We start from the raw sequence: 69,221 nt of genomic DNA on the forward strand, positions 1-69,221 counted from the left end.
CACACATATTGTCAGACTCAACTGGTACTAATTTCTTTGTCATAGCCTACTTAAAAATTACTACAGTTGTAAGATATGTGAATGTTTATCAAGGTTGACAAAGATAATGCCAACACAAAGTTTCTATTTCAAGTACATATTATATTGTCGTCATATTTAAATTGATGTGACCATGGTACAGTATATGTGAGGTAGTCCACGCAGGATTGTGGTTGTAATGTTTGTCAGGTGTTACATTACCATATACGTATGATATTCAGTTGTTTTCATACTAATGTTGTCTGAAGTTCACTCACATATAATCAGTGACTCATTTATTGCATCATTGCGTCATTTACAGTAGCCTAGGTCAAATTATGTAAAAATAAATATAAAAATTAAATAAACATTCAATCCAAACCAAGAAAAAAGAATAATGCTTAATTTTTGGTACCTTCAGAGGAAGCAGACTCACATAATGTGGTCATTTATATACACAACATAATATCAATGAATAAGTCATTTTAATAAAACAATAACTTCATATGCATATTATTGTTCATTAAATGCACATTAACTTAACATGACTGAATACAATTCCTCTTAAACCAAATGCAACCCAGAGGTTCTATATGGGTCAGGATCCCAAGTGGTGTCACAGGAAGGTGAGGGTGGGTTTGCACATTGACAACTGAAAAACTTTACATTTATCCTTTCCATTAAATCTTTTTTTTTAAGCAAAGCCTGTGAATGCATTTTCTTAGTTTTTCTTTTATATATTTTGAATTAAAATAAATTGTAAAAGAATAAATTAAAAAAAAGTAAAAGTAAAATAAGGTAATTAAGATATAGGCTATATACTGCTATCATTTACAAATGTGTATAGAAACACTTTTCAGTAGCTTTTAAACTATATGGATAAGACAGAAAATCAGCAGGATATAAAGATATTTTCCAATATTCCTAATCAAGGCCACCAATGCATGCCTTATTTTTAAGTATGCGTTATTGTCTCCGCCAGGCCGAAAGGCATGGCGAGAGAGTATGTTTTCGCCCCTGTCCGTCCGTCCGTCCGTGTGTCCGTGTGTCCGTCCGTCCGTGTGTCCTGTCTGTGTGTTACCAGCTAATCTCAAGCACCGTTGGCCCGGTCGCTGCCAAACTGTGCACACCCACTCCCTGGATGCCAATTCAGAACCTCTGCCCCACATTTTTCACATGGGCCTGTCATAGCGCCACCAGGAGGCCGATTTGTGCAAAACCCATTTTGTCCCATTACTCCTACAGTTTTTAACCAAACGTCATGCAAATCGGTACACAGTATCTCTATAGTCATGTGATCAACACGGATCTGTCCGATTTCCCATATTCCATCCTCATTGGCTAAGGTTGGCTTCCAAAATTTGCAGGATTGGTCCGTTTTGAACAAAATGCCTCAAATCATGAACGCAGCTTGCGATTTCCGTGAAATTTCACAAACACATTCCCAATACGCCGAGGAACAAATGGCACTTGACATATTTCAAATCAGCCTCATGGTGGCGCTATAAAAGGCTGATTTGTGTTTTTAACTATAACTGCACCGATCTGCATGAAACTTTGCACGCACACTCCCTAGAGGCCAAGGAAAAATGTCTGCCCTGCATTTTTCACATTTGCCTTTTATAGCGCCACCAGGAGGCCCACTTATGTAAAACACATTTTTGGATATTAAGCCTTCAGATTTTATCCAAATCTCACACAAATCGGTACACATGATCTCTATAGTCATGTGATCAAGAAGGAACTGTTTGATTTTTCATAATCCTCAATCATCCTGATTGGCTAACATTGACATCTAAAGTTTGCAGAAGTGGCCTGTTTTGAACAAAATGCCACAAATCATGAACGCAGCGTCCGATTGAGGTGACACTTTGCACGCACATTCGCACTATGTTGAAGAATAAATGCCACCCTTTAACATTGCCCTATTATAGCGCCACCAGGAGGCCGATTTTTTCAACACTTTTCTTTTTTGTATTACTCCTACAAATGTTGTCCAATCATCATGCAAATCGGTACCCATTATCTCTATAGTCAAGTGATCAAGATGGTTCTGTGCGATTTTTCATATTCCATCCTGATTGGCGAATTCCGAACATTGTTGGCCCACAATAACCTACCTGACCTGGCGGAGACCTGTGCTCCGAGGAGCACTTTTTCTAGTTGCAATTGAAAATTGCACTATAAGTGTTGTATCACCAAAAATGCCTAATAAAATGGGGTCCAGGTATAAAAAACGTTTGAGAACCCCTGCTTTAAAGTATTGATTGATGTAGTTTATTTAGTAAGACATGAGAATAGTACATGACAGTACATAACAGTACATGGAAGTACAAATTGAAATTCACAATACAAGGTCTACTAAACTGGAACTCTCATTAAGCACGCAGCTTGTTTAAGATGAGTACCCCATGCACACAAATCATGATGACATAAGAGACAGCCAGATATACACACTACTATACAGAATGTCATACAATCAGCTTTCAGGTTACTGGTATGAAGAGAGAAAAAAATATATATATACAAAAGAGGAAAATGAAGGAGGGGGGGGGTAGGTTAAGACTTAGACAGGGGCCATTTTCGAATTGCAGCCTCCTGAAGGTGTATCTTTAGGGCAGTTTTGAAAGTGAGTATCAGATTCGTGAGTATCAGATTCGTATCAGAGTATCAGATTAGAGTTGGCCAAAATCACCATTTTCCCTTATACCGTGGTTAACTTGTTACAGTGTATTAATCTCGTATCTATTACATAACTTGGGGCTTCAAGTTAATACAATGTAAATAGTTAGTCTTATTCTAGGATCCTACTTGCTCAAAAAGTCAATTTTGACTGAGTTTGTTGACTTGGAATCCACATCAGTGGCTGTGGCTGTTATTTCTGTGAAGCCAAATTTGACTTTCAACTGGATTTCACGATCCAGCCCACGTGTAGTATCTGGCATCTCAACATCAATTGAGTTCAGTTTTTCTATTCCCCACTCATCTACATATAGAGGATTCTTCCTTTCTGTGCGATAAAAACCTAAACATGCTGATGTCTGGTTTCTTTCTAGTGCTGTAAAGATGTGGTCTCTGGTTTCATCCCAACCTACATCTTCATCTATTGTCACCAGTGTTAAGAAAATATTACGACAGCGGTCACCCGTTTCAGTTGAGAACTTCTTTTCAGCCTTATGCTTCGACTCATCAAAACTGATAGAGCAATTAGTGCCATAAGTAAAGGCACTTTTTCGTGATGCCACTACTGCAGGGTTTCTTCCGAACATGACAGCTCCCTTCAAAATTGCCTGCTGGGCCAACGCAGGGCACAGTACTTTGCACTGAGCACCAAACTGCTCGGTAATGTGTCTGCGCAGAATCTCACTTGAGGCATAACCGCCCACTAACACAAGGTAATCAATTCTGAGATCCTTTTCCCCCAAGATTTCTTTGAGACTTTTAGTGATGCCACTCAGACTTTCATCAAAGAAAGATCTCATCTTTGCTTTTGAGATTTTGATCGACCCCTCGTCCCAAGATACACCTTGCACATTCTTGAAGTAATTCTCTATTGGTTTCTTTTTCTGAGCTAATGCTGCTAAGTTGAAAGGGCAGGAGATTTCTACAGCATCATCCACACTCTTAAGGACAAGGAAGTTATACATCAACTTTTGAAGCTCACTGGGAAAATCTCTTTCATACTCATTCCAGAGATCATCAGAGAATATTTCTTTCAGGCAACTTTTAAATTTTTTAGTAACCTGCTCCCCTCCCATATCATTACCGGAGGCCTTATGCAGCTCTTTTAGGACTCCTCCATCCAATACTTCATGTACCGTGATGTCAATGGTACCACCTGTAAGACAACAATGCTAGGCTTTAAAATGTGAACGTTTACATACATTTTGTATACTTTTTAATATAAAGTGGACAACAGAGGAAACATGGAGTGAAGTTGCATACATCTAAAGATAAGAATTGTGCAGTATATTGTAAGTAAAACGAATGTATGTACAGCTGAGTATATACTTTGTCTTATACATACACATATACAGTATACACACACCCACTCTTATTTACTATAATATATATATACAGCACAGCACAAACATACCTCCACAATCAGCAACAATGTATTGTGTTCCAGGATTTTGTTGTAGGGTAGCATGTGTTGTGTTCTCATCAACAAAACCATCTGAGGGCAACTGCTTACACCAGATTGAGGCTGCCTCTGGCTCCAATGCGATGACCAACTTGTCTGTCTGACTTTCTCTCACAATGCCAGCCTGAAAAGAAAGAAAGAAAGAAAGACCGAAAACATTCAAATTCACACATTTACATGTGTAGAAAATATCCTGTAGATAATTTTGATAATGTCATCATGTATGTTATAACAACATGGAATTGCCTCAGTTGCTGCTTTTCTCATGAACTGTTTTGCGGAAGCATCCCAAATAGCAGGAACAGTCAGAACCCAGGTGAAGTCAGACGCGGTGAAGGTTCGTCCTCTTGTGTTTTCAGCAATGGTGTTCAGTGCATGGTCCTTCAGGTAGCGTAGACTTTCTGTGAAGACTTTCAGGGCTCTCATTTTTTTGCCATTTACGGCTGTAATCATCAACTCCTCGTTGAGTTTCTGTTGAAAATGTAAAATGTATGTTGTTGATAAATAATTGAACATAGATTATATATATATATATATATATATATATATATATATATATATATATATATGTATATGTATATGTATATATATAATGTATTGTATATTATATATATATATAATTTTTAGAACACATTTTTATCCTAATTACAAATAAATATCATAGACTTACTTTTCCGTAGAGTTCCATCTTAAAGTTTTCAAAGAGAAGTGTTTTCTTTGCCATTTCATTTCCTTTTCTAGTGTATTCCCTTTTAGCATCATAACCAAATTTGAGGAATTGCTCATTTTCATCAAATAGAACACATGTAGGCGTCTTTGAGGTGTTCATTCCCTCTTCTCTTCCCCATTGTGGAAGAATGGGATCTATGTTAGATCCTTTGCCGCTGATAAGAAAAGCGTACCCACTGTAAGCAGTACCCAAGTCTATTGCTACTATAAATGCATCACCCATATTAGAAACCAGACAAAAGCTTGTCCAGGCCAACACAACTGAAATGAACACGCATCCCAGTTTTTATAGCATGAGCACCCTGTATCATGTCACTAAGCCCAACCCATTTGTTGCAACCGGCACAGTTCATTGGTGCAGTTGATGGAGGTGTAGGCTACTGCCTGATAAAAATCTTTGAAAGGCATGTTGGTCGCAAAGAAGAATATGAATAAGCATAAGAAATATGGTAATATTTTACTCCTTTTATCACTATGTACTCGGACTTGGACTTTAGACTCGAATTGGACAAATTTGATGACTTTAAATCTGGTGATTAAATGTCCCCACTATTCAGTGTGGCTACTTTATTAACAAGATTGTTAACAGTATATGTAGTAGCACAGTCAAAAATTATGCCAAAAGGATATCACAAAAATCCCTGGGGGGCTTGTTTTCATTGTGGTCCATTGTAGCTACTCAATTCATCAGTAAGACTTAGCCTACAATACATACATGAAAAGGGCATCAAAACAATGACAAATAAGCACATCCCATATCCTGCCGGGCTGGGTGCTGGATCGAAACTTCAACAGTAGAAAAATAATAAAATCTGCACACCAGTATGGTGCTCCCATTGTGGAAATGTTATTCGTGGTAACGTTTCGAGCAGACCTTACCGACAGTGCAGACACACAGACAGTTTAAGTTCAGTGTGAGGATCCCCACACCTGTGGCCATTAAGCCAATCAATCAGTCCTGAGAGTGCTACACATTTTAAACACCCTGTTCCAAGGAATTTCTTTTTTCTGACGCCGACGTCATTTTCTCTATCATGCAATTCCATTCGGCAGATTCGACTCACTGGGTGGCAGACTCACACCGGAAGTTCGGTGAAATAACATTGGAGTCTATGAGAGCCAAGTGGACAGCTTATGAACAAACACAATTTATGAACGATTGAGACCTTTATAAAATACTCGGTTCAAGAAAAAAAAGACGACATCACACATTGTTTTCTGCTGTGTTGCTTTTCGACGTTTACACTGTATAATTTTATAGAGGTATGTAAAGAGCACAAAGTAGGCCTACATTTCTGAACGTACCAAATCAAACGATACCTGCCGCTGTTTAGATGCCTCAATGAAATTATACAGTGCACATCGAAAAGCAAGTGATTAGAAAACATATATTTAACATATATACACATATAAAAAAACAGGGACAAGATGATGACAAGGAGATGCCCTATGACAAGGAGAGACTCCACCTAAATTTGGGAAAACTCAGAGGACAGCCTATGTACACAGGCTGTGGCACACAGTTAACTTATACAGGAGAAACCATACACCGGCACCGAATCTACGTTGCACCGCCGATCCACCTGATATGGCCATATATGGAGATCTCTGTATCTGTCAGTCCTTGTGCCTTTTATGGGCATCAATCGCAATACCTGATGACCATAATGGACATGGCCCCTTTTCTGGCCATATATGGAGCTGAGTGATTTGTTTGTGCCTGATGCCATGATGACACATTGATGTTAGACAACACACTCCATATTTGGGCATAGCTCCTTTGGGAATGGTTATGGCATGAGTGTGATGGCGTGCTCCAACCGCCCGCCTGTCCTCCTCCCTTAAGCCAATGTTAATATAGGATGAGTGTATTGTATTATTATTAGTAACTTTAATTTGAATAATAATTATAAATATCAAATGAGAATCTAGAATAATAAAACGTTTAACATAGTAATTATATAAACTTTAGGTTTTATCAACTGACATTTTCAGATTCTTTACGCACTGGCACTTCAACTAAGTTCTCACACGTCAGACAGAGAGACAGATAGAGACACATACAATGGAAGTGTAGATTTTCTCATTGATATACAGTACATGCATTTTATAAGAATGAATATAACTTTAATTACTCTGGATCAACTCAAACTGGTGTGGATTGATAGAATTATTTAACTGAGCAAATCTTTAACCATCTGTATCATGAATGATATGACACTAACACAGAACTTAAACCTGATCTTAAATGGCCTCATAATTAATTATAAATAATAATAATAAACTTTATTTGTATAGCACCTTTAATGGGTAACCAAAATCTACTCGGCCCCATTTTATCCAGGGAACGCTCGGTACCAGTGGGCCGAATGTTCCGGAACACTCGGCCCGCTTGGTGAGAACAGTCGGCACCAGCGAGGTGGAACACTCAGCCCGCGAGGTCGCGGATTTGACCGGGGCAGAGTAGTTAAACAAGCTAAAACGTTTGGGAACCCCTAGTATACAGTAGAGCAGGGGTCTGGGGGGTCCTCAGAGTTACCCCCCTCTTCAGAGTTACGGGGGGCCGCCAAACCTTTGTGTGATATATATATATATTTTTTTTTTACATCAACCACTTGAACCCTTGCATCCCTATCATCCCTATTTGATGAAAATAGTCGGTCTACAAGCTAACAACGCGTCACACTGAAATGCGTTGGGAGCTTGTAGATTGTCATTTTTTGTTGAAGAGAGTATTGGGGGTTTATAAGTGGTCAAGTATCCGAAAATACACATGAATTTTCTGAGAATAAAGGACATGGTCACAATGTAACACGTTGAGATTTGTTGGAGAGGGAAAAAAGGAGGGGGCCTAGTATTGGCCCCTGGGGGACACCGGTGGATGAAGTATTTAGGGGTTGAAGTGGTTCAACCAGTTAAGGGATGTACAGAGAATTCCACCTAGTCTGTTCACCAACATCTTGAGTGCCAAGAAGGCCAAGAAACATTTTTTAAATGATTTGACCAGAAATGGGGGGTTTGCATTAACTGGTTGAACCACTTGTAGGACGAAGGCTCTATACGTTCTGCTGGTGGGGGCTCCTCACTAGCAGGTGAGTCAGTAGGATACAACAGCAGTGACAACACAACAATGTGTGTGGGGAGGAATCAATCGGCATAACAACAAAATTGCGGTGAAAAAGGGGTAAAAGGCAAAAAAAGACTTTTGAAGGGCTAATATAACCCATGAAGTATTTGTATTTGTCATTCAGGGTTATAGCTCATTGATTATAGTCCACTCAGTGTAAAGTCCACTCATTGAAAGGGCCAATATAACCCTTAACAATGAATTTTTCCACCAGCCAAAAAGTAACTGCAGCTTCTACCTGTTGATTGAAAGCTTGTTTCTGCCTCAAAATGACTTGATTTCATTCTTAAGGGTTGTATTTATATTTTAACATTATAGTTCACACGATTGCACAATAGCAATTGTAATACCTGGTTGGCCGGGTACAAAAAAATACAAAAGTACAAAATATAATTCTTTGATATGTGGTGGTGACCCTGAATAGGTCTATCAAAAAGGTATGTCACCACTAGTTTGATTATGTATTCTGATGTATCAAGATACTTTCATGCAACAATAAAGTACGAAATGTATGAAAAGAGGTTGCCTTTGACAAAGTTGATATTTGACAACTGACTATGATGAATTGACTATGACGGACTAACAGTTTATGGCACAATGTTGCTTTATCTGTATTTCTTTGTTGGTAATGGTGGGGCATGGACATAATCCACATAGCATTGTGGTTGTAATGTTTGTCAGGTGTTACATTACCATACTTATGATTTTCAGTTGTTTTCATATTAATGTTTCCTGACGTCCACTCACATATAGTGACTAATTTGCTTGCACCAGTGACTCATTTGAAAACCACCAGTATCTGGCCAAACGCCGGGTAAAAAACAGGTATCAAAGAAAGTCGGCGGAAGATTTGAGGGAATGTGAAAGGCAGTAGCCTATGATACGATCAGGGAGAGAAAGTTTCAACCACAATGGCGAGACCTCTGGGAATTGGCTTGCGTATGATACAAATTCGGTATTTTCATGAAATGTTGTGCAATGCCAATATTCAGATAAGTAGCCTAAGTTAGAGAAAAGATAACGTATACTCTCTAAGGTTATGTAAAGAAGTATATGATCATGAATTGCTTTGGTAGGCTACAATGTTGAAATGCAGATCTACAAGCTAAAAAGGCTGTCACAAATGCATGCATTGTGAGTTAAAGGAAGAGTTCACCCAAAAAATGACTTATTTTCTATCAATTGCACACCCCATGAAGCCTTGAATTCATGGATTTTTGTTTTGTTTTTGTGGCATTCCTAAGCCAATAATTTGATGACCGGGTGTGTATCCGGTAGGAGACACAAATAATCTACTGTGTGGAGCCGGTCATCAAATTATTGGCTTAGGAATGCCACAAAAACAAAAATAAATCCATGGATTCAAGGCAATTGATAGAAAATAAGTACTTTCACTATGAATTGAGTACATGGGGACCTCATTTGAAACAAGCCATTAGGCTTTCATGGGCTTTTCAATCCTATTTAGCTTGTATTTAAACTGTACTTTCATGTGCTTTTTTTCTGCAAATTTCTAAATAAAGTATTCAATCAATCAATCAGTTTGTAGATAGATCGGCGCGACACCGTCGTATACTTCGTCATACAATGTTGTATGGTCAGTTATGGGTTAAGTGTTGCTCAGGGACACTTTAACACTTAAAGGGATACTTCACTTTCGGGCCGGGGACACATTTAAAAAAAATATTAAAAATAAATGAAAAAAGTTATGGAAAATTCATGGCCCCCTCACACATTAGTAGGACACTGCGTGTCGTGAGGGGGCCATGAATTTTCCATAACTTTTTTCATTTATTTTTAATATTTTTTTTAAATGTGTCCCCGGCCCGAAAGTGAAGTATCCCTTTAAGCCCCATTTCACGAAAAGAGGTCAAAAACGAAAAAGGTTAATAACTAAAGGCTGGAATGCCTTTCCAAAGGTCTTGAGAACTGCAGGCTCTGTTGACATTTTTAACAAATGACATGACCTACCTGGTGAAACATGTTCAACTAGAAAAAGTGCTCCTCGGAGCACAGGTCTCCGCCAGGTCAGGTAGGTTGTTGTGGGCCAGCAATGTTCGGAATTGGCCAATCAGGATGGAATAGGAAAAATCGGACGGAACCATCTTGATCACTTGACTACAGAGATAATATGTACCGATTTGCATGATGTTTGGACAAAATGTGTTGGAGTAATATAAAAAAGAAAAGTGTTGCAAAAATCTGCCTCCTGGTGGCGCTATAATAGGGCAATGTTAAAAGGGTGGCATTTGTTCCTCAACGAAGTGCGAATGTGTGTGTGCAACGTTTCACCGCAATCGGATGCTGGGTTCATGATTTGCGGCATTTTGTTCAAAACGGGCCACTCCTGTAAAGTTTAGATCAATCAATCTTAGCCAATCAGGATGGAATATGAGAAATCAAAGAGATCCGTCTTGATCACATGACTATAGAGATCATGTGTACCGATTTGCGTGAAATTTGGATAAAATCTGAAGGCTTAATATCCAAGAATGTATTTTACTTTAGACGGCCTCCTGGTGGCGCTATAAAAGGCAAATGTGAAAAATGCAGGGCAAAGGTTTTTCCTTGGCCTCTAGAGAGTGTGCAAACAAAGTTTTACACAGATCGGTACAGTTATTGGTAAAAAACACGAATCGGCCTGTTATAGCGAAAATTTTGGGGCAGAGGTTCTGAATTGGCATCCAGGGAGTGTGTGTGCTCCCTGGATAGTCTTAAAAGTTCTCATCAATAAAACCATCAGAGGGAAGCTGCTTACACCAGATTGAGGCTGCCTCTGGTTCCAATGCGATGACCAACTTGTCCGATTGACTTTCTATCACAATGCCAGCCTAAAAAAAGAAAGAAAGAAAGAAAGAACATTATTTAAATTCACACATTTCCATGGGTAGATAACGTCATCATGCATGTTATAACAACATGGAATTACCTCCGTTGCTGCTTTTCTCATGAACTGTTTTGCAGTAGCATCCCAAATAGCAGGAACAGTCAGAACCCAGGTGAAGTCAGACGCAGTGAAGGTTCGTCCTCTTGTGTTGTCAGCAATGGTGATCAGTGCATGGTCCTTCAGGTAGCGTAGACTTTCTGTGAAGACTTTCAGGGCTGTAATTTTTTTTGCCATTTACGGCTGTAATCATTAGATCCTCATTGAGTTTCTGTTGAAAATGTTAAATGTATGATGTTAATAATTTTATAAAGATTTATAATATAATTTTTAGGAAAAAAATCTATCCTAATTACAAATTAATATCATAGACTTACTCTTCCGTATAAAAGTTCCATCTTTAAGTTTTCAAAGAGAAGTGTTTTCTTGGCTTTTTCATTTCCCTTTTTGGTGTATTCCATTTTAGCATCATAACCAAATTTGAGGAATTCCTCATTTTCATCAAATAGAATACATGTAGGTGTCTTCGGGGTGCTTATTCCATGTTCTATTCCCCATTGTGGAACAACTATGTTAGCTTCTCTACCTTTGATACTAAAGGCGTATCCACTGTAAGCTGTGCCGAAGTCTATTGCTATTATAAACGTATCCCCCATATCGGAAACCAGAAGAAAGCTAGTCCAAGTCAACACTGAAATTAAAACAGGTGGCTTTTATAACATGAGCACCTATACGTGGTAGGTCACTACTATTATAAACCAGTTAAGGGCTATGCAGAGAATTCCACCTAGTTTACAAGTCTGTTCACTAACATCTTGAGTGCCAAGAAGGCCAAGAAACATTTTTTTAATTATTTGACCAGTAATGGGAGGTTTGCAAAACTGGTTGAACCACTTCAACCCTACATACTTGAAACAACCACTGTTTAGTACAAAATACATACATATCATTTACATTATTGAGGTGTGTTTTTAAAAGCATCTATTTCATTTGACTGAGCAACTTTCATTTGTAGTTGAGTAATGTTTCACCAGGAGTAGGCTAGGCTATACTTTGACTAAGGGACCAGTCGAAATTTACATAAGGGGGGGCATGGAGGAAATGTATGTGCCCTGATCTAAAATGCCATGACCCTCCCTTTGACAAAAAAAAAAAATCAATGACCCTCCCCAAGTGATTACAAAAAAAAGAGTAACCCTCCCCGCCTAGAAGTGTCACGATATATTGTGTCACGATATAGCCTATCGTGGTATTAAAATGTGATGATAGGTATTGTGATGTCATACTGTATCGTAATATTTTTTTAATTGTTTTTTTAATACAAAAAAAACACTTTCTTTTTTTTTGCCGGTGAAAGTTAGGAGTTTTTACTGTATGATATGAAATGTAAAGCTTATCATAATCATAGTAATTATTAATCATGTCCTCCATCATATTCAAGGTATTTTGGAGAGAAATGAAACAGACTCCAGTCAGTCACTTTCAGTTTAAAGCACTGCAGAGGGGAGGTGTTGTGTGTCAGCTGATGCTCGTTGACGCTCGTTAATGTGACATGCATCTGCACTCTCAAATAGGCCTACATCTAATCTAAGATTGTATTATACTGTATCTGGTATTATAGATGTTTTTTAGCTGTTGGAAATAACTACGCTGCACTTGGTTGGTAAAGTCCAGATGACAAAAATATGAGGTTTGTGGAATTTATAGTTATGCAGTCTTATATTATATTATATTTGTTATATTAGTGTCTATCTGTCCTCTGAAACAATGGGTTTATAGTTAGTGAGAACTTCACTTCTCCATTAGCTTGCACAAATGTATTTATTTGTGTGTACAAAGCACTTTGTAATTGTTTCTAACTTGCTTTATAACGTTATTTATAAGATGATGGCCAATGTTGATGATACATGAGAAAAGAACATTAATAATATATCATATCGATATCATGCCCAACATCATGTATCGTATTGTGAAATTCTTGACACCCCTAACCCTCCCCATCAAATACAACATGACATTTAAAACTGATATGTCCAATGTTTTGCTTTCCACATTGATTAGAACATTGCTGTAGTGTAGTCAGTCTTGCTAAATGCACAGTGTATCTGTAGTAGTGGTAGCAGAATGGATAGTGTTCTCATCTTACATGTGGGAAACCCATTGAATCCTGGTCAGATTGAAGAAAGTTGAATATTTGGTAACCAGTAGTTTAAAACTTTTGTCACTCTGCCCTTTTAATTATCAACTACAGTGACTACAACTACACTGTTGCCTACATAAAACAAATTAGGCTATCAATTATGGCCTGATGCTTCTGGTTTTACTTGTGGAGCTAGGCATCTATACACAACTGTCCATATAGATCCACACATTAATCACATGCACAGAATTACTTCAAATGATTATGAATATCCAGTTATAGTAGGCCTATTTAAAATGCATCTCTCCAATAACGCCTGTTGAAGTTTTGCTTAATTGTTCAACCACCATCGTTAAGACGCTGAATAGATTTGACTGGGTCGTTCACACTCGCTGTGCGTTGATGGCTTGTTAACGACCGTCATTGATTCTAAATAGACAAGGTGTTACTTGATTTGAATTCTTTGTATCCTTTGAAATGGAGAGGGGTCATTGACCACTGTTCTGCTGTACTAAAAAGGTATATAAAAAACGGACTATTTTATCAATTCAAAATTGCATGACCCTCCCTTGGATTCAAAGTAAAATTAGCTGACCCTCCCTTGGACCAAAATTAGAAAGGCATGACCCTCCCCTATTTTCCTCCATACCCCCCCTTATGTAAATTTCGACTGGTCCCTAAAGTACTGGGTTGAGTATTTTGTAGAGCCTCACTTTGAAACATATAGTAATGTCCAGGACCCTTCACTGACCAGACACAAAAGATGTACTCTGAAAAAATAAATCAGGCTAGTTTTTTTGCTTTTTTGCTGTTTTCTATGTTTTCCATTTTTGGATTTGGGTTCAGGGTTAAAAACAAATCCCATGGGACATTAATTCAGCCTGGCACCTGGCAGAATCTTAAAATACCTGTACACATTTCAAGGATTAAGAAAAACGCTAGTGTCGTCACTCTCATAGTTATATCACGCTGGGATGAGCACCATGTAGTATGTCACTAAGCCCCACCCTTTGGTATTTCTTGGAACCTACACTGTAACGAATTTTTGTGATTTCCACAGTTAGTTACTGTATTATGGACAGTGGCTTACTGTGATCAATATTTACAGTATAGTATTGTAATTCTACACCGGGCTATTGTAATACTGACACTAATTTACTGTGAATGTTTTTACAGTAGAGCACTGTAAATTACACACACTGTTATAGTAATATTACAGTCTATTACTGTACATAATATGTAAGTTACTGTGAATTATATTTACAATATATAACTGTAATTTTGCAAATAGTTACTGTATTATGAGCAGTGCATTACTGTGATTAACGAATGAGTTACTGTGAATTATATTTACAGTATATGACTGTAATTCCAAAACTGGTTACTGTAATATATATAGTATTTTACTGTGAATGACTAATATATATTTTATTGTTAGGCGTGTTACGACCTGGCTTATAGGCCATAATAAAAAAGAGGAAGACACTCACCTGGTTAAAAAGTGTATAACATTATATATTTCTTTACAACATAAATTAACTCAAACATAACATGGCATGGAGTGTGTTAATCAGTGGAATCAGTAGTGTAAGCAGTGTATGGATGGGTGGTACATGTGGTCGTGTATGGTGTTGAATGGTGTAAACTAAAGACCAAAGATTAAAAGCAATAATTCAATAACATTAGGACTTAATGTGCCCTGGTGCATAGGTGGGAGTGGGACATCTACCTCCACTCAATAATAGTCTGCTAGGTCTGCCAGGATGCTATAGTTCCAGAGCATACTGTCACAAATAAATGTTGAGGATAGCACAATAAAGTTAAAAGATAACTATCATTGTGGTCCTCTCTGGTTGCATTATTGCATCATCCCAGTGTTCTCATGGAAAAAGAGAGTACTGAGTGTGACAGCCAGCATTTTATAGGGCACCCTTGGAACACTGGCCAGGTGCTCCCAATGCACCTGATTGGCACCCCATTGCCCAACCTGCAGGCCTTGTGGAAGATAAAGACACACAGGCCCTGGTAGACCAGACAGGGGCTGTGACAGGTTTAAAAAAAAAAAATGACACAAAAAAATGACACAATGGGAATTGTAGGCTCTGGCCTCTACAAGTACTCCCCACTTCAGTTCATGTATCACACACAATGTCTCTTATATAATAATAATAAATAATCCAATCCACCTCAGTTGAGTTTTAGGTTGTGGTCCAAACAAGAGGTTCACATGGGGTTGGCAGCTCTCCCACCAAACATAAGGGTGCTGGGATGCACTGGGACCACCAGCACTGCACCAAGACCCCTAGCTTTCACTGGTGTCAGTGTCCAAGATAAACGGGCAGCCTTGTACTTGTCTGTCTGTGTCCTCTAATGACATAGATCCCTGATGTCATCAGTATAGGCCCCTATATGGGCATGCCCATATGGCCATAACGGTTGGATCGCCGGTTCTGTTCAACTGGATCTCCATATTCAATATTGAAATTGGCTAACGGGAGGGCCGGCGGGCAGGCAGACCAAACCACGGGCACATCACTCTGACATAACCATAAACAAACCAGAGTGACATCACTATGACAACGTAACCCTAAACAAACCACGGCCACGTCACTATGACCATGGCGTCACACTCATGGGACCATGTCATCACGCCCATGTCACAATGACTCAGCCATAACCATATATGGAGTTCCCAAAGCAGCTACGCCCAAATATGGAGCGTGTTGTCCAACCTCAATGTGTCATCAAGGCATCATCATGGGCATAAGATTGACAAGGACCGACAGGTACAGAGATCTCCAAATATGGGCATAAAAAGGGACACAGGTAGACAGACGGAAACAGACATGTCCGAATATGTGCATAAAACAATAAGTCACCCTTGACCCTCAAACACTATTACCATGGACTTAATATGATATCCCCACTGTCCCTGCATTTGACCTCTAGTGCCCTCATGAAATTGACAACACCAAAGGCCAAGTGGCCGTGGCCCTACAATCATGAAGTTCCAGGCCTGATGTCCACATTAGTTTGGGGCGCCCTTCTGTCAGTGACTGCCAGACTCATATTCTCCTGGGTGGTATTTTCTCATGTTGAAAGCCCCCCATACAGATACCTATTATCTGGTATTTGCTGTTACATTACATTACATTACAGTCATTTAGCAACCGCTTTTATCCAAAGCGACTTACAATAAGTGCATTCAACATATGTAGGCAAGAAAACTAATCACCAGAAGTCATTAAAACCACACACCACAAATAAAAAGCAATAAATCAATAACTTTAGGACTTAATGTGCCCTGGGGCATAGGTGGGAGTGGGACATCTACCCCCACTCAATAATAGTCTGGCATGATGCTATATTTCCAGAACATACTGTCACAAATAAATGTTGGGGATAGCACAATAAAGTTAAAAGATAACTATCATTGTGGTCCTCTCTGGTTGCATTATTGCATCAGCTCAGTGTTTACATGTCCAGTGAGATACCCATGTGCTCTAAATGTAACAAAAGAGATGCACTTGAATAAAATACATGATTAAAATAAAGATTTGTGAGATGTTAAAAATGTTCACAGTAATATACATTAAAATCACGGTATCATACTAGTGTATTGGTGTATGTTACTGTAGACTGAAGTGCATTGTGGGAAGAATGAAGTGCATCATGGGAAGTCTGCATTGCATTGTGGGAAGAAGACAGTGTTTTGGAGGGAAAAACAGGACATTGTGTTTCTGCAAGAGCTGCAGAGCCCAGAAAGAAACAATATAAGAAAACCAGTAAGTATATTATTTTCATCTACAGATAGATTAGTGTCATTCAGAGAGGTCAACACTGGCACCTCTAACAAGTTAGATTTGCACGATTTTTGGTATATTTGGATACATTAGAGAGTGGGGGAGAGAGAGAGAGTGAGAGATTGCAACCTGTAAAGTAAAAGTTGTTAGAAATCCTCATTCAAAACTAACATTATTTCTTGTGTATTATTTTACTCTATACTGTAACCGTGTTAGTGTTTTAATCTCCAATCTCTCAGTATAGCTTCAGGTGCCATTGATTAATTCAGCTTCACTTTCATTTCCTCCATGACAGGAGAAACACATGCAGTTGAGTGTGTGCAGTAGCTAGGTGGGCAGAAGGCAGAGATTTGGCTTTAGAATTAATTAAGCTTATCTTTTTTATGTCTACATCCTTTAATGTACATCATTGTCTTTTATAATTCAGGGATTGCTCCGTCAGTGAAAAAGACGGATTGGACCCATATTCTGGACTTCTTCACAGAGCCTGCTTGCATTGGTGAGTCAAATGAATGTAAACTTGCTAGTAAGCTGCTAAACTAAAGTTAAATATCAACTGACTTCATCTTCATGTTCATCTGTTTATTAATATTAACTGTCATCGATTCAAGTTTATGTTTTGTTTTCCAAATGATGGTGCTAAATCATAAGCACACCATCTAATTACATTACAAAACTGGTATAGTAGCAGTTTCTAGCTATCATTTAGTGTTGTTGTTAGGTGGTTAGTTGATGTTTAGTTGCCTGTTGGCTAGGTAATGTTATAAAATGGTCTTTTTTGACTGCAAGTAGTGTCATTTATCTGCAGGGACTCTTGACAAATGTTATCAACATGTTAAGATACATAAACACCTGGCTAATTCCAGGTTCTATTGTGGTTTGTGCAGTTTTCAGACATTGAGAAGCCTGTCCAAATGGAAAAAGTATGTGTCATTGTTTGAGAATCCTGTCCAAATGGACAGTGAGGATTCAAGTAGGCCTGACAAGTCCATGATGAAAGTACATGATAATGTACAACTTGATGCAAATCCTGAAACATTTCTCATGAATGAGGATGCAAGGCAAAATGCTGCTACCTGCCAGCACTATCCAAAGTTTAATTGAGGATATCCAAGTTGTCCATGAGAGCAGTATGGAACTGATATGTTACAAATTGAAGGAAGAATTAGCAAAGCAGAATATATCAGAAAGTGAAATTGATCAAATTATAACTGGGCTAAATAAGAATAACCTCCTGTGGCTGTATAATGAGGGAATATTTAAATCATTAGACTTTGGACACATTTATTTAACAGTGCGCAAGAAAGCGTCACCATTTCAAAAACCTTAATAGCTCACTGGCTGAGAGACACCAACTCTTACAAGCCTATCTTCAGGCTGGCAGCCTTTTCCCACCGACTGCGCAAATACAGCATGCTGATGAATTTGATGGTCAGTTGTATAATCTTGGCATACAAGAGGCTGTTAGGATGAGGCATTCATGAGGCATTTATAGTGACATCAGTTATTGCTTACAAGGGCACCGAATACCAAAAACCTGTGGTTGTGGACCACAATGACAGGATACACCTTTGGAAACATTTTATAGATTTTGCTAAACTCATCCAACGTGTATGTTGCTATTGAAAAACATCCCTCTGTGCCTTTGATGGATGTAGGTGTACACTGCCTGCTTGACTCAGGTGTTTCTTACATGTGTGTCAGGTTGGAGAGCCGGTAGCTGACTACTACCTATTGCCATTATATAACAGATTTAATGTTAATCTTGTATCTTTCCATCACTCTGTTTATTCTAATTAAGAGATATGGAGCAGCCCTTTGATGATGTCATCAGGAAGGCCCCCCCAACCACTTGGCTGTCATTGGTGTGAGGAACGACAGTGATCTGCAGTATGTTTCAGTGGAAGATGTCAAAGAAGTTATCCCACTTATAGCTTCCAGAAGACTGGTACACTACTTAAAGAACAGAGGTGAGTCTTAAGTTGTGTAGTCTCTAGTTGTCACATGATGATGGTGCTTCTTCTAGCAGGGGTCACAGTAATGATTGTGTTTGTTGTCATTAAACTTTGCAACAGGCAGGTTGAATTTAGTATCCTGTACACGTTCCAATACCTGGCCTCAGCGAGCCCAGCAAGCATTTGGTAGAATCTATCACCTGGGCTTGGAGAAACAGGGCTAAGCACCCAGCAGTCCTTTTAGGCTGAGGGTTAGCAATAGTGTATACTTGTGTATATAGTTCATTTAACTATCCCAATGTTCTTTGATGGCAGCATTCAGCCACAAATGTCTAGTACTCTAGTTTAAAAGTTTGGTCTCCTTTTTTAAGTAAACTGACCAGCTCTCTAAGGATATATTTTAATCTAAAATTGTGATAGAAAGGTTTCCATGTTTTGTTAGCATTACTGTTGGTCATGACATGTGGATTTAATCCACTGTTTAAAGTGTGAAACAATAACAAATTGTCTGAACATTGCTATGTCCTAATACACAGGCCATGAAGACCAGACTACAAGCCAGCCAAGCAACTCTGTTAGCACCTACAACTCAACAAACAACTCTGATGGAACCTACAACTCTCCAAGCAGCTCTGTTAGCACCTCCAACTCTCCAACCTCAAGCACTCCTCCAGTCCATTTGTCGATACAGCGCACTGGGTGGGTATCATCCTATCAATGCCATAGGAGAAGATGCCAGCAAGTTTAAGACAGTCTCTTGCACAGGGACAGAAAAGAAAAAGAGGATTCTCTCTTTCTTCTGGCTGATGTAAGTACTTTGCGAACATGGATATTGAGAACATGTGTGTCCACTGAATATTTATTGTGATTAGGGATAGGGATAGAGATCTGCACATCTTAAAGGACTACTGCAGAAGTCTATTTTTTACTCTCCTCTAATGTAGTAAATTAGTAGACTTTATTAGTTCATCCATCCTGTCTTTCATACTGGACACAGTTCCAACTTGCCATTTACTGTTCAATGCAAGACAAACCACAGTTTAATTGTAGAACTGATGAGAAAGGCATCCACTAACAGCTTTATTATTTGAAATATTATAGCTTTCTGTCTTTGTGTTTTCTGTTATTTAGGTGACAACAACCTCAGCAGACCTAGGTTGATGGCACTTGGTAAGTGTACTATTCTCCCTTTTTCTATACAGTACAGTATATTATGGTTTGTAGAGAACTGTCAACTGGAGGTGGAAGGCTAAGTGGCAATATGCATTGTCCCATTTTATCACATACCTGTACATGAAGCTGTGGCAGGCCAAAGTACACCAGACAGACAGACAGACAGACAGACAGACAGACAGACAGACAGACAGACAGACAGACAGACCGACCACATGATCTCCTGAGGGAGAGTATCAAAATTCTCATCAAGGAATGTGATGCAACTAGGATTGGTCAGTTTATATCAGAGATTAGAGGTACATAGGTCAAGTCAAATCCTGGATGTACAAACTTGACAATTTTTACACATTTTTCTTCTTTCTTATGCTAAACAATAGGCTATAACAATAATTGTTATACCTGCTGTGGTGTGTGTGTTATAGGGGACTCAGTTCTGGAGGCACAGCAATGGATGCTGGCCATGGAGGGAAATGTCCTCATCCAGCCAGAGGACCTTCCTGACTTCTCCTCAGAAACAGCTGTCCTAATGGCCTGCTACTATGTCTTCAACATAGAGTACGAGGAAGAGGCAGCCAGTACTTTGGAGGTCATTCAGAGGTTAGCACATCATTAGCCTCTATGACTTGTTGGCTTACACAATTTGGAATGTTTCAGCACAGACAATCTGCAGAAAAAGCACGTCATGTAATTCACGTGACGTGAATTACGTCACGTCATTGATATTGTTATTCATGTTGGACATTGTCCCTATGTAGTGACTAATAGACACCATGCTTATCATAATTGTCTCCGCCGGAGGCGGAGAGTATGTTTTCTCTTCGTCCCGCTGTGTGTTCACCTCCCTCCTAGCCAAGCTAACATTGGTCAAGCTCCACGTGACACGTGTCAATATGTTGACACCAATGCCTTTGATTGGCTAGAGGGACGCATGACGAAATAAAATCCTATAAATAGGTGTGTCACTTCAAAAAGCCATTTATGTTTTTTGAATTGAGGTAAGACAGGATCAATCAGTCTTGATCAATCAGCCTTTTGCATTGTGATGGCCGTTTTGCTAAAGACATAGACTATCTCCTGGCAGCTCAGTACAAGCACTCAGTAGAAGCACAACAAGTCAAAGATCAAATTCAGATATCCCTACGGCAAAGCCGTTTGATTAAAATAGCACAGGTTTGCTGGCGGAGACTTGTGCTCCGAGGAGCACATTTTCTAATTGTCACTGGGATCTATTTTGTATTTGTAGTGGCTGATATGGAATATCATATTGGTGGGGGGAAAGCACTTACAGACTATTTCTTCTACTTCCAGGTTCTTCCTGAGGATTAACCCTGAAGGCTCAAAGTGTACATCCAAGACACAGATCAGCCGGAAATCCGGCAAGAAGGTGCAAAGGAAGAGCACAGGTCTGAATCGCAGTGTGGCCACTTTGATTAGGGAGATTGTGGAATTTGATTAGCAAAACTATTAAGAGTGTGTCAGAAAATTTGATAGTTTTTCATCTTTGTAATGTCATGAGAATAGAGAGTTGGACATGATAGGATTTATTGACTGCCTAGTAGTTTTAGGTCATCATGGCATATGTTCAGGCATGACCAGTGTTTGTTTATGTTTAGCAATTTTCAAGTGTATGAAGTGGGGTTTTATAATGTACAAGTACCTCAATTACTTCAATTAATTCACTACTAAGCATTGTTGTTAGTTGATGTTTAATGTTCATTTATTGTTGTTTATTGTAGTTTTTAGGCCCATTGGCCAACAGAGGCCTTTTTTATAGATTTTAAACGTTGTTTTAAAAGTCTGCACTTTAAAGGGAACATGTTCTGTATTGGTTTTGCTTTACTCAACAAAAAAAAGTCATTTTTCTGTTATGTGTGAGAACTATGTTACAGGAATTTTCTAGTAGCAATTGTACAGTGACATTATTTTTCACTGTAAGGTATATATTGTAAGATTACAATAATATCATTGTTTATAGTTGTGTACTGTAATTTGGCTTTATATTAATGGAAACTACTGTAAGTATTAACAGTTATATGATGTGATTTGTATTACAGTAAATAAAAATGAACTGTAAAAAGAAAGTAACGTACCGTTTTTGGGTCTACAGTAATTTGAATTGTCACAGTTGTGTACTGTGATTTGTTCTACAGTAATTTGAATTGTCACAGTTGTGTACTGTGATTTGGTCTACAGTAATTTGAATTGTCACAGTTGTGTACTGTGATTTGGTCTACAGTAATTTGAATTGTCACAGTTGTGTACTGTGATTTGGTCTACAGTAATTTGAATTGCCACAGTTGTGTACTGTGATTTGGTTTACAGTAATTTTAATGGTCACAGTTGTGTACTGTGATTTGGTTTACAGTAATTTGAATGGTCACAGTTGTGTACTGTGATTTGGTTTACAGTAATACAAATAGTACTGTAAATGAAATCACAGTAAACATACTGTGAAATAAATTACAGTACTTTACTGGCATCGTGCTGCCAGTAAGTTACTGTAAATTTCACAGAAAATATTTTACAGTGTACATTAGCGCAGGTTAGACCAGACCAGTTAAGGGTCGGCACAAATCAGATCCTGACAAGCAACAGCAAACATGGAAACGGAATTCACACAGGTAAGCTGTGAAACTAACAACATTTCATTAATGTTTCTTTTGATGGATGAAGTGATGCCACGCAAAAAAAGAAGAAAAAAGAATAACCCAAAGCAAAAACAATAACCAAAAAATGTGTTAACAAGGAAGGAAGAGATTCACCCACTTCCCTTTGGAAAATATTGGTAAAGCAGTCAACAATATGGTCTGATCACTTAACCTTCCAGGTTGTGTCTGTTTTCTCCGATGGCACCTGGAGAGATGAAGATAACAATTTGCAGCAACAATGTGATCAAACATGTGAACAAAATGCCTTGGACACAAACAGTACACCGTAAGTAGGCTACTTGGATTATCACTAATTATAAGAAATGTTAAGATGCAAACTTGTATTTTGTGTTCAGTACACTGCAAATATTTTAAAATAGATATTATCTTGCTTTCTGTTATATGCATTTACCACATCAAGACCTATCGAGTAGGAACAAAATGTACAAAACCCAGAATTATTACAATCTATTTATTCTGTAGAATTTACATTAAATTGAAATACATACTGTAAACATATCCTATAATCCAACTGTTTGTCTTGTATGAATTAATATAATTAAGCATGGGTCTGTTTCCTCCGATGGCACCTTCAGAGATGTAGGTGACAATTTGCAGCAACAAGGTGATCAATGTGAACAAAATGTCTTGGAAACACACAGTACACAGTAAGTTGGATATCGTCGCTGTCGGGCAGACAGTTATCTCCATAATTAACATTTTTTCGCAGATTAATGCCTTACTTCAGAGTGTGACACAAAAGGAGTGAAATTAGCTGATCTACAAGATCACAAGATGTGACACGGTGTGAACTTGTAGATCTGCTATTTTTACTATTTTAAGTGTTTTATAATTGGAAAAAGAAAGGTTTCCACCCGACATGTTAAAATGCACATTGTATTATGTTTACTGATGCCATATACTGTATGTGTGGATAAAACCTGTTCAATGGTCTGCAAACTCATTATACAACAACTTATCTTTCTATTCCTAAGCATAACATTGTTGCATACTGTAGCAACTTTAAGCAAGATTCAAATTCAAATATGAAAATGTATGACATGAGCAAGCATGTGATTTTTGAAAGCAAGATTGTTTGAATACTAGATGAAATGTTAGAATATGACAATGCAATTATTATAACTTATTATGGGAGTGCCATTTTAAGCATGTTAATCAAATGCTTTTAACACAGTTGCCATGAGGTGGAGCAACCGTACAAGGACAAACCTAAGGAAGAAAGGTACGTTTTATTCTTTGTTTAGAGCCTATGAAGTGTTTAGATGCTTGTAATACTGTTAGAATGAACTGGTGCAACATTATCATGTCAAACTGAAGGAGTCGAGTTCAATATTGCAAAATGCAACATTTTACAATAAAGTAGACTATAATTTGAAAAAGAAAGGCTTCCACCCAACATGTTAAAATGCACATTGTATTATGTTTACTGATGCCTTAGGTAGTGGATAAAACCTGTCCAATGGTCTGCAAACATTTCTCATTATACAACAACTTCTCTTTCTATTCCATAAGCATGGCATTGCTGCATACTGTTGCTACTTTAAGCAAGATTCAGACTCAAATATGAAAATGTATGACATGAACAAGCATGTACTTTGTGTATTTTTTAAAGCAAGATTGTTAGAATATGAGAATGCAATTATCATAACATATTATGGGAGAGCCATTTTAAGCATGTTAACCAAATGATGCTTTTAACACAGATGCCATGAGGTGGAGCAACCGTACAAGGACAAACCTAAGGAAGAAAGGTACGTTGTTTAGAGCCTTTCCTAATGAAAGCAGCCCTGAAGTGTTTAGATGCTTGTAATACAGTTAGAATGAATTGGTGCAACAAACATCATCATGTCAAACTGAAGGAGTCAAGTTCAATTTAGCAAAATGCAACATTTTACAATAAAGTATAAATTCAATATGTGAAAATACTTATACAATTTTCTACAATCAAAGATGTAATGATATAAATTATATTAAACAAACTGAGTTAATGTTTTCAATATGAGAACCTATGAGAGATAACTAAATTATGTTTTTAACACAGATGTTATGAGATGGAGCAAGATAACCAAGGGAGATGCAAGGAGGCAAGGTATATTTTCTTCTCAATTTGCTATATGTTCAGAGACTCTAATCATCATTTTTGTTGTTGTTGTTTTTACATATTAACTGAAGTTTTTATCTCTGTTATATGCATTTACCAAATCAAGCTGTACCAGGTGTGAAGAGAATGCGCAAGAACATAAACAAATGTGAGCTCAAAATCTGTTAAAAACAGTTTACATATATTTTTTTAATATATTTTGTTAACATTAATCTATAGAGAAAATGTATCAACATGTATCCCATAACCCAAATATTATCATGGTATTATAAAATAATATGTTTATAATACAGTATGCACGAGATGGAGCAACGTTACAAAGACCAGCTAAACAAGGCGAGGTAAATATTCTTCTAAATATGTTCTGATAAGCAACACTAATAAAGTCTGTCTGTCCGTCCGTCCGTCCAACAGTTACACAACTATGTTTACGTTGTTTTAGTTCATGAAATTGTTGATCAAGGAATTAAGCATGTTCACATACAGACTTTTGCTCCCTCAGAACTGCATTGAAAGAACGTGAGAAAGAAAAAGACTCATTCAAAAACAGGTATGTGAAAATATTCAGAACAAACTAACTAAAAGCAAGTAAAAATTAAAAGGTTGTTATACAAAATGAAAATCTTATCATATTATTTTTAAGGGCCTTACACACTAAAGCTCAAAATATGTTTAAACAGTTTATATATATTTTAATATATTTTTGTTAACATTAATATACAGAGAAAATGTATCAACATGTATCCCATAACCCAAATATTTTCCTGGTATTATATAATAATATGTTTATAATACAGCATGCATGAGATGGAGCAACATTACAAAGACCAGCTAAACAAGGCGAGGTAAATATTCTTCTAAATATGTTCTGATAAGCAACACTAATAAAGTTCCTGGTGAATTAAAGATGTGAAAATACATCCACACCCTTACAATTAAACAACCATTCAAAACATGTGTCTGTCTGTCTGTCTGTCTGTCTGTCTGTCTGTCTGTCTGTCTGTCTGTCTGTCTGTCTGTCTGTCTGTCTGTCTGTCTGTCTGTCTGTCTGTCTGTCTGTCTGTCTGTCTGTCTGTCCGTCCAACAGTTACACAACTATGTTAACGTTGTTTTAGTTCATGAAATTGTTGATCAAGGAATTAAGCATGTTCACATACAGACTTTTGCTCCCTCAGAACTGCATTGAAAGAACGTGAGAAAGAATTAGACTCATTCAAAAACAGGTATGTGAAAATATTCAGAACAAACTAACTAAAAGCAAGTAAAAATTTAAAGGTTGTTATACAAAATGAAAATCTTATCATATTATTTTCATCTTGTGAAGAATGGCAGCCAATCTGAGCAATGAATTAAAGACAGGAGATTGCGAGAGCATGGACAGCCCTGTTAGCAAGACACGATTGACAGCCATGTATGAACAACTAAACTTCATCAAGTGGCCAAAAATCAAGGGTGATTTGAAAACAAAGAAGGAAAACAAAAAGCTGGCAGATGATTTGATTCGGGTATGTAAACATGTGATGACTGAAAGTTGTTCTGCAGTTTCCTTATTCAATTATTAGCTTAATTTACTAAATCCATGCATCTTCTTACACCCAATGCTTTTATGATCAGGCAATGTTTGAGGCTTCAAGAAAGAAAATGGATGTGAAGAAGAAGAAAATAGAGAAAATGTTTGCATTCAACAAGCACAGCACATCACCATCACCTAAGGATGTATGATGACATCTGATTACAGGAAATTACCACATTTAATCTTGTAATTGTGCTGTAATGTTAATATTCTACCTTTCTTACAGGTCACAGTGTACAAAAAAATTGCAGTCCAAAATCTTCAAATGGCTGTATACCACAGCAGAAAAGAAGATGTTGTTAAGGTAGGCTACTGTATGGTTGTTGTATTGTTTTTGATTGATTGATTGAATACTTGATTAATAGTTTGCAAAAAGTACAGTGGTACAATCATACAATGATGCTAAAAGGATAACACTAAAAGGCCTGAGGGCTTGTTTCTATTATGGTCCTCACAAAAAGACCATCAAAGTTGTGGAAGCTTACAAAAGTATCATACTGTACATGAAGCTTAGGTTGGGACGATAACAGTAGTTAACATGTACAGGTTAAGGGCCTTACACACTAAACAGACTACAGACTGTAAGTCGAATGAAGTCGGGAGATCAGTCGGTTGAAAGGTGTGAAAATGTTGCTGCTGCAACTCTCTCCACACATTACTCTCTCCACTCCGCACTTTACACAGGCACCATACATTTATCTGGTGTCGGGTTAGTGTGTTGGGCCCTTTAGGATGGGTTGTTGTTTAAGGATCACTGAATGAATGTATTAAATGATTTAATACAATGAATGATTAGTTCCATATTGTCTCATACAGGTTCCTTTCCTGAAATACCAAGAGAGGGTTCCTGCAGAGGTAGCAATGACATTCAGAGATCTGGCTGCTGAATGCTACTGGTTGGGTTGTTTGATGGCTTTAAACAGTCCTCCACTTCAGCCTGACTGGGAGAGTCTTATTCCTGGACCTGACGCTTGGAATATCTTCCCACCTGCTATTAAGCTTACTTCCAGCATGGAGACTGAGCCTTAAAGCTATGTGTTAAAAAATGTCTGGTTTTAAATGAGGGTTACTAAATGAATGGGATGAATTGATTACACAGGCCGTCACACGCATTATCAATTTAATGACTATGAAAACTCCATTACTGTTGCACTGCCACTATCACCTGTTATATATCTGCTGTTAAGCGATGTTTCTTACTTGTATAAGAGACTGATAATCTGCCTTTTTATTTCTTTTTTAGCGGTTACCTTATGTGCATTTGATATTCTGTTATCTAACTTTTCCTTTGTTACTTTCTCTATTCTTAAGATTATGTTTAGTCAGATACTTACTTATTTACTTACATTTTGTAACTGCATTCTTTTGGTGGTGGTATGAGAAAACATGTGATGAGAAAGTAAACTTAAATTTCATGTGGAAGTTGAAGTTGTTTTGCTTTCATTCAGTAAGTGTCACATAGTATTGTGGTAACTGACTTTGGAACTGCTTATCTGCATTCAACTCCATTGTCAAAATTAAGCATTTTGTACATTATATGTATGTCTACTTTGAGATATCTTTCTCTTGAACATGGTTTGGTTAAACGTTTAAGTGAATATTTAACACATTTTCCAAACAACTTTTTACTATAATTGTCAATTAGTGGTTCAAGGGCCATCTATTATCCATTAATAGCCACAAGGTGTCAGTGTTGCACAAGTGAGCATGTTTCCCCAGGCAACTGTAAAGAAAAGGGTAAAAGACAACTGTTTCATGCATTTAGTTTGATTGATTGATTGAATACTTTATTAGCAAAAAAATATAGGAAAGTACAGTTCTATACAAGGTCTGCTAAGGATTTTAAACCCAAGAAAGCCTATGGCTTGTTTTCATTGGGGTCCTTTGTACTCAATTCATCGAAACATTAATGACAGACAAATATACACTACTATGCAAAATATCATATAAACAGTTGGAAAACAAAAACAAAAATATGTACAGTAAACAGTTCGAGGGGGTGGGGGGGCTAGGCTTTGACTTCTACAGGAGAATCATATTCACCACTTCCCAGTACTGTAGGTCTGCCTTTACCAGTTACTGGAGTGAAACCCGTCTGGAGGCCTCAAGTAAAGTGCTTGAGATTATAGTTGTGGGTTTTTTTTGTGTAGAAAATAAAAATGAGTTTAACCTACCATGAATAATGTGGTTTAGGTTGTTGCATTTTCTCATTCAAACTAATGATTCAATCATTCTGAATTGCTGTGAGGCCCTGGCTGCATAGCTGTTAATTCTCAATGTTTCTGTCTACAGTTCATGTCTACTGGTTGGGGGTGCGTAAAGCTCAGCCTCAGCCAGTTAATTCACAGACCAGGCTCCTTGTGAACGCGACAACGCCCGTCTTGTCTCACGTCTCTCCTTTCTTTCTGCCATTGGTTTCCTGTCTCTCAGTCTACACTGACCTAAATGAAATAAAGCATGCTTATGACCCCCAACAATCTTAAACAAACAAAAAGGTTCTCTCTACAGTACTTGTACATTTGTTTTGTAAAGTTTATAAAATGTCTGGTCAGTATGCTGAGTTTCCAGAGACTCCTGTGTTGGATTGTCAATTGTATTCTGTGTGAAACATTTGAGATACAACTGTTTGCGATATGATATTAAAGGTATAAGGAGGAATAGGTATGATTCCCCAGCAGGTTCCTTGAAAAATTGGTAATGATTCTTGAAACCTGCTCTTTTATTCTTTATCACTTATTTAAAATAAGTAAAGTACAATATAATGTTCAACCTTTTGGGGGAAGACATGTATGTTGATATTGTGGTTAAAAAAAACGAACATAATCAGACTCAGCTGGTTCTCATTTCTAGATGATTATTATTATGGATTATACCATTTGCTAGAGTTGTAAGTTAACACTTGTGAGTGAAGTGCCAACACAAAGTGATTAATAAATTGTAATAATAATGAATAATAATACAATTTAGCAATAGACCAACTTCATTTAGCACATTGTCTACAAAATGAGTATGATTGCTCTTTAACATTGAATACAAAGTTACATCACAAGATGTAAGATTTATATTCCCAGTTTCCATTTACAACTCAACCTAATAAACCAAATGTAACCTGTTACAGTATATTAATCTCTAAAATGATAATAAAGAAAGAATAAAGTTGGGACTAAATATTTTTTCTTTGCACTATACATTTATCTTGTAATTTTTTTAATAGGTTTCATGCCAATTACATTGCAAGTCACTCTGGTTAAGACTATGTGCAATAGTCTTACTCTAGTGTCTTATTTGCTCAAAACGTCAATTTTGACTGAGTTAGTTGATTTGGAATCCACATCAGTGGCTGTGGCTGTTATTTCTGTGAAGCCAAATTTGACTTGAAACTGGATTTTACGATCCAGCCCACATGTAGTATTTGGCATCTCAACGAGTTCAGTTTTTCTATTTCCCACTCATCTACATATTGAGGATTCTTCCTTTCTGTGCGATAAAACTTGAAACATACTCCTGTTGTGTCCCTATGCCTTGGTATTAAGATGTGGTCTCTGGTTCATCCCAACCTACATCTTCATCTATTGTCACCAGGCAGTGTTAAAATATTAACTTCTTAGCAGCCTTATGCTTCGACCCATCAAACTCTCTTCTTCGTGATGCCACTACCTCAGGGGTTCTTCCAAACATGACAGCTCCCTTCAAAATTGCATGCGCAAACATGACCGCTCCCTTCAAAATCGCCTGCTGAGCCATCAAAGGGTACAGTACTTTGCACTGAGCACCAAACTGCTTGGTAATGTGTGTGCGCAGAATCTTACTTGAGGCATAACCCCCCACTAACACAAGGTACTCAATGGCGAATTCCCTTTTCAAGATTATTTTGAGACTTTTAGTGATGCTGTTCAGACTTTCTCAGCCTCGCCCTTGAGATTTTGATCGACCCCTCGTCCCAGGTTACACCTGGCTCTGTCTTAAAGTAATTCTCCATTGGTTGCCTTTTCTGAGCTAATGCTGCTAAATTAAATGGGCAGGAGATGTTTACATCATCATCCACACATTTAAGAACAGAGAAGTTATACATCAGCTTTTGAAGCTCACTGGGATATGTTGTTTCATACTCATTCCAGAGATCATCAGGGAATATTTCCTTGAGTAAACATTTGAACTTCTTGTCAACATGCTCCCCTCCCAGACCGTTACCAGAGGCCTTATGCAGCTCTTTCAGGACTCCTCCATCCAACACTTCATGCACCGTGATGTCAATGGCACCACCTGTAAGACAACGGTGCTAGGCTTTAAAATATGAAAGCAAGAATGGACAACAGAGAAATAATATAGTTAAGTTGCAGTTTGTAATATGTTTGAAAAGCAAATAATTTCTAAAGAGGTTTGTGCATTGACTTACACTGTATGGTGAAACAGCTCTCAAAGTCAATTTTTTTGCAATTTAACAAATGAAAAAAATGCTGATGCTGTCTATATAGCATGATTTATTTTATGTTAATGTTTATGTTACTTTTGTTCCTTTTTATGAAACTTTAAGCTATTTGGATTTTGGATTTCAATAGTGTTTATTACCATAAGTGAATGAGGAGGCAATTTTTTGTGTTATCAATTGCAAATCAACAGCGCGACTAGCGAGATCTGTCAGTTGGACTAGTTACATCATGACGAGTAAGTACACAACTCAAACCTCTACTAAAGTGTCATTGTGTGTTAATTATTAAATTGTGAAAAAAGGGGAATTCAAAAAAGACTTGCAAATGAAGAAAACAAGAGAGAATGACATAGATGTCATGGTGGATGGCGCAGGCCCCCCCCCCCCCCCCCCCACAAAAAGAAAATAGCGTTTGGGGGCACAAAATCATGGGATGAAAAAAAAAAAAGAAAAAGAAAAAAGGAGGTCTGCGGTTCCCCCCCCTCCTTAGGGGTCCCTGGAGACCCTTGGGGGTCCCTGGGGGTGACCTACAGACACGGCGAAGGAAAACTGTAAAGCCACAGCCACGCATGCAAGATGTTGCACATGAACTCTGCAGCCGCACTGAGCAGAGATGCTCATAGGCCTGCATCGTGCGTCGCTGACACACAATATTGTGAAAGGACGTATTCATGACACCGTCGTGGCGTCCATGGGACGCACTAGAGTTGTCACCAACAACAGAGAAAAATATAAAAATAATTCGCGATAAAATTATTAGTGCACGATAAGTATCGGCCCGATAATTATCGGTTCGATATCAGGAATTATGACGTCATCCCGATAAAACCGATAACATTAATAATAGCTCCGATAATATATAATATTTGTCAACTGTGATCTGCATGGACTCTCGGTTAGACACCGTTGTAATGGAGAAGTATAACTCTCGAATGAATGAATCAAATTTATCAGACATCTGATAAAAAATACCGGTCATAATTATGTTTAAGCATTAATTACAATTAAGCAGGTGCGCAAATACAGCCGAACACTTAGGCCTACAGCATTATATTTTGGATTGAGCTATTTGAACATGAACCATGATGAACGAGTAATATACACATTTTATATACAGTAGCAGGGTCATCTTGCACAAATACATTAATTACCTACACTACCATTTGCGCCTGGCAATCTCTGCTTCTCACCCATTGACTTGCATGTTAAATGATGGCGTTTCCCCTTAAAAATAATCGATCATTTCAGGAGCAAGAGCTTAAAAATCTCTTCTAAATTTAGTCAACAAGGCCTGCAGTAGGCTATGCACTGGACAAATATGCATGACATTATTTCAATAAACTAAAAACATGGGAAATGTTAGAGGGAGTAATAGCCATGGATACACGACGGTCGACTGTCACGACCGTCATGGATGAACTTCAACCTGGTGTTTGCACTTTCTCCATTTATGGCCCGTACATCTACATAAACGTTCATATTTCAAATATAAAGTGCTTATCCCATGGCGACGGAGGTTACATGTATATACGGGCTCTCAAAAGTACCTGTATCATCCGTATTGTTCAATAAAAAGCATTTTAATCTGATCGGTGGCCATTTTCTCCATATGCTTTCAACTGAGTGACCCTATCGGTTGGTAGGTGTATTGCACTCCAATACATTATGAAAAAATGGCCACTGATCGGATTAAAATGCTTTTCATTGAACAATACAGAATATACGGTTACTTTTGAGAGTCCCGTGCATAATTGTAACATCCGTGGCCATGGGGTAAGCACTTTATATTTGAAATCTGAACGTTTATAGAGATGTACGGACCGTAAATGGAGAAAGTGCAAACACCAGGTTGAAGGTGATCCTTGACTGTAACAGGACTTTTCATGTACCGCAGGGACTGCAGTAGCAGACGCAGTTAATAAATAGACGAACAAATGAATTAATATACTTTAATGTGCGGAATCCAAAACAGGCAGCGCTGTGATTCTGAATTTTGTTACGATTACGGTGATTAGTAGCCTATTATTGACACCACCTGGGCGAGTGAGTCATGTAACTTTCCTGGTTGCAGCCTTGCAGTTTAAGTGCAGATTTCAGCTTGGGAAAAGCAGCCTTTAACGGGTTTGGGTACGTGGTTCATAATCACCATTGCGTTATCGTGGTATTCCTACTACTAGTCCCAGAAACACACACACGCTGTTAAGAGAGAGAGAAAGAAAGAGCGAGCGAGAGAGAGAGAGAGAGAGAGCTTGCAGAGGGTACAGCCACACATGATGGGATACGGAAGTCCCACACACACCCATGTTAAGTTTAAAACCGGAAGAACGGTCGCGATAACATGGGTGTGTATGGGACTTCCGCCCGTCTACCGTCCGTAAGACGGACGGTAGACGGGCGGAAGTCCCATACACACCCATGTTATCGCGACCGTTCTTCCGGTTTTAAACTTAACATGGGTGTGTGTGGGACTTCCGCCCGTCTACCGTCCGTAGACGGACGGTATCCCATCATGTGTGTATGTACCCGGTGGGTGCATACACACATGATGGGATGGGATGGGATAGACGGGCGGAAGTCCCATACACACCCATGTTAAGTTTAAAACCGGAAGAACGGTCGCGATAACATGGGTGTGTATGGGACTTCCGCCCGTCTATCCCATCCCATCCCATCATGTGTGTATGCACCCAAAGCCGTGTCAGCGGGTCTCCGCAACACAGAATGGTGTGAAGTCAATAAGTACATTTACTCAAGTACTCTACTTAAGTACAATTCTCAGTCACTGTTCGCCTCGCTGTATATATAAATACTATATAAAAAGTAACGGAGTAACGCACCATGTAGTAACGGTAACTGAGTTACTGAATTAAAAAAAGAATGCGTTAGAGTACTAGTTACTGAAAAAAATTACGGCGTTACAGTAACGCGTTACGTCCCAACACTGACTGGCTACGCTGTACAGAGAGAGAGAGAGAGAGAGAGAGAGAGAGAGAGAGAGAGAGAGAGAGAGAGAGAGAGAGAGAGAGAGAGAGAGAGAGAGAGAGAGAGAGAGAGAGAGAGAGAGAGAGAGAGAGAGAGAGAGAGAGAGAGAGAGAGAGAGAGAGAGAGAGAGAGAGAGCTCAGTGGTGCTTAAACGAAGAAAATGTACACAGAATATCATCTAAAACTATGCTAAATAAACCCCCAAAAAATATCAAAAATAAAGTCGGACCTTTATCTAAATTACCTTTATATTTATTGGACACTTAAATGTTTTAGGTACATTCTGTAATTGATGAAAATTTATTTTAAGGTGACATTTCAATGCTCTTAAATGAACACAGGATCACAGAAAATCACCTGAAACTATGCTAAATATGTCCAAAACAAATAAAAAATAAAATCGGGACTTTATTGTGGCTTAAATAGATTCAAGTCGACAAGTTTTGGTGCATTCTATAATTTAACAAAACATTCTGATGCCTCCATAGTCTGTCTACTTCTCCACAGTCCCTGTGACAGCAATGGCGGCTGTTCAAAAATTTTCGGAGCAAAGGGGGGCGTCTCCCTGCATGAATCCAAGTTGAAGCAACCAATCGGTGGACGGACATTTAATGATGACCGTTTCAGACCTTTTTTTAGCAAACCCGCCCCCTTTTTCCAACAGACCAACCAGACTTACCCAACCCCGCCCCTTTTTCACCGACGCCCCGCCTCTCTTTAAATAGCTTCGGAGGTTAACTCCCCCTTTTGGTCAGATGCCTGATATCTGTTCATTAGGATGGCTTTGCGCCATCCAAAAACAGCAACAACATAAAAGTCACAGCACAACATACCTCCACAATCAGCGACAATGTATTGTGTTCCAGGATGTTGTTGTAGGGTACCATGTCCTGAGTTCTCATCAATAAAACCATCAGAGGGAAGTTGCTTACACCAGATTGAGGCTGCCTCTGGTTCCAATGCGATGACCAACTTGTCCGATTGACTTTCTATCACAATGCCAGCCTAAAAAAAGAAAGAAAGAAAGAAAGAACATTATTTAAATTCACACATTTCCATGGGTAGATAACGTCATCATGCATGTTATAACAACATGGAATTACCTCCGTTGCTGCTTTTCTCATGAACTGTTTTGCAGTAGCATCCCAAATAGCAGGAACAGTCAGAACCCAGGTGAAGTCAGACGCAGTGAAGGTTCGTCCTCTTGTGTTGTCAGCAATGGTGATCAGTGCATGGTCCTTCAGGTAGCGTAGACTTTCTGTGAAGACTTTCAGGGCTGTAATTTTTTTTGCCATTTACGGCTGTAATCATTAGATCCTCATTGAGTTTCTGTTGAAAATGTTAAATGTATGATGTTAATAATTTTATAAAGATTTATAATATAATTTTTAGGAAAAAAATCTATCCTAATTACAAATTAATATCATAGACTTACTCTTCCGTATAAAAGTTCCATCTTTAAGTTTTCAAAGAGAAGTGTTTTCTTGGCTTTTTCATTTCCCTTTTTGGTGTATTCCATTTTAGCATCATAACCAAATTTGAGGAATTCCTCATTTTCATCAAATAGAATACATGTAGGTGTCTTCGGGGTGCTTATTCCATGTTCTATTCCCCATTGTGGAACAACTATGTTAGCTTCTCTACCTTTGATACTAAAGGCGTATCCACTGTAAGCTGTGCCGAAGTCTATTGCTATTATAAACGTATCCCCCATATCGGAAACCAGAAGAAAGCTAGTCCAAGTCAACACTGAAATTAAAACAGGTGGCTTTTATAACATGAGCACCTATACGTGGTAGGTCACTACTATTATAAACCAGTTAAGGGCTATGCAGAGAATTCCACCTAGTTTACAAGTCTGTTCACTAACATCTTGAGTGCCAAGAAGGCCAAGAAACATTTTTTTAATTATTTGACCAGTAATGGGAGGTTTGCAAAACTGGTTGAACCACTTCAACCCTACATACTTGAAACAACCACTGTTTAGTACAAAATACATACATATCATTTACATTATTGAGGTGTGTTTTTAAAAGCATCTATTTCATTTGACTGAGCAACTTTCATTTGTAGTTGAGTAATGTTTCACCAGGAGTAGGCTAGGCTATACTTTGACTAAAGTACTGGGTTGAGTATTTTGTAGAGCCTCACTTTGAAACATATAGTAATGTCCAGGACCCTTCACTGACCAGACACAAAAGATGTACTCTGAAAAAATAAATCAGGCTAGTTTTTTTGCTTTTTTGCTGTTTTCTATGTTTTCCATTTTTGGATTTGGGTTCAGGGTTAAAAACAAATCCCATGGGACATTAATTCAGCCTGGCACCTGGCAGAATCTTAAAATACCTGTACACATTTCAAGGATTAAGAAAAACGCTAGTGTCGTCACTCTCATAGTTATATCACGCTGGGATGAGCACCATGTAGTATGTCACTAAGCCCCACCCTTTGGTATTTCTTGGAACCTACATTAGCGCAGGTTAGACCAGACCAGTTAAGGGTCGGCACAAATCAGATCCTGACAAGCAACAGCAAACATGGAAACGGAATTCACACAGGTAAGCTGTGAAACTAACAACATTTCATTAATGTTTCTTTTGATGGATGAAGTGATGCCACGCAAAAAAAGAAGAAAAAAGAATAACCCAAAGCAAAAACAATTACCAAAAAATGTGTTAACAAGGAAGGAAGAGATTCACCCACTTCCCTTTGGAAAATATTGGTAAAGCAGTCAACAATATGGTCTGATCACTTAACCTTCCAGGTTGTGTCTGTTTTCTCCGATGGCACCTGGAGAGATGAAGATAACAATTTGCAGCAACAATGTGATCAAACATGTGAACAAAATGCCTTGGACACAAACAGTACACCGTAAGTAGGCTACTTGGATTATCACTAATTATAAGAAATGTTAAGATGCAAACTTGTATTTTGTGTTCAGTACACTGCAAATATTTTAAAATAGATATTATCTTGCTTTCTGTTATATGCATTTACCACATCAAGACCTATCGAGTAGGAACAAAATGTACAAAACCCAGAATTATTACAATCTATTTATTCTGTAGAATTTACATTAAATTGAAATACATACTGTAAACATATCCTATAATCCAACTGTTTGTCTTGTATGAATTAATATAATTAAGCATGGGTCTGTTTCCTCCGATGGCACCTTCAGAGATGTAGGTGACAATTTGCAGCAACAAGGTGATCAATGTGAACAAAATGTCTTGGAAACACACAGTACACAGTAAGTTGGATATCGTCGCTGTCGGGCAGACAGTTATCTCCATAATTAACATTTTTTCGCAGATTAATGCCTTACTTCAGAGTGTGACACAAAAGGAGTGAAATTAGCTGATCTACAAGATCACAAGATGTGACACGGTGTGAACTTGTAGATCTGCTATTTTTACTATTTTAAGTGTTTTATAATTGGAAAAAGAAAGGTTTCTACCCGACATGTTAAAATGCACATTGTATTATGTTTACTGATGCCATATACTGTATGTGTGGATAAAACCTGTTCAATGGTCTGCAAACTCATTATACAACAACTTATCTTTCTATTCCTAAGCATAACATTGTTGCATACTGTAGCAACTTTAAGCAAGATTCAAATTCAAATATGAAAATGTATGACATGAGCAAGCATGTGATTTTTGAAAGCAAGATTGTTTGAATACTAGATGAAATGTTAGAATATGACAATGCAATTATTATAACTTATTATGGGAGTGCCATTTTAAGCATGTTAACCAAATGCTTTTAACACAGTTGCCATGAGGTGGAGCAACCGTACAAGGACAAACCTAAGGAAGAAAGGTACGTTTTATTCTTTGTTTAGAGCCTATGAAGTGTTTAGATGCTTGTAATACTGTTAGAATGAACTGGTGCAACATTATCATGTCAAACTGAAGGAGTCGAGTTCAATATTGCAAAATGCAACATTTTACAATAAAGTAGACTATAATTTGAAAAAGAAAGGCTTCCACCCAACATGTTAAAATGCACATTGTATTATGTTTACTGATGCCTTAGGTAGTGGATAAAACCTGTCCAATGGTCTGCAAACATTTCTCATTATACAACAACTTCTCTTTCTATTCCATAAGCATGGCATTGCTGCATACTGTTGCTACTTTAAGCAAGATTCAGACTCAAATATGAAAATGTATGACATGAACAAGCATGTACTTTGTGTATTTTTTAAAGCAAGATTGTTAGAATATGAGAATGCAATTATCATAACATATTATGGGAGAGCCATTTTAAGCATGTTAACCAAATGATGCTTTTAACACAGATGCCATGAGGTGGAGCAACCGTACAAGGACAAACCTAAGGAAGAAAGGTACGTTGTTTAGAGCCTTTCCTAATGAAAGCAGCCCTGAAGTGTTTAGATGCTTGTAATACAGTTAGAATGAATTGGTGCAACAAACATCATCATGTCAAACTGAAGGAGTCAAGTTCAATTTAGCAAAATGCAACATTTTACAATAAAGTATAAATTCAATATGTGAAAATACTTATACAATTTTCTACAATCAAAGATGTAATGATATAAATTATATTAAACAAACTGAGTTAATGTTTTCAATATGAGAACCTATGAGAGATAACTAAATTATGTTTTTAACACAGATGTTATGAGATGGAGCAAGATAACCAAGGGAGATGCAAGGAGGCAAGGTATATTTTCTTCTCAATTTGCTATATGTTCAGAGACTCTAATCATCATTTTTGTTGTTGTTGTTTTTACATATTAACTGAAGTTTTTATCTCTGTTATATGCATTTACCAAATCAAGCTGTACCAGGTGTGAAGAGAATGCGCAAGAACATAAACAAATGTGAGCTCAAAATCTGTTAAAAACAGTTTACATATATTTTTTTAATATATTTTGTTAACATTAATCTATAGAGAAAATGTATCAACATGTATCCCATAACCCAAATATTATCATGGTATTATAAAATAATATGTTTATAATACAGTATGCACGAGATGGAGCAACGTTACAAAGACCAGCTAAACAAGGCAAGGTAAATATTCTTCTAAATATGTTCTGATAAGCAACACTAATAAAGTCTGTCTGTCCGTCCGTCCGTCCAACAGTTACACAACTATGTTTACGTTGTTTTAGTTCATGAAATTGTTGATCAAGGAATTAAGCATGTTCACATACAGACTTTTGCTCCCTCAGAACTGCATTGAAAGAACGTGAGAAAGAAAAAGACTCATTCAAAAACAGGTATGTGAAAATATTCAGAACAAACTAACTAAAAGCAAGTAAAAATTAAAAGGTTGTTATACAAAATGAAAATCTTATCATATTATTTTTAAGGGCCTTACACACTAAAGCTCAAAATATGTTTAAACAGTTTATATATATTTTAATATATTTTTGTTAACATTAATATACAGAGAAAATGTATCAACATGTATCCCATAACCCAAATATTTTCCTGGTATTATATAATAATATGTTTATAATACAGCATGCATGAGATGGAGCAACATTACAAAGACCAGCTAAACAAGGCGAGGTAAATATTCTTCTAAATATGTTCTGATAAGCAACACTAATAAAGTTCCTGGTGAATTAAAGATGTGAAAATACATCCACACCCTTACAATTAAACAACCATTCAAAACATGTGTCTGTCTGTCTGTCTGTCTGTCTGTCTGTCTGTCTGTCTGTCTGTCTGTGTCTGTCTGTGTCTGTCTGTCTGTCTGTCTGTCTGTCTGTCTGTCCGTCCAACAGTTACACAACTATGTTTACGTTGTTTTAGTTCATGAAATTGTTGATCAAGGAATTAAGCATGTTCACATACAGACTTTTGCTCCCTCAGAACTGCATTGAAAGAACGTGAGAAAGAATTAGACTCATTCAAAAACAGGTATGTGAAAATATTCAGAACAAACTAACTAAAAGCAAGTAAAAATTAAAAGGTTTTTATACAAAATGAAAATCTTATCATATTATTTTCATCTTGTGAAGAATGGCAGCCAATCTGAGCAATGAATTAAAGACAGGAGATTGCGAGAGCATGGACAGCCCTGTTAGCAAGACACGATTGACAGCCATGTATGAACAACTAAACTTCATCAAGTGGCCAAAAATCAAGGGTGCTTTGAAAACAAAGAAGGAAAACAAAAAGCTGGCAGATGATTTGATTCGGGTATGTAAACATGTGATGACTGAAAGTTGTTTTGCAGTTTCCTTATTCAATTATTAGCTTAATTTACTAAATCCATGCATCTTCTTACACCCAATGCTTTTATGATCAGGCAATGTTTGAGGCTTCAAGAAAGAAAATGGATGTGAAGAAGAAGAAAATAGAGAAAATGTTTGCATTCAACAAGCACAGCACATCACCATCACCTAAGGATGTATGATGACATCTGATTACAGGAAATTACCACATTTAATCTTGTAATTGTGCTGTAATGTTAATATTCTACCTTTCTTACAGGTCACAGTGTACAAAAAAATTGCAGTCCAAAATCTTCAAATGGCTGTATACCACAGCAGAAAAGAAGATGTTGTTAAGGTAGGCTACTGTATGGTTGTTGTATTGTTTTTGATTGATTGATTGAATACTTGATTAATAGTTTGCAAAAAGTACAGTGGTACAATCATACAACGATGCTAAAAGGATAACACTAAAAGGCCTGAGGGCTTGTTTATATTATGGTCCTCACAAAAAGACCATCAAAGTTGTGGAAGCTTACAAAAGTATCATACTGTACATGAAGCTTAGGTTGGGACGATAACAGTAGTTAACATGTACAGGTTAAGGGCCTTACACACTAAACAGACTACAGACTGTAAGTCGAATGAAGTCGGGAGATCAGTCGGTTGAAAGGTGTGAAAATGTTGCTGCTGCAACTCTCTCCACACATTACTCTCTCCACTCCGCACTTTACACAGGCACCATACATTTATCTGGTGTCGGGTTAGTGTGTTGGGCCCTTTAGGATGGGTTGTTGTTTTAAGGATCACTGAATGAATGTATTAAATGATTTAATACAATTAATGATTAGTTCCATATTGTCTCATACAGGTTCCTTTCCTGAAATACCAAGAGAGGGTTCCTGCAGAGGTAGCAATGACATTCAGAGATCTGGCTGCTGAATGCTACTGGTTGGGTTGTTTGATGGCTTTAAACAGTCCTCCACTTCAGCCTGACTGGGAGAGTCTTATTCCTGGACCTGACGCTTGGAATATCTTCCCACCTGCTATTAAGCTTACTTCCAGCATGGAGACTGAGCCTTAAAGCTATGTGTTAAAAAATGTCTGGTTTTAAATGAGGGTTACTAAATGAATGGGATGAATTGATTACACAGGCCGTCACACGCATTATCAATTTAATGACTATGAAAACTCCATTACTGTTGCACTGCCACTATCACCTGTTATATATCTGCTGTTAAGCGATGTTTCTTACTTGTATAAGAGACTGATAATCTGCCTTTTTATTTCTTTTTTAGCGGTTACCTTATGTGCATTTGATATTCTGTTATCTAACTTTTCCTTTGTTACTTTCTCTATTCTTAAGATTATGTTTAGTTAGTCAGATACTTACTTATTTACTTATATTTTGTAACTGCATTCTTTTGGTGGTGGTATGAGAAAACGTGTGATGAGAAAGTAAACTTAAATTTCATGTGGAAGTTGAAGTTGTTTTGCTTTCATTCAGTAAGTGTCACATAGTATTGTGGTAACTGACTTTGGAACTGCTTATCTGCATTCAACTCCATTGTCAAAATTAAGCATTTTGTACATTATATGTATGTCTACTTTGAGATATCTTTCTCTTGAACATGGTTTGGTTAAACGTTTAAGTGAATATTTAACACATTTTCCAAACAACTTTTTACTATAATTGTCAATTAGTGGTTCAAGGGCCATCTATTATCCATTAATAGCCACAAGGTGTCAGTGTTGCACAAGTGAGCATGTTTCCCCAGGCAACTGTAAAGAAAAGGGTAAAAGACAACTGTTTCATGCATTTAGTTTGATTGATTGATTGAATACTTTATTAGCAAAAAAATATAGGAAAGTACAGTTCTATACAAGGTCTGCTAAGGATTTCAAACCCAAGAAAGCCTATGGCTTGTTTTCATTGGGGTCCTTTGTACTCAATTCATCGAAACATTAATGACAGACAAATATACACTACTATGCAAAATATCATATAAACAGTTTAGAAAACTAAAACAAAAATATGTACAGTAAACAGTTCGAGGGGGTGGGGGGGGCTAGGCTTTGACTTCTACAGGAGAATCATATTCACCACTTCCCAGTACTGTAGGTCTGCCTTTACCAGTTACTGGAGTGAAACCCGTCTGGAGGCCTCAAGTAAAGTGCTTGAGATTATAGTTGTGGGTTTTTTTTGTGTAGAAAATAAAAATGAGTTTAACCTACCATGAATAATGTGGTTTAGGTTGTTGCATTTTCTCATTCAAACTAATGATTCAATCATTCTGAATTGCTGTGAGGCCCTGGCTGCATAGCTGTTAATTCTCAATGTTTCTGTCTACAGTTCATGTCTACTGGTTGGGGGTGCGTAAAGCTCAGCCTCAGCCAGTTAATTCACAGACCAGGCTCCTTGTGAACGCGACAACGCCCGTCTTGTCTCACGTCTCTCCTTTCTTTCTGCCATTGGTTTCCTGTCTCTCAGTCTACACTGACCTAAATGAAATAAAGCATAACATGCTTATGACCCCCAACAATCTTAAACAAACAAAAAGGTTCTCTCTACAGTACTTGTAAATTTGTTTTGTAAAGTTTATAAAATGTCTGGTCAGTATGCTGAGTTTCCAGAGACTCCTGTGTTGGATTGTCAATTGTATTCTGTGTGAAACATTTGAGATACAACTGTTTGCGATATGATATTAAAGGTATAAGGAGGAATAGGTGTGATTCCCCAGCAGGTTCCTTGAAAAATTGGTAATGATTCTTGAAACCTGCTCTTTTATTCTTTATCACTTATTTAAGATAAGTAAAGTATAATATAATGTTCAACCTTTTGGGGGAAGACATGTATGTTGATATTGTGGTTAAAAAAAACGAACATAATCAGACTCAGCTGGTTCTCATTTCTAGATGATTATTATTATGGGTTATACCATTTGCTAGAGTTGTAAGTTAACACTTGTGAGTGAAGTGCCAACACAAAGTTCCTATAACAAATACATATTGGCCCAAAATATTGTACTAATAATTCACATAGGACTGTGGTTGTAATATTTGTCAGATGCTACATTACAGTTTAGTGTTACCTGAAGTTCACTCACATAAACAGCGACTCATACTGTATGCAATGACAATCACATTTATTTATGTGTCAGTTACAGCAGGCTACAAGTCAAATACAAAGAAGATTAAACAAATGTAATCCAAACCAAGAAACCAAATTCTGCCACATTTCTTGACATAATTGCACATCATTTGGTGATTAATAAATTGTAATAATAATGAATAATAATACAATTTAGCAATAGACCAACTTCATTTAGCACATTGTCTACAAAATGAGTATGATTGCTCTTTAACATTGAATACAAAGTTACATCACAAGATGTAAGATTTATATTCCCAGTTTCCATTTACAACTCAACCTAATAAACCAAATGTAACCTGTTACAGTATATTAATCTCTAAAATGAAAGAATAAAGTTGGGACTAAATATTTTTTCTTTGCACTATACATTTATCTTTTTTTTTTTTTTTTTTTTTTTTAATAGGTTTCATGCCAATTACATTGCAAGTCACTCTGGTTAAGACTATGTGCAATAGTCTTACTCTAGTGTCTTATTTGCTCAAAACGTCAATTTTGACTGAGTTAGTTGATTTGGAATCCACATCAGTGGCTGTGGCTGTTATTTCTGTGAAGCCAAATTTGACTTGAAACTGGATTTTACGATCCAGCCCACATGTAGTATTTGGCATCTCAACGAGTTCAGTTTTTCTATTTCCCACTCATCTACATATTGAGGATTCTTCCTTTCTGTGCGATAAAACTTGAAACATACTCCTGTTGTGTCCCTATGCCTTGGTATTAAGATGTGGTCTCTGGTTCATCCCAACCTACATCTTCATCTATTGTCACCAGGCAGTGTTAAAATATTAACTTCTTAGCAGCCTTATGCTTCGACCCATCAAACTCTCTTCTTCGTGATGCCACTACCTCAGGGGTTCTTCCAAACATGACAGCTCCCTTCAAAATTGCATGCGCAAACATGACCGCTCCCTTCAAAATCGCCTGCTGAGCCATCAAAGGGTACAGTACTTTGCACTGAGCACCAAACTGCTTGGTAATGTGTGTGCGCAGAATCTTACTTGAGGCATAACCCCCCACTAACACAAGGTACTCAATGGCGAATTCCCTTTTCAAGATTATTTTGAGACTTTTAGTGATGCTGTTCAGACTTTCTCAGCCTCGCCCTTGAGATTTTGATCGACCCCTCGTCCCAGGTTACACCTGGCTCTGTCTTAAAGTAATTCTCCATTGGTTGCCTTTTCTGAGCTAATGCTGCTAAATTAAATGGGCAGGAGATGTCTACATCATCATCCACACATTTAAGAACAGAGAAGTTATACATCAGCTTTTGAAGCTCACTGCGATATGTTGTTTCATACTCATTCCAGAGATCATCAGGGAATATTTCCTTGAGTAAACATTTGAACTTCTTGTCAACATGCTCCCCTCCCAGACCGTTACCAGAGGCCTTATGCAGCTCTTTCAGGACTCCTCCATCCAACACTTCATGCACCGTGATGTCAATGGCACCACCTGTAAGACAACGGTGCTAGGCTTTAAAATATGAAAGCAAGAATGGACAACAGAGAAATAATAGTTAAGTTGCAGTTTGTAATATGTTTGAAAAGCAAATAATTTCTAAAGAGGTTTGTGCATTGACTTACACTGTATGGTGAAACAGCTCTCAAAGTCAATTTTTTTGCAATTTAACAAATGAAAAAAATGCTGATGCTGTCAATATAGCATGATTTATTTTATGTTAATGTTTATGTTACTTTTGTTCCTTTTTATGAAACTTTAAGCTATTTGGATTTTGGATTTCAATAGTGTTTTTTACCATAAGTGAATGAGGAGGCAATTTTTTGTGTTATCAATTGCAAATCAACAGCGCGACTAGCGAGATCTGTCAGTTGGACTAGTTACATCATGACGAGTAAGTACACAACTCAAACCTCTACTAAAGTGTCATTGTGTGTTAATTATTAAATTGTGAAAAAAGGGGAATTCAAAAAAGACTTGCAAATGAAGAAAAAAACAGCAACAACATAAAAGTCACAGCACAACATACCTCCACAATCAGCGACAATGTATTGTGTTCCAGGATGTTGTTGTAGGGTACCATGTCCTGAGTTCTCATCAATAAAACCATCAGAGGGAAGCTGCTTACACCAGATTGAGGCTGCCTCTGGTTCCAATGCGATGACCAACCTGTCCGATTGACTTTCTATCACAATGCCAGCCTAAAAAAAGAAAGAAAGAAAGAACATTATTTAAATTCACACATTTCCATGGGTAGATAACGTCATCATGCATGTTATAACAACATGGAATTACCTCCGTTGCTGCTTTTCTCATGAACTGTTTTGCAGTAGCATCCCAAATAGCAGGAACAGTCAGAACCCAGGTGAAGTCAGACGCAGTGAAGGTTCGTCCTCTTGTGTTGTCAGCAATGGTGATCAGTGCATGGTCCTTCAGGTAGCGTAGACTTTCTGTGAAGACTTTCAGGGCTGTCATTTTTTTTGCCATTTACGGCTGTAATCATTAGATCCTCATTGAGTTTCTGTTGAAAATGTTAAATGTATGATGTTAATCATTTTATAAAGATTTATAATATAATTTTTAGGAAAAAAATCTATCCTAATTACAAATTAATATCATAGACTTACTCTTCCGTATAAAAGTTCCATCTTTAAGTTTTCAAAGAGAAGTATTTTCTTGGCTTTTTCATTTCCCTTTTTGGTGTATTCCATTTTAGCATCATAACCAAATTTGAGGAATTCCTCATTTTCATCAAATAGAATACATGTAGGTGTCTTCGGGGTGCTTATTCCATGTTCTATTCCCCATTGTGGAACAACTATGTTAGCTTCTCTACCTTTGATACTAAAGGCGTATCCACTGTAAGCTGTGCCGAAGTCTATTGCTATTATAAACGTATCCCCCATATCGGAAACCAGAAGAAAGCTAGTCCAAGTCAACACTGAAATTAAAACAGGTGGCTTTTATAACATGAGCACCTATACGTGGTATGTCACTACTATTATAAACCAGTTAAGGGCTATGCAGAGAATTCCACCTAGTTTACAAGTCTGTTCACTAACATCTTGAGTGCCAAGAAGGCCAAGAAACATTTTTTTAATTATTTGACCAGTAATGGGAGGTTTGCAAAACTGGTTGAACCACTTCAACCCTACATACTTGAAACAACCACTGTTTAGTACAAAATACATACATATCATTTACATTATTGAGGTGTGTTTTTAAAAGCATCTATTTCATTTGACTGAGCAACTTTCATTTGTAGTTGAGTAATGTTTCACCAGGAGTAGGCTAGGCTATACTTTGACTAAAGTACTGGGTTGAGTATTTTGTAGAGCCTCACTTTGAAACATATAGTAATGTCCAGGACCCTTCACTGACCAGACACAAAAGATGTACTCTGAAAAAATAAATCAGGCTAGTTTTTTTGCTTTTTTGCTGTTTTCTATGTTTTCCATTTTTGGGTTTGGGTTCAGGGTTAAAAACAAATCCCATGGGACATTAATTCAGCCTGGCACCTGGCAGAATCTTAAAATACCTGTACACATTTCAAGGATTAAGAAAAACGCTAGTGTCGTCACTCTCATAGTTATATCACGCTGGGATGAGCACCATGTAGTATGTCACTAAGCCCCACCCTTTGGTATTTCTTGGAACCTACATTAGCGCAGGTTAGACCAGACCAGTTAAGGGTCGGCACAAATCAGATCCTGACAAACAACAGCAAACATGGAAACGGAATTCACACAGGTAAGCTGTGAAACTAACAACATTTCATTAATGTTTCTTTTGATGGATGAAGTGATGCCACGCAAAAAAAAGAAGAAAAAAGAATAACCCAAAGCAAAAACAATTACCAAAAAATGTGTTAACAAGGAAGGAAGAGATTCACCCACTTCCCTTTGGAAAATATTGGTAAAGCAGTCAACAATATGGTCTGATCACTTAACCTTCCAGGTTGTGTCTGTTTTCTCCGATGGCACCTGGAGAGATGAAGATAACAATTTGCAGCAACAATGTGATCAAACATGTGAACAAAATGCCTTGGACACAAACAGTACACCGTAAGTAGGCTACTTGGATTATCACTAATTATAAGAAATGTTAAGATGCAAACTTGTATTTTGTGTTCAGTACACTGCAAATATTTTAAAATAGATATTATCTTGCTTTCTGTTATACGCATTTACCACATCAAGACCTATCGAGTAGGAACAAAATGTACAAAACCCAGAATTATTACAATCTATTTATTCTGTAGAATTTACATTAAATTTAAACTACTGTAAACATATCCTATAATCCAACTGTTTGTCTTGTATGAATTAATATAATTAAGCATGGGTCTGTTTCCTCCGATGGCACCTTCAGAGATGTAGGTGACAATTTGCAGCAACAAGGTGATCAATGTGAACAACATGTCTTGGAAACACACAGTACACAGTAAGTTGGATATCGTCGCTGTCGGGCAGACAGTTATCTCCATAATTAACATTTTTTTGCAGATTAATGCCTTACTTCAGAGTGTGACACAAAAGGAGTGAAATTAGCTGATCTACAAGATCACAAGATGTGACACGGTGTGAACTTGTAGATCTGCTATTTTTACTATTTTAAGTGTTTTATAATTGGAAAAAGAAAGGTTTCCACCCGACATGTTAAAATGCACATTGTATTATGTTTACTGATGCCATATACTGTATGTAGTGGATAAAACCTGTTCAATGGTCTGCAAACTCATTATACAACAACTTATCTTTCTATTCCATAAGCATAACATTGTTGCATACTGTAGCAACTTTAAGCAAGATTCAAATTCAAATATGAAAATGTATGACATGAGCAAGCATGTGATTTTTGAAAGCAAGATTGTTTGAATACTAGATGAAATGTTAGAATATGACAATGCAATTATTATAACTTAATATGGGAGTGCCATTTTAAGCATGTTAACCAAATGCTTTTAACACAGTTGCCATGAGGTGGAGCAACCGTACAAGGACAAACCTAAGGAAGAAAGGTACGTTTTATTCTTTGTTTAGAGCCTATGAAGTGTTTAGATGCTTGTAATACTGTTAGAATGAACTGGTGCAACATTATCATGTCAAACTGAAGGAGTCGAGTTCAATATTGCAAAATGCAACATTTTACAATAAAGTAGACTATAATTTGAAAAAGAAAGGCTTCCACCCAACATGTTAAAATGCACATTGTATTATGTTTACTGATGCCTTAGGTAGTGGATAAAACCTGTCCAATGGTCTGCAAACATTTCTCATTATACAACAACTTCTCTTTCTATTCCATAAGCATGGCATTGCTGCATACTGTAGCTACTTTAAGCAAGATTCAGACTCAAATATGAAAATGTATGACATGAACAAGCATGTACTTTGTGTATTTTTTAAAGCAAGATTGTTAGAATATGAGAATGCAATTATCATAACATATTATGGGAGAGCCATTTTAAGCATGTTAACCAAATGATGCTTTTAACACAGATGCCATGAGGTGGAGCAACCGTACAAGGACAAACCTAAGGAAGAAAGGTACGTTGTTTAGAGCCTTTCCTAATGAAAGCAGCCCTGAAGTGTTTAGATGCTTGTGATACAGTTAGAATGAATTGGTGCAACAAACATCATCATGTCAAACTGAAGGAGTCAAGTTCAATTTAGCAAAATGCAACATTTTACAATAAAGTATAAATTCAATATGTGAAAATACTTATACAATTTTCTACAATCAAAGATGTAATGATATAAATTATATTAAACAAACTGAGTTAATGTTTTCAATATGAGAACCTATGAGAGATAACTAAATTATGTTTTTAACACAGATGTTATGAGATGGAGCAAGATAACCAAGGGAGATGCAAGGAGGCAAGGTATATTTTCTTCTCAATTTGCTATATGTTCAGAGACTCTAATCATCATTTTTGTTGTTGTTGTTTTTACATATTAACTGAAGTTTTTATCTCTGTTATATGCATTTACCAAATCAAGCTGTACCAGGTGTGAAGAGAATGCGCAAGAACATAAACAAATGTGAGCTCAAAATCTGTTAAAAACAGTTTACATATATTTTTTTAATATATTTTGTTAACATTAATCTACAGAGAAAATGTATCAACATGTATCCCATAACCCAAATATTATCCTGGTATTATAAAATAATATGTTTATAATACAGTATGCACGAGATGGAGCAACGTTACAAAGACCAGCTAAACAAGGCGAGGTAAATATTCTTCTAAATATGTTCTGATAAGCAACACTAATAAAGTTCCTGGTGAATTAAAGATGTGAAAATACATCCACTCCACACCCTTACAATTAAACAACCATTCAAAACATGTGTCTGTCTGTCTATCTGTCTGTCTGTCTGTCTGTCTGTCTGTCTGTCCGTCCGTCCAACAGTTACACAACTATGTGTACGTTGTTTTAGTTCATGAAATTGTTGATCAAGGAATTGAGCATGTTCACATACAGACTTTTGCTCCCTCAGAACTGCATTGAAAGAACGTGAGAAAGAAAAAGACTCATTCAAAAACAGGTATGTGAAAATATTCAGAACAAACTAACTAAAAACAAGTAAAAATTAAAAGGTTGTTATACAAAATGAAATTTTATCATATTATTTTTAAGGGCCTTACACACTAAAGCTCAAAATATGTTTAAACAGTTTATATATATTTTTATATATTTTTGTTAACATTAATATACAGAGAAAATGTATCAACATGTATCCCATAACCCAAATATTTTCCTGGTATTATATAATAATATGTTTATAATACAGCATGCATGAGATGGAGCAACATTACAAAGACCAGCTAAACAAGGCGAGGTAAATATTCTTCTAAATATGTTCTGATAAGCAACACTAATAAAGTTCCTGGTGAATTAAAGATGTGAAAATACATCCACACCCTTACAATTAAACAACCATTCAAAACATGTGTCTGTCTGTCTGTCTGTCTGTCTGTCTGTCTGTCTGTCTGTGTCTGTGTCTGTGTCTGTGTCTGTCTGTCTGTCTGTCTGTCTGTCTGTCCGTCCAACAGTTACACAACTATGTTTACGTTGTTTTAGTTCATGAAATTGTTGATCAAGGAATTAAGCATGTTCACATACAGACTTTTGCTCCCTCAGAACTGCATTGAAAGAACGTGAGAAAGAATTAGACTCATTCAAAAACAGGTATGTGAAAATATTCAGAACAAACTAACTAAAAGCAAGTAAAAATTAAAAGGTTGTTATACAAAATGAAAATCTTATCATATTATTTTTATCTTGTGAAGAATGGCAGCCAATCTGAGCAATGAATTAAAGACAGGAGATTGCGAGAGCATGGACAGCCCTGTTAGCAAGACACGATTGACAGCCATGTATGAACAACTAAACTTCATCAAGTGGCCAAAAATCAAGGGTGATTTGAAAACAAAGAAGGAAAACAAAAAGCTGGCAGATGATTTGATTCGGGTATGTAAACATGTGATGACTGAAAGTTGTTCTGCAGTTTCCTTATTCAATTATTAGCTTAATTTACTAAATCCATGCATCTTCTTACACCCAATGCTTTTATGATCAGGCAATGTTTGAGGCTTCAAGAAAGAAAATGGATGTGAAGAAGAAGAAAATAGAGAAAATGTTTGCATTCAACAAGCACAGCACATCACCATCACCTAAGGATGTATGATGACATCTGATTACAGGAAATTACCACATTTAATCTTGTAATTGTGCTGTAATGTTAATATTCTACCTTTCTTACAGGTCACAGTGTACAAAAAAATTGCAGTCCAAAATCTTCAAATGGCTGTATACCACAGCAGAAAAGAAGATGTTGTTAAGGTAGGCTACTGTATGGTTGTTGTATTGTTTTTGATTGATTGATTGAATACTTGATTAATAGTTTGCAAAAAGTACAGTGGTACAATCATACAATGATGCTAAAAGGATAACACTAAAAGGCCTGAGGGCTTGTTTCTATTATGGTCCTCACAAAAAGACCATCAAAGTTGTGGAAGCTTACAAAAGTATCATACTGTACATGAAGCTTAGGTTGGGACGATAACAGTAGTTAACATGTACAGGTTAAGGGCCTTACACACTAAACAGACTACAGACTGTAAGTCGAATGAAGTCGGGAGATCAGTCGGTTGAAAGGTGTGAAAATGTTGCTGCTGCAACTCTCTCCACACATTACTCTCTCCACTCCGCACTTTACACAGGCACCATACATTTATCTGGTGTCGGGTTAGTGTGTTGGGCCCTTTAGGATGGGTTGTTGTTTTAAGGATCACTGAATGAATGTATTAAATGATTTAATACAATGAATGATTAGTTCCATATTGTCTCATACAGGTTCCTTTCCTGAAATACCAAGAGAGGGTTCCTGCAGAGGTAGCAATGACATTCAGAGATCTGGCTGCTGAATGCTACTGGTTGGGTTGTTTGATGGCTTTAAACAGTCCTCCACTTCAGCCTGACTGGGAGAGTCTTATTCCTGGACCTGACGCTTGGAATATCTTCCCACCTGCTATTAAGCTTACTTCCAGCATGGAGACTGAGCCTTAAAGCTATGTGTTAAAAAATGTCTGGTTTTAAATGAGGGTTACTAAATGAATGGGATGAATTGATTACACAGGCCGTCACACGCATTATCAATTTAATGACTATGAAAACTCCATTACTGTTGCACTGCCACTATCACCTGTTATATATCTGCTGTTAAGCTATGTTTCTTACTTGTATAAGAGACTGATAATCTGCCTTTTTATTTCTTTTTTAGCGGTTACCTTATGTGCATTTGATATTCTGTTATCTAACTTTTCCTTTGTTACTTTCTCTATTCTTAAGATTATGTTTAGTTAGTCAGATACTTACTTATTTACTTATATTTTGTAACTGCATTCTTTTGGTGGTGGTATGAGAAAACGTGTGATGAGAAAGTAAACTTAAATTTCATGTGGAAGTTGAAGTTGTTTTGCTTTCATTCAGTAAGTGTCACATAGTATTGTGGTAACTGACTTTGGAACTGCTTATCTGCATTCAACGCCATTGTCAAAATTAAGCATTTTGTACATTATATGTATGTCTACTTTGAGATATCTTTCTCTTGAACATGGTTTGGTTAAACGTTTAAGTGAATATTTAACACATTTTCCAAACAACTTTTTACTATAATTGTCAATTAGTGGTTCAAGGGCCATCTATTATCCATTAATAGCCACAAGGTGTCAGTGTTGCACAAGTGAGCATGTTTCCCCAGGCAACTGTAAAGAAAAGGGTAAAAGACAACTGTTTCATGCATTTAGTTTGATTGATTGATTGAATACTTTATTAGCAAAAAAATATAGGAAAGTACAGTTCTATACAAGGTCTGCTAAGGATTTTAAACCCAAGAAAGCCTATGGCTTGTTTTCATTGGGGTCCTTTGTACTCAATTCATCGAAACATTAATGACAGACAAATATACACTACTATGCAAAATATCATATAAACAGTTTAGAAAACTAAAACAAAAATATGTACAGTAAACAGTTCGAGGGGGTGGGGGGGGCTAGGCTTTGACTTCTACAGGAGAATCATATTCACCACTTCCCAGTACTGTAGGTCTGCCTTTACCAGTTACTGGAGTGAAACCCGTCTGGAGGCCTCAAGTAAAGTGCTTGAGATTATAGTTGTGGGGTTTTTTTGTGTAGAAAATAAAAATGAGTTTAACCTACCATGAATAATGTGGTTTAGGTTGTTGCATTTTCTCATTCAAACTAATGATTCAATCATTCTGAATTGCTGTGAGGCCCTGGCTGCATAGCTGTTAATTCTCAATGTTTCTGTCTACAGTTCATGTCTACTGGTTGGGGGTGCGTAAAGCTCAGCCTCAGCCAGTTAATTCACAGACCAGGCTCCTTGTGAACGCGACAACGCCCGTCTTGTCTCACGTCTCTCCTTTCTTTCTGCCATTGGTTTCCTGTCTCTCAGTCTACACTGACCTAAATGAAATAAAGCATAACATGCTTATGACCCCCAACAATCTTAAACAAACAAAAAGGTTCTCTCTACAGTACTTGTACATTTGTTTTGTAAAGTTTATAAAATGTCTGGTCAGTATGCTGAGTTTCCAGAGACTCCTGTGTTGGATTGTCAATTGTATTCTGTGTGAAACATTTGAGATACAACTGTTTGCGATATGATATTAAAGGTATAAGGAGGAATAGGTATGATTCCCCAGCAGGTTCCTTGAAAAATTGGTAATGATTCTTGAAACCTGCTCTTTTATTCTTTATCACTTATTTAAGATAAGTAAAGTATAATATTGTAAAGTTGATATTGTGGTTAAAAAAAACGAACATAATCAGACTCAGCTGGTTCTCATTTCTAGATGATTATTATTATGGGTTATACCATTTGCTAGAGTTGTAAGTTAACACTTGTGAGTGAAGTGCCAACACAAAGTTCCTATAACAAATACATATTGGCCCAAAATATTGTACTAATAATTCACATAGGACTGTGGTTGTAATATTTGTCAGATGCTACATTACAGTTTAGTGTTACCTGAAGTTCACTCACATAAACAGCGACTCATACTGTATGCAATGACAATCACATTTATTTATGTGTCAGTTACAGCAGGCTACAAGTCAAATACAAAGAAGATTAAACAAATGTAATCCAAACCAAGAAACCAAATTCTGCCACATTTCTTGACATAATTGCACATCATTTGGTGATTAATAAATTGTAATAATAATGAATAATAATACAATTTAGCAATAGACCAACTTCATTTAGCACATTGTCTACAAAATGAGTATGATTGCTCTTTAACATTGAATACAAAGTTACATCACAAGATGTAAGATTTATATTCCCAGTTTCCATTTACAACTCAACCTAATAAACCAAATGTAACCTGTTACAGTATATTAATCTCTAAAATGAAAGAATAAAGTTGGGACTAAATATTTTTTCTTTGCACTATACATTTATCTTGTAATTTTTTTAATAGGTTTCATGCCAATTACATTGCAAGTCACTCTGGTTAAGACTATGTGCAATAGTCTTACTCTAGTGTCTTATTTGCTCAAAACGTCAATTTTGACTGAGTTAGTTGATTTGGAATCCACATCAGTGGCTGTGGCTGTTATTTCTGTGAAGCCAAATTTGACTTGAAACTGGATTTTACGATCCAGCCCACATGTAGTATTTGGCATCTCAACGAGTTCAGTTTTTCTATTTCCCACTCATCTACATATTGAGGATTCTTCCTTTCTGTGCGATAAAACTTGAAACATACTCCTGTTGTGTCCCTATGCCTTGGTATTAAGATGTGGTCTCTGGTTCATCCCAACCTACATCTTCATCTATTGTCACCAGGCAGTGTTAAAATATTAACTTCTTAGCAGCCTTATGCTTCGACCCATCAAACTCTCTTCTTCGTGATGCCACTACCTCAGGGGTTCTTCCAAACATGACAGCTCCCTTCAAAATTGCATGCGCAAACATGACCGCTCCCTTCAAAATCGCCTGCTGAGCCATCAAAGGGTACAGTACTTTGCACTGAGCACCAAACTGCTTGGTAATGTGTGTGCGCAGAATCTTACTTGAGGCATAACCCCCCACTAACACAAGGTACTCAATGGCGAATTCCCTTTTCAAGATTATTTTGAGACTTTTAGTGATGCTGTTCAGACTTTCTCAGCCTCGCCCTTGAGATTTTGATCGACCCCTCGTCCCAGGTTACACCTGGCTCTGTCTTAAAGTAATTCTCCATTGGTTGCCTTTTCTGAGCTAATGCTGCTAAATTAAATGGGCAGGAGATGTCTACATCATCATCCACACATTTAAGAACAGAGAAGTTATACATCAGCTTTTGAAGCTCACTGCGATATGTTGTTTCATACTCATTCCAGAGATCATCAGGGAATATTTCCTTGAGTAAACATTTGAACTTCTTGTCAACATGCTCCCCTCCCAGACCGTTACCAGAGGCCTTATGCAGCTCTTTCAGGACTCCTCCATCCGACACTTCATGCACCGTGATGTCAATGGCACCACCTGTAAGACAACGGTGCTAGGCTTTAAAATATGAAAGCAAGAATGGACAACAGAGAAATAATAGTTAAGTTGCAGTTTGTAATATGTTTGAAAAGCAAATAATTTCTAAAGAGGTTTGTGCATTGACTTACACTGTATGGTGAAACAGCTCTCAAAGTCAATTTTTTTGCAATTTAACAAATGAAAAAAATGCTGATGCTGTCAATATAGCATGATTTATTTTATGTTAATGTTTATGTTACTTTTGTTCCTTTTTATGAAACTTTAAGCTATTTGGATTTTGGATTTCAATAGTGTTTTTTACCATAAGTGAATGAGGAGGCAATTTTTTGTGTTATCAATTGCAAATCAACAGCGCGACTAGCGAGATCTGTCAGTTGGACTAGTTACATCATGACGAGTAAGTACACAACTCAAACCTCTACTAAAGTGTCATTGTGTGTTAATTATTAAATTATGAAAAAAGGGGAATTCAAAAAAGACTTGCAAATGAAGAAAAAAACAGCAACAACATAAAAGTCACAGCACAACATACCTCCACAATCAGCGACAATGTATTGTGTTCCAGGATGTTGTTGTAGGGTACCATGTCCTGAGTTCTCATCAATAAAACCATCAGAGGGAAGCTGCTTACACCAGATTGAGGCTGCCTCTGGTTCCAATGCGATGACCAACCTGTCCGATTGACTTTCTATCACAATGCCAGCCTAAAAAAAGAAAGAAAGAAAGAAAGAACATTATTTAAATTCACACATTTCCATGGGTAGATAACGTCATCATGCATGTTATAACAACATGGAATTACCTCCGTTGCTGCTTTTCTCATGAACTGTTTTGCAGTAGCATCCCAAATAGCAGGAACAGTCAGAACCCAGGTGAAGTCAGACGCAGTGAAGGTTCGTCCTCTTGTGTTGTCAGCAATGGTGATCAGTGCATGGTCCTTCAGGTAGCGTAGACTTTCTGTGAAGACTTTCAGGGCTGTCATTTTTTTTGCCATTTACGGCTGTAATCATTAGATCCTCATTGAGTTTCTGTTGAAAATGTTAAATGTATGATGTTAATCATTTTATAAAGATTTATAATATAATTTTTAGGAAAAAAATCTATCCTAATTACAAATTAATATCATAGACTTACTCTTCCGTATAAAAGTTCCATCTTTAAAGGCATACTAGGTAACGTTTTCAACAAAACTAAAGTTAAATTGTATATCTTTTGTGAGTGGCAAAAGTTTCACAACACCCACTCCATGAATTTCACCCCCGGAAGCCTTTTATTTATATATTTTATATTGAATGTGGACTGGGGGGACTTTCCCGGGGAAATGACGTCATCTGGCCGGAAAACGGAGGTGGAAATGCACTGGTTTCCTGTTTGGCCAGGAACTACCGCAACGGTTTCCTGTTTGGCCAGGAACTATCGCGCAAATAACAAAAAGGAACCTCACGCTGATTTTAAGAGAATGTAGGATTAGAAGATCGAAAAAGAACAGAAAAAGAAAGCACAGCTCATGGTAACTAATGCTCCACTGGCTAAGAGAAACGATCCGTAGATAGTATAAAACAATTAAAAGATCGCTTTTTGAAACGCTTCCGGCTTCCGGTGAAAACGAATGGAATTCTGGGTAATCGAGGACACGGAAATTGTATGCAGTGACGGTAGTGACCAGCAGAGGTTGCTAAAAATCGTTAGTTGTGAATTTGCATTGTACAACTTTAAGTTTTCAAAGAGAAGTGTTTTCTTGGCTTTTTCATTTCCCTTTTTGGTGTATTCCATTTTAGCATCATAACCAAATTTGAGGAATTCCTCATTTTCATCAAATAGAATACATGTAGGTGTCTTCGGGGTGCTTATTCCATGTTCTATTCCCCATTGTGGAACAACTATGTTAGCTTCTCTACCTTTGATACTAAAGGCGTATCCACTGTAAGCTGTGCCGAAGTCTATTGCTATTATAAACGTATCCCCCATATCGGAAACCAGAAGAAAGCTAGTCCAAGTCAACACTGAAATTAAAACAGGTGGCTTTTATAACATGAGCACCTATACGTGGTATGTCACTACTATTATAAACCAGTTAAGGGCTATGCAGAGAATTCCACCTAGTTTACAAGTCTGTTCACTAACATCTTGAGTGCCAAGAAGGCCAAGAAACATTTTTTTAATTATTTGACCAGTAATGGGAGGTTTGCAAAACTGGTTGAACCACTTCAACCCTACATACTTGAAACAACCACTGTTTAGTACAAAATACATACATATCATTTACATTATTGAGGTGTGTTTTTAAAAGCATCTATTTCATTTGACTGAGCAACTTTCATTTGTAGTTGAGTAATGTTTCACCAGGAGTAGGCTAGGCTATACTTTGACTAAAGTACTGGGTTGAGTATTTTGTAGAGCCTCACTTTGAAACATATAGTAATGTCCAGGACCCTTCACTGACCAGACACAAAAGATGTACTCTGAAAAAATAAATCAGGCTAGTTTTTTTGCTTTTTTGCTGTTTTCTATGTTTTCCATTTTTGGGTTTGGGTTCAGGGTTAAAAACAAATCCCATGGGACATTAATTCAGCCTGGCACCTGGCAGAATCTTAAAATACCTGTACACATTTCAAGGATTAAGAAAAACGCTAGTGTCGTCACTCTCATAGTTATATCACGCTGGGATGAGCACCATGTAGTATGTCACTAAGCCCCACCCTTTGGTATTTCTTGGAACCTACATTAGCGCAGGTTAGACCAGACCAGTTAAGGGTCGGCACAAATCAGATCCTGACAAACAACAGCAAACATGGAAACGGAATTCACACAGGTAAGCTGTGAAACTAACAACATTTCATTAATGTTTCTTTTGATGGATGAAGTGATGCCACGCAAAAAAAGAAGAAAAAAGAATAACCCAAAGCAAAAACAATTACCAAAAAATGTGTTAACAAGGAAGGAAGAGATTCACCCACTTCCCTTTGGAAAATATTGGTAAAGCAGTCAACAATATGGTCTGATCACTTAACCTTCCAGGTTGTGTCTGTTTTCTCCGATGGCACCTGGAGAGATGAAGATAACAATTTGCAGCAACAATGTGATCAAACATGTGAACAAAATGCCTTGGACACAAACAGTACACCGTAAGTAGGCTACTTGGATTATCACTAATTATAAGAAATGTTAAGATGCAAACTTGTATTTTGTGTTCAGTACACTGCAAATATTTTAAAATAGATATTATCTTGCTTTCTGTTATATGCATTTACCACATCAAGACCTATCGAGTAGGAACAAAATGTACAAAACCCAGAATTATTACAATCTATTTATTCTGTAGAATTTACATTAAATTTAAATACATACTGTAAACATATCCTATAATCCAACTGTTTGTCTTGTATGAATTAATATAATTAAGCATGGGTCTGTTTCCTCCGATGGCACCTTCAGAGATGTAGGTGACAATTTGCAGCAACAAGGTGATCAATGTGAACAAAATGTCTTGGAAACACACAGTACACAGTAAGTTGGATATCGTCGCTGTCGGGCAGACAGTTATCTCCATAATTAATTTTTTTTCGCAGATTAATGCCTTACTTCAGAGTGTGACACAAAAGGAGTGAAATTAGCTGATCTACAAGATCACAAGATGTGACACGGTGTGAACTTGTAGATCTGCTATTTTTACTATTTTAAGTGTTTTATAATTGGAAAAAGAAAGGTTTCCACCCGACATGTTAAAATGCACATTGTATTATGTTTACTGATGCCATATACTGTATGTAGTGGATAAAACCTGTTCAATGGTCTGCAAACTCATTATACAACAACTTATCTTTCTATTCCATAAGCATAACATTGTTGCATACTGTAGCAACTTTAAGCAAGATTCAAATTCAAATATGAAAATGTATGACATGAGCAAGCATGTGATTTTTGAAAGCAAGATTGTTTGAATACTAGATGAAATGTTAGAATATGACAATGCAATTATTATAACTTAATATGGGAGTGCCATTTTAAGCATGTTAACCAAATGCTTTTAACACAGTTGCCATGAGGTGGAGCAACCGTACAAGGACAAACCTAAGGAAGAAAGGTACGTTTTATTCTTTGTTTAGAGCCTATGAAGTGTTTAGATGCTTGTAATACTGTTAGAATGAACTGGTGCAACATTATCATGTCAAACTGAAGGAGTCGAGTTCAATATTGCAAAATGCAACATTTTACAATAAAGTAGACTATAATTTGAAAAAGAAAGGCTTCCACCCAACATGTTAAAATGCACATTGTATTATGTTTACTGATGCCTTAGGTAGTGGATAAAACCTGTCCAATGGTCTGCAAACATTTCTCATTATACAACAACTTCTCTTTCTATTCCATAAGCATGGCATTGCTGCATACTGTAGCTACTTTAAGCAAGATTCAGACTCAAATATGAAAATGTATGACATGAACAAGCATGTACTTTGTGTATTTTTTAAAGCAAGATTGTTAGAATATGAGAATGCAATTATCATAACATATTATGGGAGAGCCATTTTAAGCATGTTAACCAAATGATGCTTTTAACACAGATGCCATGAGGTGGAGCAACCGTACAAGGACAAACCTAAGGAAGAAAGGTACGTTGTTTAGAGCCTTTCCTAATGAAAGCAGCCCTGAAGTGTTTAGATGCTTGTAATACAGTTAGAATGAATTGGTGCAACAAACATCATCATGTCAAACTGAAGGAGTCAAGTTCAATTTAGCAAAATGCAACATTTTACAATAATGTATAAATTCAATATGTGAAAATACTTATACAATTTTCTACAATCAAAGATGTAATGATATAAATTATATTAAACAAACTGAGTTAATGTTTTCAATATGAGAACCTATGAGAGATAACTAAATTATGTTTTTAACACAGATGTTATGAGATGGAGCAAGATAACCAAGGGAGATGCAAGGAGGCAAGGTATATTTTCTTCTCAATTTGCTATATGTTCAGAGACTCTAATCATCATTTTTGTTGTTGTTGTTTTTACATATTAACTGAAGTTTTTATCTCTGTTATATGCATTTACCAAATCAAGCTGTACCAGGTGTGAAGAGAATGCGCAAGAACATAAACAAATGTGAGCTCAAAATCTGTTAAAAACAGTTTACATATATTTTTTAAATATATTTTGTTAACATTAATCTACAGAGAAAATGTATCAACATGTATCCCATAACCCAAATATTATCATGGTATTATAAAATAATATGTTTATAATACAGTATGCATGAGATGGAGCAACTTTACAAAGACCAGCTAAACAAGGCGAGGTAAATATTCTTCTAAATATGTTCTGATAAGCAACACTAATAAAGTTCCTGGTGAATTAAAGATGTGAAAATACATCCACACCCTTACAATTAAACAACCATTCAAAACATGTGTCTGTCTATCTGTCTGTCTGTCTGTCTGTCTGTCTGTCTGTCTGTCTGTCTGTCTGTCTGTCTGTCTGTCTGTCTGTCTGTCTGTCTGTCTGTCTGTCTGTCTGTCTGTCTGTCCGTCCGTCCGTCCGTCCGTCCGTCCGTCCGTCCGTCCGTCCGTCCGTCCGTCCGTCCGTCCGTCCGTCCGTCCGTCCGTCCGTCCGTCCGTCCGTCCGTCCGTCCGTCCGTCCAACAGTTACACAACTATGTTTACGTTGTTTTAGTTCATGAAATTGTTGATCAAGGAATTAAGCATGTTCACATACAGACTTTTGCTCCCTCAGAACTGCATTGAAAGAACGTGAGAAAGAAAAAGACTCATTCAAAAACAGGTATGTGAAAATATTCAGAACAAACTAACTAAAAGCAAGTAAAAATTAAAAGGTTGTTATACAAAATGAAAATCTTATCATATTATTTTTAAGGGCCTTACACACTAAAGCTCAAAATATGTTTAAACAGTTTATATATATTTTAATATATTTTTGTTAACATTAATATACAGAGAAAATGTATCAACATGTATCCCATAACCCAAATATTTTCCTGGTATTATATAATAATATGTTTATAATACAGCATGCATGAGATGGAGCAACATTACAAAGACCAGCTAAACAAGGCGAGGTAAATATTCTTCTAAATATGTTCTGATAAGCAACACTAATAAAGTTCCTGGTGAATTAAAGATGTGAAAATACATCCACACCCTTACAATTAAACAACCATTCAAAACATGTGTCTGTCTGTCTGTCTGTCTGTCTGTCTGTCTGTCTGTCTGTCTGTCTGTCTGTCTGTCTGTCTGTCTGTCTGTCTGTCTGTCTGTCTGTCTGTCTGTCTGTCTGTCTGTCTGTCTGTCTGTCTGTCTGTCCGTCCGTCCGTCCAACAGTTACACAACTATGTTTACGTTGTTTTAGTTCATGAAATTGTTGATCAAGGAATTAAGCATGTTCACATACAGACTTTTGCTCCCTCAGAACTGCATTGAAAGAACGTGAGAAAGAATTAGACTCATTCAAAAACAGGTATGTGAAAATATTCAGAACAAACTAACTAAAAGCAAGTAAAAATTAAAAGGTTGTTATACAAAATGAAAATCTTATCATATTATTTTCATCTTGTGAAGAATGGCAGCCAATCTGAGCAATGAATTAAAGACAGGAGATTGCGAGAGCATGGACAGCCCTGTTAGCAAGACACGATTGACAGCCATGTATGAACAACTAAACTTCATCAAGTGGCCAAAAATCAAGGGTGATTTGAAAACAAAGAAGGAAAACAAAAAGCTGGCAGATGATTTGATTCGGGTATGTAAACATGTGATGACTGAAAGTTGTTCTGCAGTTTCCTTATTCAATTATTAGCTTAATTTACTAAATCCATGCATCTTCTTACACCCAATGCTTTTATGATCAGGCAATGTTTGAGGCTTCAAGAAAGAAAATGGATGTGAAGAAGAAGAAAATAGAGAAAATGTTTGCATTCAACAAGCACAGCACATCACCATCACCTAAGGATGTATGATGACATCTGATTACAGGAAATTACCACATTTAATCTTGTAATTGTGCTGTAATGTTAATATTCTACCTTTCTTACAGGTCACAGTGTACAAAAAAATTGCAGTCCAAAATCTTCAAATGGGTGTATACCACAGCAGAAAAGAAGATGTTGTTAAGGTAGGCTACTGTATGGTTGTTGTATTGTTTTTGATTGATTGATTGAATACTTGATTAATAGTTTGCAAAAAGTACAGTGGTACAATCATACAATGATGCTAAAAGGATAACACTAAAAGGCCTGAGGGCTTGTTTATATTATGGTCCTCACAAAAAGACCATCAAAGTTGTGGAAGCTTACAAAAGTATCATACTGTACATGAAGCTTAGGTTGGGACGATAACAGTAGTTAACATGTACAGGTTAAGGGCCTTACACACTAAACAGACTACAGACTGTAAGTCGAATGAAGTCGGGAGATCAGTCGGTTGAAAGGTGTGAAAATGTTGCTGCTGCAACTCTCTCCACACATTACTCTCTCCACTCCGCACTTTACACAGGCACCATACATTTATCTGGTGTCGGGTTAGTGTGTTGGGCCCTTTAGGATGGGTTGTTGTTTTAAGGATCACTGAATGAATGTATTAAATGATTTAATACAATGAATGATTAGTTCCATATTGTCTCATACAGGTTCCTTTCCTGAAATACCAAGAGAGGGTTCCTGCAGAGGTAGCAATGACATTCAGAGATCTGGCTGCTGAATGCTACTGGTTGGGTTGTTTGATGGCTTTAAACAGTCCTCCACTTCAGCCTGACTGGGAGAGTCTTATTCCTGGACCTGACGCTTGGAATATCTTCCCACCTGCTATTAAGCTTACTTCCAGCATGGAGACTGAGCCTTAAAGCTATGTGTTAAAAAATGTCTGGTTTTAACTCATTTCCTGCCAGAATTATTTCAGATTTTTTGCTGTAGACTGCCAGAGATTTTTCATTGAAAAAAAAAGTTCTCAGGAGCCGAGATACAGATTTCTTAAGTTTTAAGTTAACAATGAAGTGGATAGGAGTTTAAATCTTTGATATATCATATCTCCTTGGTCTTTGGGTCTAAAAATAGAACGCAGATCTGCGTCTTTGGCAGCCAGACGAGAAATTAAATAGAACGCAGATATGCGTCTTTGGCAGCCAATGTGTTGTTAAATGAGGGTTACTAAATGAATGGGATGAATTGATTACACAGGCCGTCACACGCATTATCAATTTAATGACTATGAAAACTCCATTACTGTTGCACTGCCACTATCACCTGTTATATATCTGCTGTTAAGCGATGTTTCTTACTTGTATAAGAGACTGATAATCTGCCTTTTTATTTATTTTTTAGCGGTTACCTTATGTGCATTTGATATTCTGTTATCTAACTTTTCCTTTGTTACTTTCTCTATTCTTAAGATTATGTTTAGTTAGTCAGATACTTACTTATTTACTTATATTTTGTAACTGCATTCTTTTGGTGGTGGTATGAGAAAACGTGTGATGAGAAAGTAAACTTAAATTTCATGTGGAAGTTGAAGTTGTTTTGCTTTCATTCAGTAAGTGTCACATAGTATTGTGGTAACTGACTTTGGAACTGCTTATCTGCATTCAACTCCATTGTCAAAATTAAGCATTTTGTACATTATATGTATGTCTACTTTGAGATATCTTTCTCTTGAACATGGTTTGGTTAAACGTTTAAGTGAATATTTAACACGTTTTCCAAACAACTTTTTACTATAATTGTCAATTAGTGGTTCAAGGGCCATCTATTATCCATTAATAGCCACAAGGTGTCAGTGTTGCACAAGTGAGCATGTTTCCCCAGGCAACTGTAAAGAAAAGGGTAAAAGACAACTGTTTCATGCATTTAGTTTGATTGATTGATTGAATACTTTATTAGCAAAAAAATATAGGAAAGTACAGTTCTATACAAGGTCTGCTAAGGATTTTAAACCCAAGAAAGCCTATGGCTTGTTTTCATTGGGGTCCTTTGTACTCAATTCATCGAAACATTAATGACAGACAAATATACACTACTATGCAAAATATCATATAAACAGTTGGAAAACAAAAACAAAAATATGTACAGTAAACAGTTCGAGGGGGTGGGGGGGCTAGGCTTTGACTTCTACAGGAGAATCATATTCACCACTTCCCAGTACTGTAGGTCTGCCTTTACCAGTTACTGGAGTGAAACCCGTCTGGAGGCCTCAAGTAAAGTGCTTGAGATTATAGTTGTGGGTTTTTTTTGTGTAGAAAATAAAAATGAGTTTAACCTACCATGAATAATGTGGTTTAGGTTGTTGCATTTTCTCATTCAAACTAATGATTCAATCATTCTGAATTGCTGTGAGGCCCTGGCTGCATAGCTGTTAAGACCATTTTTAAAAAACATTTTAGACAAAATGACCAATTTTACATTTAGGTGCCCAGATGTCCCTAGTGCCCACCTATCCTGTATCCCATGAGAAGCCTGCATGCTTTGGAAAATGTCAAACAAGGTGGAGGAGATGAGTGTCATCCTGGTGGCCTCCAATTAGCCCCAGATGTTCTGATTCTCGGAACTTGCACCCCTCCTTGGAGGGTAACCCTGGGAGCTCCCGGTGCGGCAGGACCTCCTGTCCCAAGTCCCATGGGACTCTCTTCCATCCCTTTCCCCAGGGGCTTTGGGTCTGGCCCCTGAGAGGGCAGAGTTTCCAGCCATGGGGTTGCCCCAGTCTGTGGTTAGTACTCTGCAGGGAGCCCGGACTCCATCGACTGGGGCAGCGTATCCCTGTTGGTGAGGAGTGTTTGCTCGTGGAGAGACAGGTGGATGTGCGTATGCATTCCACACAGGGCCTCGCTACCTCAATGGCCTTATGGCGAGGTGCCTCGTTACCTGAGATCTGTGCGACGGCCTCTTGGTCGACTCGATGCCACTTTTATCCTCTCTTGTGGGGCCTGTGACATCCTCCAGTTCCTCCAGGAAATGTTGTAGGCGGGCAAGTCTCCCACGACTTTGAGGGGAATGGTGGCTGCCATAAGGGCTGCCTCGGAAACTGGCAGGAGGTTGCTGTGACCTTATTACCCGGTTTCTGCAGGGTGCTCGTAGGGTTCGTCCCTCGCACGGTAGGCCAGCAGTCCCCCCATTGGGATTAGGTAGTTCTATAGGCCTTGCGGCATGAGCCATTCGAGCCCCTGGACGCAGTTGGGCTGCAATGGCTTCCCTCGAGACAGCATTCTTGCTGGCAATTGTGTCAGCTAAAAGAATGTCCCTGTCGGTGCATGAGGAATGCTTCCGCTTCCTGCATGGCCATGCTGGGGTGGTGCTGAAACCAAACCCTGCATTCTACCCTAAGGCCTGGTCTGAGTCGCAAGCCAGTCAGTCTATTGAGCTGAGCCCTTCCCACCCTCCTCAGGACGGTGAAGCAGGGTTGCAGTCAATGTTGTGCCCTGTCAGGGCCTTGAAGGTGAGTATGGACCTAACTGCCTTGGGGAGATGGTTTCCAAGGCTAGGCTCCCTCATTGGATTGTGCAACAATCCAACAGGCGTACAGTATACGTACTGTAGGTGGGCAGGCAAGCCAGCCCCAACAAGAGTGCGTGCGCATTCCACACAGGGCCTCGCTACCTCATGGGCTTTATGCCCCTTCATCTGAGATTTGTACAGGGGCCTCTTGATCGAAGCCGTCCACATTTATCAGGTTCTACTGCATGAATGTGGTAGCCAGCACCCCATTCACGGAGCGTGTGCTGGGCTCCATGCAGCCCAGCACATGCCTACACATACCATGCCTCTGGGACCACAACTCCGTTAAGGATGGACCTTGGGCTCGGAGTGATATCTTTTTATGTTGAAGCTAGCCTTGCAACCTGCGAGCTAAGTGGCTTCCACCCATTTATGGTTTATGGCTGGCCTTAGCGTCTGGCGGGGCCAGATGGGCCTTGGTGGCGTCGTGCGCCTCAGCCATGGATGATGGGTGTGTACAGTTTATGTATGTCCATGGTTACCCTTTTTGACGGAGCACATGGGTGAGCATTCTGGTGGCGGTGACATGTCTTCGGACTCAACTGCCTCACTGAGCTCCTGCAGAAGCAGCTGGGTCTTCTTATTTTGTCGCAGTGTGTCTTACAGTGTCCCCGTATATATGGAATATGTAAGGTCGAGAGACAGTTTTGACACGATAGAGAATGGTAAGGTTACCCCAGGAGAGACTGGGGTCTCTCCAACCAATTTTCTGTTTATTAAAGAGCTGGAGACTCCTGTTACTGAACAAACACTCTATAGCAACGATTACTATCAGAATATAGTGCTTTAACCTTTTAACAAAAAACGTTTTCGTTTTAACCAAAAAATATCACTTTAATACCCTACATTTACATTTCAAGTGAAAGTTGAAGTTGTTTTGCTTTCATCACATAGTATTGTGGTAACCAACTTTAGAACTGCTTTTCTGCCGTTACGCCCTGGCCTGGGGGAAACCTAAGGCGTAACAAAACCTGACCTAAATGAAATAAAGCATAAGATGCTTATGCCCCCAGCAGTCTTAAACAAACAAAAAGGTTCTCTCTACTTACAATTGTTTTGTGAAGTTTATAACATTTCTGGTCAGTATGCTGAGTTTCCAGAGATTCCTGTGCTGAATTGTCAATTGTATTCTTTGTGAAACATTTTAGATACGACTGTTTACAATATGATATTAAAGGTATATACAGTAAGGAGGAGTGCGTTTTATTCCCCAGCAGGCTGCTTGAAACATTGTTAATGATGCTTGAAACCTGCTCTTTTATTCTTTAACACTTATTTTAAATAAGAAAAGTACAATATAATGTTCAACCGTTTTGGGGAACACAACGTGAACGTATGAGTTGATATTGTGGTAAAAAACTAACATGATCAGACTCAGCTGGTTCTCATTTCTAGATTAGGGTTATTATAATGGCTTCTCCCACTTGCTGGAGTTGTAAGTTAACACTTATGAAGGATGGCGAAGTGCCAACACAAAGTTTCTATAACAAATACATATTGGCCCAAAATATTGTACTTATAATTCACATAGGATCGTGGTTGTAATATTTGTCAGGTGTTACATTACCATTTAGTGTTTGTTACCTCACATAAACAGCGACTCATTTTTAAAGTCAATCACATTTATTTATTTTTTGTCAGTTACAGCAGGCTACATCAAATACAAAGAAGATAAAACAAATGTAATCCAAACCAAGAAAAAAAAAACTGCATACTTGTTTGGCATTGTTGTACATCATTTGGACATCAATATATTGTAATAATGGCCCGTAATGTAATGGTCCAGGCACCCTAGGCTGCAATGCCAGCCTGACAGCGTGTCGCGGGTTCGACTCCCTTTCCCGACAACCTTTGCTGCGTGTCACCCCCCCCCCCCCATCTCTCTCCCTGTTTCCTGTCAGCCTACTTTCCCTGTCCCTCTCTAAATAAAGGCATAAAAAGCCCAAAAATAAAAAAAACTTCAAAATATATTAATAATGAATAATAACACAATTTAGCAATAGAACAACTTAATTGAGCACATTGTCTACAAAATGTGTATGACTGCTCTTTAACATTAAATACAAAGTTACATCACATGATGTTTGAATTATAGGTATTCCCATATACAACTCAACCTAATAAACCAAATACAGCCCTAGTTTAAAGTATCAGATGATTTTTCTTTTTTTTAAAGGTAAACCAAAATCTCAAAATATACGTATATGGTTAAGACTATAACCAAAATGCCTAATAAAATGGGGCCCTAAAACGTTTGAGAACCCCTGGTTTAAAATATCAGATTAGATTGAGCCAAAATCACAATGTCCCCTTATATATTAATATTTGTGGCCAACCTGTTACAATATATCAATCTCTTCACTATTACAGAACTTGGGCCTTCAAGTTGTTACAATGTAAATAGTTAGTCTTATTCTAGGATCCTACTTGCTCAAAAAGTCAATTTTGACTGAGTTTGATGACTTGGAATCCACATCAGTGGCTGTGGATCCTACTTGCTCAAAAAGTCAATTTTGACTGAGTTTGATGACTTGGAAGCCACATCAGTGGCTGTGGCTGTTATCTCTGTGAAGCCAAATTTGACTTGGAACTGGATTACACGACCCAACCCACCTGCAATATTTGGCATCTCAACGACAAACGAGTTGAGTTCCTCTATTCCCCACTCATCTACATATTGAGGATTCTTCCTTTCTGTGCGATAAAAACCAATACGGCCTGATGTCTGGTTTCTTTCTGTTGGTACTAAGGTGTGGTCTCTGGTTTCATCCCAAGCCACATCTTCATCTATTGTCACCAGTGGTAAGAAAATACCATGACACCATTGTGTACCACCACACGATTGTGTAGGCCTACCACCAGTGCCACACGCCACTTTGTTGGAGTGCTTATCAGCCTTATGCTTCGAGGCATCAAACTCTTCAGAGACGGCAATACCATAAGTAAAGGCACTTTTTCGTGATGCCACTACCTCAGGGGTTCTTCCGAACATGACAGCTCCCTTCAAAATTGCCTGCTGGGCCATCGAAGGGCACAGTACCTTGCACTGAGCACCAAACTGCTTGGTAATGTGTGCGCGCAGAATCTTACTTGAGGCATAACCCCCCACTAACACAAGGCACTCAATGCTGAAATCCTTTTGCAAGATTTCTTTGAGACTTTTAGTGATGCCACTCAGACTTTCATCAAAGAAAGATCTCAGCCTCTCCTTTGAGAGTTTGATCAACCCCTCGTCCCAGGTTACACCTTGCGCTGTCTCAAAGTAATTCTCCATTGGTTGCCTTTTCTGAGCTAATGCAGCTAAGTTAAATGGGCAGGAGATGTCTACATCATCATCCACGCATTTAAGAACAGAGAAGTTATACATCAGCTTTTGAAGCTCACTGGGATATGCTGTTTCATACTCATTCCAGAGATCATCAGAGAATGTTTCCTTGAGGAAACATTTGAACTTCTTGTCAACATGCTCCCCTCCCAGACCGTTACCAGAGGCCTTATGCAGCTCTTTCAGGGCTCCTCCATCCAATACTTCATGCACCGTGATGTCAATGGTACCACCTGTAAGACAACGGTGCTAGGCTTTAAAATATGAAAGCAAGAATGGACAAC

The 69,221-nt window shown here is 37.6% G+C and overlaps 2 protein-coding genes and 3 pseudogenes across 5 annotated transcripts in view; all 5 read right to left on the reverse strand.

The window, feature by feature from the left end:
- Positions 1-2,825: 2,825 nt before the first annotated feature.
- LOC308106295 (heat shock 70 kDa protein 12A-like) lies at positions 2,826-4,850 on the reverse strand (the record flags this gene model as incomplete). Its single annotated transcript, XM_080457342.1, has 4 exons — positions 2,826-3,856; positions 4,115-4,286; positions 4,409-4,633; positions 4,833-4,850. The coding sequence occupies 4 exons, from the start codon at positions 4,848-4,850 to the stop codon at positions 2,826-2,828; spliced, it is 1,446 nt and encodes a 481-aa protein (XP_080313468.1).
- A 25,057-nt stretch (positions 4,851-29,907) lies between these two features.
- LOC308106296 (heat shock 70 kDa protein 12A-like) lies at positions 29,908-35,025 on the reverse strand (annotated as a pseudogene). The gene is made up of 3 exons: positions 34,834-35,025; positions 34,564-34,735; positions 29,908-30,582 (listed from the first exon to the last, which is right to left on the reverse strand). The product of its transcript is annotated as a heat shock 70 kDa protein 12A-like (transcript).
- Positions 35,026-43,863: 8,838 nt separating this feature from the next.
- Positions 43,864-45,519, reverse strand: LOC308106298 (heat shock 70 kDa protein 12A-like; annotated as a pseudogene). The gene is made up of 3 exons: positions 45,340-45,519; positions 45,074-45,245; positions 43,864-44,538 (listed from the first exon to the last, which is right to left on the reverse strand). The product of its transcript is annotated as a heat shock 70 kDa protein 12A-like (transcript).
- Positions 45,520-54,434: 8,915 nt separating this feature from the next.
- On the reverse strand, positions 54,435-56,094 carry LOC308106299 (heat shock 70 kDa protein 12A-like; annotated as a pseudogene). The gene is made up of 3 exons: positions 55,915-56,094; positions 55,645-55,816; positions 54,435-55,109 (listed from the first exon to the last, which is right to left on the reverse strand). The product of its transcript is annotated as a heat shock 70 kDa protein 12A-like (transcript).
- A 12,009-nt stretch (positions 56,095-68,103) lies between these two features.
- The window catches only part of LOC308106300 (heat shock 70 kDa protein 12A-like), a gene marked incomplete at both ends in the record, with an annotated part of 2,279 nt that continues 1,161 nt past the window's right edge, over positions 68,104-69,221 (reverse strand). Inside the window, one exon of the mRNA XM_080457344.1 lies at positions 68,104-69,170. Within this exon, the coding sequence (XP_080313470.1) occupies positions 68,104-69,170 (1,067 nt within the window). The remainder of the gene's footprint in view (positions 69,171-69,221) is intronic.

The sequence above is a fragment of the Gymnoscopelus braueri genome (genome assembly GCF_963280865.1).
Source record: "Gymnoscopelus braueri genome assembly, chromosome: 18".
Taxonomy (NCBI): domain Eukaryota; kingdom Metazoa; phylum Chordata; class Actinopteri; order Myctophiformes; family Myctophidae; genus Gymnoscopelus; species Gymnoscopelus braueri.